Source organism: Eptesicus fuscus, chromosome 1 (assembly GCF_027574615.1).
Source record: "Eptesicus fuscus isolate TK198812 chromosome 1, DD_ASM_mEF_20220401, whole genome shotgun sequence".
Taxonomy (NCBI): domain Eukaryota; kingdom Metazoa; phylum Chordata; class Mammalia; order Chiroptera; family Vespertilionidae; genus Eptesicus; species Eptesicus fuscus.
Window position 1 is genome coordinate 6875898 of NC_072473.1, and position 72089 is coordinate 6947986.

General features: G+C 38.7%; 2 protein-coding genes across 3 annotated transcripts in view; one reads left to right on the forward strand and one right to left on the reverse strand.

The window, feature by feature from the left end:
- Positions 1-3979, reverse strand: part of FANCB (FA complementation group B) — a 20730-nt gene extending 16751 nt beyond the window's left edge. Inside the window, 2 exon segments of the mRNA XM_028130280.2 lie at positions 2976-3902; positions 3904-3979. Coding sequence (XP_027986081.2) covers positions 2976-3902; positions 3904-3975 — 999 coding nt within the window. The 5' untranslated portion in view covers positions 3976-3979.
- A 10740-nt stretch (positions 3980-14719) lies between these two features.
- On the forward strand, positions 14720-53897 carry MOSPD2 (motile sperm domain containing 2). 2 transcript variants are annotated; one of them, XM_008154922.3, is made up of 15 exons: positions 14720-14818; positions 14990-15059; positions 27320-27475; positions 29289-29375; positions 31049-31203; positions 34505-34565; positions 35975-36013; positions 39870-39994; positions 42776-42952; positions 43536-43648; positions 45992-46088; positions 46937-47033; positions 47347-47476; positions 50034-50136; positions 50961-53897. In XM_008154922.3, the coding sequence occupies exons 1-15, from the start codon at positions 14810-14812 to the stop codon at positions 51096-51098; spliced, it is 1557 nt and encodes a 518-aa protein (XP_008153144.2). In that variant the 5' UTR covers positions 14720-14809; the 3' UTR covers positions 51099-53897. The 2 variants fall into 2 exon arrangements, with proteins under 2 accessions (XP_008153144.2, XP_027986082.1); XM_028130281.2 differs by having other exon boundaries at positions 52984-53897.
- Positions 53898-72089: the final 18192 nt, after the last annotated feature.

The following is a 72089-nucleotide window of genomic DNA, read 5'->3' on the forward strand; positions in this document are numbered from 1 at the left end:
ATTTCAATTCAATATAATCAATAAAAATTTAGATATTTGACTTTCATTTTCTTACTACATCTCTGACATCTGGTGTATATTTGACATTTCTAGCACATTCTAATTCAGACTAACCGCATTTGAAATGTTGAATAACCACATGTGTCTAGTGGCTGCAGCAGAACACTTCTGCTACAGAACTCTTCTAGAACCAGGTATACTTCACAATGATCTCAATTTTGAAAACCCTGTTGCAAATTCTTGCCAAAACTTGCAGAGGTAATTTCTACTCAAGAGAGAAAGCCTACGAAGAGAAAAGCTACTCGTATTTCTCTAGAATCAGCTCTCTGTTTCAAGTCCTGTCACTGGATAAAACACTACCTGGGAGGACTGATAAGAGAACACACTAACCTTGACTTTCATTACTCATTCTAATTTATGCTTGTTTGTAGTTAACCTATCTTTTTAAACTGCCTTAATTCCTTTATGGCATGGGGTACCAAAAGGATGGATGGATAGTCCCTAGCCAACCTAAAGGAAGACCATTCTGTTGTTTTGTCCCATTTGAGGGAAAAAACTCCCATCACAGACACCATTTTATTTTTCAATAATGTATTTGTTTTATTACTCAAAACCTCTTACAGACTACTACAATCAGTAAATTCCTCTCAGAACTCAATGTTAGAAAGTATTTTCCCCTTAGTGTATGTTCCATTCAATTGTAAAACCTGCTATATTTACGTTTTTGTCTTAACTGTTAAACTAAGTGTAATTGTTCACATGCAATTACTTCCCTCAACTCAACTCTCCTCCCCCTTTATTTGTAGATTCTTAGCATTTATTCCCACTTTTAAAGTAATCAAATATTTTACCCTAAACTATATCCAAAACTCCAAGGTTACAGAGGCAATTTAGAAGCACTTAATTAGGGAGATATCGGGGCATTTGCAAATAGTTTAGAAGTACAGACTCCCCGGAGAGGTAGCTGAAGTGGTAGGGCCTCGGGTAACTTGTGGAAAGGATGGTGATCCATTGTAGAGAAAGAATCCTAGAACACAATTTCAAGGCAAGGAGGCCAACAGTTACTTGTAGACTTACAGGGAGTGACAGTCTCCTGCTATGGGTAATGTGTTAGTGCAGTGCTCTACAGTGTCCAAGCAGGGGACCCACTTCAAGGAAGTTAGGACTATCCTCCGTGAATTAATGAGGCACAAGGGAATTGGTTTTTCTTTACCTAGGTGAAGAAGGGACCTTAGGTAGGTCCAAGCCTAACAATAATAGCCACCTCTTACTGAGCTTCTCCTATGTGCCAAGCACTGTGCTAGACACTTTACAATGTCATTTAATTTAATGCCCCCCTCTCAAGAGGTAGGATGATTTCAATTTCATAAAGTCAGGAAATGGGCTCACAAAAATGAAATACTTTCCTTAAGGTAAGACTAGTAAATGGTTCAGTTGGGATTCAATCCTGGGTTAAGTGTGTATTTTCCATGATCCTGACCCCAATAAGGATATGGGCTATACCAGGTAATTTCCCCCCACCATTTCTTAGAAGGAAAAGAAGTATAAAAAGATAGAAAATGCTACCTTCCAAATAACCTTCAAGTAAAAGTACAATGTGCTTTTTACAAGACTGCTTTCAAATTAAACAGGATAGCTTTCAAATTATTTTCCTTTTGAGGATTTAAGTCCTTTATGTGTAACAGAGAATGAATATAGTTATATAATCCCTATTACCATAAAGGTAATTTATAAGGCAAAGTCTGATAAAACACAATTTCAACCTGACATTTCCACATACAGAAAGTAATGATTCACATAAAAAAATGCCCCCCAAACTTTCTAAAATATTTGTCAATATTCCATATCAAGGTGATAATGGAGTGATAGAAATTGTAATTGAGCTTCTAATTAAATGGCTAGGGCACACAAAGGAAGGCACTATCTCCAACTTAAAAAGTTGTATACATAATGTACTAAAAAAATCACTTTTGGAAGACACATTTCTGACAAGTAATGATTACTTATCTTGAACTGTAAACACTCACATCACATACCTGAATGAGCTGATATATATCTAAAGCCAGGAGGATGCAGTGTTACCAAATATCAGGGTCAGAGAAATATTATTGGTGCAGATGCCCTGTTACAAACCTCCAAATTCCTATTCATTGTGGCACCTTTTTACCTGTTATTGAACACTCAATACCAGCAAGTATTTTAAAGCAATTTCCAAACCTTACATTAAAAGATACAACTAACGTAAAAATGTGAATGCTTGCTAAGAATAACTCTGAATTTCAAAATCCAACATCATAAAATTCTCTAAGCAAGATTTTAGAAAAAATAACACTTATCACTCTCGTCTCTGGAGAACAATTATTTGTTTAAGGGACAATGACACATTTAAAGAAATTCCTCTAGATTTTAAGTTTAAATAGATAAATACTAGATTTTAAAAAGTTAAACTTATTTGAGTTTTCTAAGAAGGCTTATGAAGTCAAATCACTTATAATTTTACTAGAGTCCCAATGCACGAAATTCGTGCAAGGGGTTCGACCCCTGCTGCAGCGGCAGCCGCCTTGGCCCTCATAGCCCCGGCTTCATCCAGAAGGTCGTCCGGAAGGATGTCTGGCCTAATTAGCATATTACGCTTTTGTTACTATAGATTCTAAGTAAAAATATACTTCTAATTATCACATTATAAAAATTAAAGATAGTCACATTAAAAGACAAATAAATACGTAATAATTATAGTTATATATTTATACATTTCCAAATAACGCAAAGGTTTTATGACTCAAAATGGCAAGGCAAAACCTTTATCAGGTAGTATTCCGATAACTCTAAGAAAAAAGAGCATATACGATCTTTTAAGTGCAGCACTGAAAATTGATTTGGATAATAAGACTCCAGGATGAACGCTATGAAGTGTAGGAATGCTTACTAGATCTAAGACTTCACAGAGTGAATAATTATGAGAATAAGTACTGTACCTGAAAGTTTTTTTCCCAAACACCACAAGCACTGGACCTAAAGGACACAATGAGAAGGCGGTCTCCACCTGAATCCATAAGTTGAATTGCACAAGGATCTTCAAATGGAAGCTGACACACACTTTTAGGAGTTCCATTCTGGAATGAAATCAACTGATTCCTCCGAGTAAGGGCAATCAAAGACATTCTTAGCTTGTTGTTGACAAACTCAGTTGCACAGACATGCACACAAGTTATCACACTGCTATAAGCAGGAGGGATAATATATGTATCACTTATTACTTCTTCACTTTCAAGAAAGTATACACAAAATCTGGTGTTCCAAATTGCATAATCGGATTTTGAAGGCTCTGAGGTGCTTTCCTCCTCAGATAAATAACATTTCTTTTGTCCTAATAAAACCATACCGAGATTTTCAATCTCCCCTGCCCACTCAATAGAGGAAAAGTTAATGGACACAGTAATAACTTTGCCAGTTTGGGGAGAGATATAGAAGAATGTTTTAATATGTTTCCATATAATTAAAGGCCCATTAAAGACCCTTATGCCATCCTTCAACTCATGGGCTAGTGTAAAACTCAAACGTTTTTCAAATTTATTGGTACTGTGAAGAAATAGTAGAAAATATTTGAAAACATCCTTCTTTTCATTGCATTGTATCATAATATAAGGGAGGTTCATTCCAGTTTTGAAATCTGACACACAGTTGCAACACATGATTTTTAAATAAGAGTTTTCTTCCTTTATGCTAAAGGATCCAGTGGACTTCTGAACAAATGCACTTGTTTCGCTGTCAAATACCATTCTTCTGACATGTAATATGGGTGTTTCTGCAGGCCCTTTATCTGCAAAATTTCCTTTAGACAATTTAAAAACAAGGACTTCACCATTATAACACAAGACTCTTTCTTGTTCATTAGATGGCATTGCTTGTTTGCTCCTCATTCCACAATATCAAGTCTTTGTGTTGGTCCAATTTTGGAATGCAAACTGATTCCATCCGATGTTTTTAAACCTAAAAATGAAATGAGAAAAACTGCCATCAAGTAGGCAGAGTTGAAGAGAATACACGTTTTTGTTAGAGAACTATTACCTTTGTTAGACTACTATAAATTTTATTAAGTTAACATTTTTAAGCATTTTATGCTATCTTAACGTCACACATCAAAAAACATATCCCGCCCTAACCGGGTTGGCTCAGTGGATAGAGCGTCAGCTTGCGGACTCAAGGGTCCCAGGTTCGATTCCGGTCAAGGGCACGTACCTTGGTTGCAGGCACATCCCCAGTAGGAGGTGTGCAGGAGGCAGCTGATCGATGTTTCTAACTCTCTATCCCTCTCCCTTCCTCTCTGTAAAAAATCAGTAAAATATATTTTAAAAAAAACCATATCCCAATTATTATTTCGGTATAGCCCTTAAAAAACACAGTTTGCAAAGAATGCAAGCAACCACATCACAAACAATAATGGGATGTGTTAACAGCAACTATTAAAAGCTGTAGGGCTCTATTAAAGTGACTGCAGACATTCTTTCCGGCTCAGGGAATTTCTTAAGGGTTCCCCTTCTGTCTCTCTTTCAAACCTACGGATCCAATCTGGTTTCCCCATTTCCTTCACAATGACAAGTCAGTCCGTCAGTGGTTCAAATTAGACTGCCCCCAGAGCGCAGGCACTTGCGTCCCTGCTGTCCTGAGACAGGAGCTCGTACAGACTCTATGACGAAAATGAAAGCCCAGAAAGAAAAACAGGAGATGCTGTAACATGGCTTTAAAAAAATATCCACAGGAGTAACAGAAATCTTAAATCTTACTTTGCAAAAACAATGCAGTTTTAAGACCTAAGTCACTATTCTTATTCAATAGTGGATTAACAATATTACAATGAACATAAGACTTAAATAATTCATGCTTATTCTATGCCAGGTTCAATACACACATTATTTTACTTAATGCTAATGTTATCATCAGAACTAGTTAATATTAATAATAGGAAGAGAGCAAAGGGGAGGCCACATGCTATAAACATGGTCACCTGGGCAGCTTCACAAGGGAACTATAACTTCATGCTTCCCAGGGAACCAGGGCCCATTCCTTGCAGACCACTGGGGAAAGGGATCAAATGGGAGGGGGGTGGGGCGCATGCACAGTGAAGCTGGGGTGATGTAAGAAAGATACTTGCCTGGAAACAATGGATTGGTTAGGTTGTGGACCCCATCAGAGAAGCCTGTGATATTCTGGAAGGTTAAAATCTCCAGAGATCCTTCTCTTGTCCTCTTGTCTACCTAGTTCTTCTCTTGCTCTCTTTTGCTCCGTAACCTGCACTAGCCCAGGTGCTCCTCTGTTCTGTCTCCATAGCCTTGTGGCCTTAAGCAGATGCATGTCCCACGGCCATGCGGACCCCCACACAATGGACTGCAGCCGGGAACAAAGGTAAGCTAGCCGGATGCAGGACTGGACTGGACTTGAATATGAAACAGAAATTCTGAGCAGTGGCCTTCATTCTGGGCCTGCTGAAGACGAGGCTGGACTTCTTCTGCGGCGAGACGGGCAGACATGGGACCTTGGAGGGGAGCACTCTGAATTTTACATCATCAATAAAGCTTTCCATGAAACCCCATCCTCCCAGGGGGCCTCAGGAAATTCTTTTCCTCCAGGCACCCCTAAAACTCCACTTCCACCGATAACACAACTATCCTTTTAAAGCAAGTATTCTTATTATCTCATATTTTAAACAAGAAAACCTTAGTGAAGGTAAAAAAATTGCCGAAGTTGCAATACTGATCAGCAATGGCACTAGATTTGGAAGAGGGGACCTCTAATTCCAGAATCTACACTTGTAACCACCACACTGTCCCGGCATACCTTCCCTTACTCTAAACACCAGTTATAAAAAAAAAGGCAACCCTACACACACACATTGAACATTCGTATAAGAAAAATATGTTGATCTCTCTTTTTTCAGTGGCTCTATTTGCTGAGTCATTCCTGTAACATTTACTGAATGCTTAGCACATGGCTAGAGACCTGGGCTTGCCTTTTACTAGATGCATGACTTAAGGCAAGTTACTTAACCCCTTTGTGCCTCACATCCACATCTATATAATGGAATATAGTAAAAGTATCTACCTCACAGAATATTGGAATTAACTAATATAACCCACTTGAAATAAAAACTGGCATAGAGAAAGTACTCAATAAAGGTAAGCTACTATCATTATCATCATCATCATCATCATCATGGCTGGCTCTAGTTTATATAGTACCTAACCTTAGAAATATCAGAAGAATAGCTTCATACTTTCATGGCTTGTGAATACTGACTGAAAGGTCCCTCTCCACTATAAATAATTCATACTCTTTCCTTTCTCCTACCTATGGATCATTTCCACCAGGGAATTCAACTATTTCAGAAATAAATAAACCCTGACTGGTTTGGCTCAGTGGATAGAGCATCAGCCTGCAGACCGAAGAAGGGTCCTGGGTTCGATTCTGGTCAAGGGCATGGTACCTTGGTTGCAGACTCCTCCCCAGCCAGGCCCTGGTTGGGGCACGTGCTGGAGGCAGCCAACCGATGTGTTCCTCTCACATCAATATTTCTCTCTGTCTTTCCATCTCTCTTCCACTCTCTAAAAATCAATAGAAAAATATCCTCCGTTGAGAATTTAAAAAAAAGAAATAAAAACTAGGTCATTTATAAGTAAATAATATTGTTTTCCCCTGTTGAATGAGAAGCAAATTCCAAAGGCTTAGGTTTTATTATAAACTAGAGGCCCAGTGCACAAAATTAGTGCATTGGGGGGGGGGGGGAATCCCCCTCAGCCCAGCCTGCACCCTCTCCAATCTGGGGACCCCCGGGGATCGGGCCTAAACCAGCAGTCAGACATCCCTCTCACAATCCTGGACTGCTGGCTCCTAAGCGTTCACCTGCCTGCTGGCCTAATCGCCCCTCACTGCCCCCCTGCCGGCCTGTTCTCCCCTCACTGCCCCCCCACAAGCCTGGTCGCCCCTAACTGCCCCCCTCTGCCAGCCTGGTCGCCCCTCACTGCCCCCCGCCCCCCGCTGGCCTGGTCACCCCTAACTGCTCCCCCCACTGGCCTGGTTGCCCCCAACTGCCCCCGCTGCCCTCCTGGTTTCCCCCAACTGCCCCCCCTGCCGGCCTGGTCATCCCTAACTGCCCCCCTCTGCCAGCCTGGTCGCCCCTCACTGCCACCCCCCCCTGGCCTGGTTGCCCCTAACTGCCCCCCCCGCTGGCCTGGTTGCCCCCAACTACTCCCTCACCAGCCTGGTTACCCCCAACTGCCCCCCCCTCGCCGGCCTGATTGCCCCTCACTGCCCCACTGCCGACCTGGTCACCCCACACAGCCTGCTGTTCGGTCATTTGGTCATCCCTCACTAACCCCCCTGCCGGCCTGGTTGCCCCACGTTCAGTCGTCTGTCCAGTTGTTTCAGTCGTGACGGCCCCTGGCTTTTTATATATTAGGATATCTGCCAAGAATCGAATAAGAAAGTATCACTGAACCATAATCTACAAGTTTAATGTAGCCTGCATTTTAGAGAAATGACTGATTTGGAGGAGGTTTTACATAAAAGCAGATTAGTCAGCCTCTACTTGAAAACCCTATTGTTTAATTTCCAAATACATCACTTGTGGTTTTAAAACATGTTCACAAAGTCTTTGAAACTCCTGTCATCAAAAAGTGACTCTTAATTCTCTCCTTGAATGAGGGCTGGTCATTATGACTCACTTCTAGCCAACAGAATGTGGCAGAAGTGATAGTGTGTGACTTTCCAGATTGGGTCATAGAGCACTTTGGCTTCCTTGACGACATCTTCCTTGGATCACTTGCACTGGGGAAAGCCACCTGCCATAGCATTAACACACTCAAGAAACCCCATGGAGATATGCACAGGCAAGGAACTATGGATTCCTGCCAAAAGACAGCAAAGGGCTGAGGACTTTTGACAATAGTCATGTGAGTGAGCCTTCTTGGGGTCAGATCCTCCAGCTCCATTCAAATCATTAGTTAGTTCAGCCCCTTCAAGAGATCTTGTGCCAGAATCATCCAGCTAAGGTGCTCCCAAATTCCTGATTCTCAGAGATTTTGAGATCATAAATGTCTGTGGCTTTAAGCTGCTAAATCTGTCTGTTATGCAGCAACACACAAATACATTCCACTATGGCTTTAGTTTTTTTTTAATTAAATTGTTACTATTTTTCAGAACTTCATGAAATCTATGTTGTGAAATAACTGAAGATAATGTATCATAATACAAACTAGCAGATGTCACTGGCTTATTGGTGTGTTGTTAGGCAATTACTGTCAAAGATTATAGGGCAAACAAAGTAGTTTCAGCTTCTCTAGTAAAGATAAGTTAGGTAAATCAAAGGTGTGGCTTTTACATATGAAACTACCTTTTACTTTAAAGGAAATAAACATTTAGTTACATTATACCAAAATGTATGAATAGTAATTCCTATATTTCAAATTTTCCACAGACATGTCAGGACTCTTAGAAGATATCCAAAAAAGGAATAGTATAAGATGAGGGATTCATTGATAAAGATCTAAGAGCACATTGTCTTTTACTACCTACTAAAAAAGTTTTTTAAAAATAAAATTCTTAAAAATAAAATACCACTTATTCCACAGATTTAAAGGTTTATTTTATGAACATGTGCTAAGAGCTTTTACTCTTAAAACAAATGTTTGATTAGCAAAAAAATAAAAGATATAAACATATATGTGAATTTAATAAGCCTTGAAATTACTGAAAGTTTGAGCAAAAAAAAATTAATAGTCATTAATACATTAATATATTAGTAGCTAAAATAACCAAAAATAACTTCTGTATAGAAAATATTTTGTTATTTTCATGTTAAATGCCACAGGTAATATTTAACCAACACAGGGCTCTGATTCACTAATATCCAAGTGTGACAGGAGGAAGGAGAATCTGACAGTTAAAAGGTTAGTAGACTCTTCCCCTTCACTAAACTTTAGAGTATGTATTACCACACCCTGACAAAGTTATGATTTAGAAAAGTCAGGCCCCTTATATTCTATTCTTTTATATATATATATTTTTATTGGTTTCAGAGAGGAAGGGAGAGGGAGAGAGAAAGATAGAAACATCAATGATGAGAGAGAATCGTTGATCGGCTGCCTCCTGCACGCCTCCTACTGGGGATCGAGCCCGCAACCCCAGCATGTGCCCTTGACCTGAATTGATCCTAGGACCCTTCAGTCCGCAGGCCGATGCTCTATCCACTGAGCCAAACCAGCCAGGGCTATATTCTATTCTTTTAATGCAATAAATCACCAAGTTGTTTAACTTAGAAACCTCTATCTTCACACTACCTATTCCAAATGCCATTAGGAGAGTTCAGGGTTTCATCTTCTCACTTAGGCTGAGGTTAAAGCTCCTAACTGGTCTTCCTTAGTCTAGTCTCTCCCCCTCCAACAGATCAATTTATTTATGCTGTCTATTATTGGTCTGAAACATAAACTTTATCTGATAACTGCCTCCTAATTTAAAAACCTTGTATGCACACCCATGCCCTTTTCAATAGATCCATGGTCCTTGAATTACTACCTAGAAATATAGATGCTAAACATATTGAACATATGAATGATATAGAGATAAATGTTACAAACCACTGTTATAAAATTCGGCATGATATTCAAAGCCTTGCCATAATCCTAACCCAACATTCTTTCAGCATGAGCTATAAGCAATTTGCTTATAATTAAATTTAATCTCAAGGGATTAAACGCAAACAGATTTAAAAACACAAATGACTGTTATATAAAAGGTCATTATTTTTTATTTTTAAATACTATTGCAAAAACATGCATATTTTCAATGTTATTTAAATGGGCCACCTTAGAGTTAAAAATTAGAAGCTACTAATATGTCATGAATTTTTGAAGACAACTTTTCCTTCAAACTTTCTGTAATCTCAAGGCCTGTTAAATGCACAAATATGTGTATATCTTCTATTTTATACTAATGAAATATTTGTTTTAAGAGTAAAAGTTCTTAGCATATGTTCATAAAATAAACCTTTAAACCTATGTAATAAATTGCAATTTTATTTTTATTTTTAGATAGAAATAATCTGGAAACATGTGAAAGTCAAGTTCAATTTGGAGGTTCCTAAACCAATATAAATAAGCCCTGATTAATCAAACCCTGTTTATCATATTTCAGCCTGTACATCATCTGTACCCTTAAAACAATGGCTGCAGAAAAAAAGAGGTAACTCAAACTAGTCAAATTTTACCTCCTACTTCAACTATGGGGGAGGGAAGATATTTGGGAACAGATTATTTACAGTGCAAATAGTATGCAATTAGTATGAGCTTTTCCTGTCCCATATTACTTTACACCAAAGCTGAAAATACAGCAAATTGTCGACTTAATGGACTTCGGATTTAACAAACAAAATTTCTGGTCTCTATGTCATGTGTGAAAATTAATACCCTGTTAATTTTAAAATGCTTTTTGTTCTTTTTAAATTTTTTTTTAGAGAGGAAGGAAGGGGGAGAGAGAGAAGGAGAAAGAGGAACATAGATGTAAGAGAGATACATCGATTGGGCTGCCTACGTATGTTCCCTGACCAAGAATTAACCCACAACCTTTGTGTATGGGATGTTGCTTCAACCAAACGAGCTACGCCAGCCAGGGCTTAAAATGCTTTTCACCAAGATTTGCTCATAATTAAATTAACAGGTTATTTTTTTGGTTATTAATTCACTTATTTTAACAAATTTTAGCAAATAAGCCATATGTTGGAAAAAACACTAGTAATTTCACAGACATAAGTAAATATTACCTATCTACAACTATAGTTTACATATTTAAATCCAAGAGTCACCCCTAGTAAACAATGTTTGGGGAATGATTAGCACATGATCACACTGCATCTAGAGTGGTAATTGTTTCTGTTGTCACATGGCATGACTTTCTGCAGGAGTTTAAACACATGCCGGCTGATGTTCTGAATTAGTCCATTATATTGAGATTTTACTGTATATATCTATATATATAAAAGCCTAAGTGACTGGCCAATCAACTGACCAGACAATAGCTATGATGCGCACTGACCACCAGGGGGCAGATGCTCAACGTAGGAGCTGCCAAGCTGCGGTCACCTGGCAGCAGAGGTTCTCGGGTGACGCACCCAGAACCAGAGAGGAGGGAGCCCAATTCTGGGGTGCATCACCCGAGAACCGCCCTCTCGCAATCTGGGACCCTTCAGGGGATGTCGGAGCGCCGGTTTCAGCCCAATCCCTGCAGGCCAAGCCGAGGGACCCCACCGGTGCACAAATCCGTGCACTGGGCCTCTAGTTTTATACATAAAATGTGTGGTATACTAGAAAAACAATACATAACAGCATAAGTATAATAGGTTGGCAATAAATTATCCTCATCTTTTTTTTCCCACCAGTCTCCCAAACAAATATACAATGTTGCCTTTAAAAGCTACTAAATTCATTTGGACACTGTGTATTTCAGAACTCTTTTAGTTACTACTAGTCTGGTAGTATGATCTGTAGGCAAAATCTAAAAATGTCTCTAAGAAGCCATACCAATTGCGACCAATATAAAGTATCTTTGGGGAAAAAAGGTAGCATTAAGAAAGCTAAATAAAAATTTAAACTAATCATATTAAACATAATCTTATGAGCATAATACTGATTGATGTCCTTTTTTCAACATATAGACATTATTACCTAAGTAAATTAACTTGGCTACAGAACCAGTGTTGAAACTTTTTTCTACCTATATGACTAGAAGTCATTTGTTGAGGCCTCCCCAGAATTAATCTCCCCTTTCCCTTTCCCAACAATATTTAGTTGATCTTAAATACAGGTGAATATGGGGAATGGTGATCCAGTAACAGAGTTAGGAAAGATTAAGTTAAAGAAGGTTTTCTATGTTATACTAAGAACTTCTAACTTTCTCTAGGCAAAGATAAAACTGAAAGATTTAAAAAATAGAAATCACAGTATTATATTTCTGAATTATAAAGATTTGGGTGACAGTGTTGAAGACGGGTGAGGTCAGACTGAAGGCAGAGCCATTAATTAGGAGATAATTATGAGTACTTAATTAAAGGGAAAGGCGACTTTGGAAGGCAATATGGCAATAAATGGAAATGCATATATCCAGTAATTTCATTTCTAAATATGACCCAAGAGAAGTAATCCTACATAATTCACAAAGATATTGCTTTAGAATGTTCACTGTGTTATGTGTAATATAAAAAAAATAGTAAAACCTTCAATGACCACCAATAGTAAAATGTATAAATACAGATGGGATATCATAACATAGTTAAAAGAAATGTTAGATCTATGTATATCACCATGGCTAGATTTCAAAAATAAAATTAGAAAAAATGTTGCAAAATATATATATGGCAGTACATTATTTATCTAAATCAAAACACATAAAACAGCATTATATATTTTCTGTTTACCTTACAATGGCTATATTCTGAATGTTTTTTCTGTACCAGGTACTGTTGGGCTTCAGAGTCACTCATGTATTCCTCACAACATCCTTATGCCACAGGCACTATTATTCCATTCTACAGATGGGAAAACTGAGGCAGGAAGCTTCAGGATCTTCTCAAAGGCCTACAAAAAGGAAGTGAAAGAGTCAGGATTCAAATCCAGGCAGCCTGGCCCCCCCAAAAATAAAAAAATAAAACACAATACACAAAGTTGTAAAGATTCATGCCACATTCTGAAGGATTTTATTCTAGAGAAGGGGATAGATTTCAGGGTAGGGGAATGGAGCTAGAAGAAGACCTTAGCTACACAGGCATACGCCACAGATATTGCAGGTTCAGTTCCAGATCATGGTAATAAAGGCAGTATCGCAATACAGCAAGTCATAATCTTTTTGCTGGTGGAGGGTCTTCCTTTCAATTTGTAAAAACGCAACACCTGTGAAGCACAATATAGCGAAGTGCAATAAAACAAGGTGTGCCTGCCCTAGCTTGTTTGGCTCAGTGGATAGAGCACTGGCCTGGAGACTGAAGGGTCCCGGGTTTGATTCTGGTCAAGGGCACATGCCCAGGTTGTGGGCTCGATCTCCAGTAGGGGGCGTGCCGGAGGCAGCCGATCAATGATTCTCTCTCATCATTTATGTTTCTATCTCTCTCTATATCTCTCTCTCTCTCTCTCTCTCCCTTCCTCTCTGAAATCAATAAAAATATATTTTAAAAAAAACAACAGAAAAAAATGAGGTGTGCTTGTATCTAAAATATTATTTAAAAATACCCAAATAATTTTTAAGCAACGTATTCATTTTTTTCCTCTAAAAAAATGTAAACTAAATGTCTGGGTGAAAGATGCTAAAGTGTCAATCACGGTTGACTATGGATGGTGGAGACATGGGGACTGTACTTACAAGGCGTGCAGTTTTCAGTACCTTTAAATAAATAAAAAAAGTTAATTTCATTGAATGCGAAATTTTCCTTTCAAATTTTTAACCAACAACCATAAAATCTGTCCTGGTAACTTCTGAGTCAATCTTTCTCAACTTTGGCACTTACTGATAATTTGCACTGGATAACTTGTGGGGGTTGACCTGTGCATTGCAAATTTAGCAGTACCCTTAGCGTCCACCCACCAGATGCCAGTAGCAGGTCCCCTCCCAGTTGTGACAACAAAGAACGCCTCCAGTCAGGCAGGGGTGGTTGAGCATCCACCTATGAAGCAGGAGGTCATGGTTAGAGTCTGTCAGGGCACATGCCTGGGTTGCTGGCTGGATCCCCAGTGTGGGGCGTGCAGAAGGCAGCTGATCAATGATTTTCTCTCTCCCTCTCCTTTCCTCTCTGAAATCAATAAAAATATTTTTTTAAAAAAACGCCTCCCAAGACATTTCCAATTGTCCCTGGGAGGCAAAATTGTCCCCCCTTGCTTTGAGAACAATCATCTTCATAAACTATACAATTTACATCTCTTTATGTTTCAGAGATTTCAATGATATATTCGTTAAGTGCCAAGTGAGAAAGATGTTGCAGGGGCGGAGAAACTTCCAAGTGAAATATCTCCAAATGTAGCAAGCACTTAAAATCTAGTTATCATTCCATAGGATGATGCACATCCAAGGGATGATGGACACAGGCCCGGGGGCGCCCGCTTTCTCCCTGCTCTCCCGCAAAGACGACAAGGAAGCACCCCCGGCCCTGCCGCCCCCTAGGAAGGTCGGGTAAGGAAACACTCGCAGGCCCTACCTCAGCGCCCGGGACCCTGCAGCCTATAGCCCCCAAGTTCCCGAAGGTCCCCCCACGCACACACTTCCGGAGGCTCCAAACCTCCCGCCCGCGCGTGGCATCTTGGGAGGGCTGGCCTGGAGGCGGCCTTCAGCTCCGAGGAGGTGGAGCCCGCCCAGCCGGCTGGGAGCTGGCTGCCGAGGGAGGCGGAGGAGGCGGAGGAGGCGGGGCCTCCGGGGAACATGGTGAAAGCGGAATAGTAGGCGGAGCTTGCTCGGGCGGAGTTCTGGGGGGGAAGGGGGGCAGCGCCGTCTGTCCAAGGCTGGCGGGGGTGGGTCCGCAGTGCAGGGACGCAGGGGGCGGGGCGCGACAGAGAAGCGAATGGCAGGCAAGGTTTAGGCCATGGTCCCGCCCCCCGACTTGGGCGGCCGCATTGGATTGGGCAGCGCAGCTACACCTCCGCCCGCCTTCCGGTGTCACGCGACCGCCTCCACCTCCCGCCCTTCCCTCTCTACCTCCGGGCCGGCCCGCGGGTGAGGAGAGACTGGGACGGCAGCGGTGGAAGTGAGGACGGAGGCTGCCATCACGTCTGCGCCCGCGACCATGGCCGAGGTGAGAAGCTGAGCGCGCCGCAGCGCTGCCTGCCCCCTCCTGGGACCCGGAATCCTCTGAGCTCGGGGTGCAGGCGGAGGGGGGGCGGAGGGACGCTCCCAGGTGCAGGTAGGCTGAGCCAAGGGGAAGCGGGATGGGGCGCTTGCTTAGCGTCTCTTGTCTCCCTTCCAGTGTCACGCCCAGAATAAAGCCAAGCTCATCTCTGAGACCCGAAGGAGGTTCGAAGCCGAGTATGTGACAGGTGGGTACCGCGTTCTCGGTGTTGAGGCAGGTGTGCAGTGAGCATCCCCAGCTTTGCTGCTGGAGTGTTTGCGGGTGTCTTCTGTGGGAAGTGTTGGGGACCATGTCGACCCTCACGGGGACGGTGCCCTGCAAGTTTCCAAGGTTTTCCTCTCCGTGACATGGCATGCACACTGCTCCAGTTGGGCAGCTGATGCGTCCATTGCTTGCTAAAGGGTTAATGTAAGTTGGAAATCAGTGTATCCAGCATCACAAGTTTATGGAACTTGCAGGACACTTTCCACGGCCACGGCACTGGTGACACTGGCCAGTCCCTGGTTCCTCGGCTGATTACTTCACCAGCAGCAAACGTGAAAATGACCCTGGAAACTGCCATAATCCTATTCACGTGTACTTAGGTGGGGATCCAAATTCCTTGGATAGTTTGTGTAATTCCAGGTCATGCAACTAACCCAGCGTGCTACCAACTGCGGAGGCTCTCCAGTGCTGGAACAAGTTCTCATCTTTTCATCTCACACTGTAACCTAGCAAAGTACCTGAGAGTCCAGAATTGACTTACTGCTTGAACATTCTGTGCCCATATGTTGCAGATACTTGAGTTGTCCAGTTAAAGCCGATGATTGAGTCCTTGTAATTTTAAAAACATGCAGGAAAATTTGTTATAAACATGATCTAATATTCTAATACTAATCCTGCCACTTGATAGTTTACTTGTCTTTTCTGAGCCCACTTAATAGGTAATTGTCCTTTCTGTTTCCATTGCTGTGAAATGGAAATAATTGGGTTAGGAGTATTAAATAAAAAGCATATATCATATATTAGCATAACCAATGGACACAGGCACTGGGGCGGTGGGGGCTTGCCCGGAGTGGGAATGGCTGGCGGGGGGGGGCGTCAACTGGGGAAAAAGAAGACATATGTAAAACTTTAGACAATAAAAAATAATTTTAAAAAAGCATACATCAAACTGTCTAGCATGGGGTTAGCATATAGTAGTGTGTCAATGAATATTTTGCCTCGATATTCATTTTGGTCCACCATCTTGACTTTAGTGCTAAGAAGAGGTTCCCTGCAACTTTAGACTGCCCTAGATTATGTCAGTTGATGACCTAGAACAAAAAAGGAATCTGTTCCCCCCCCCAAAAAAAAAAAACAAAAACCTGGTCAGTAAATATTTTAATCCCTTCCCATCTTAAACTTTGCACCAGAGAGTTGCAAAAGCACCTGATTCACCTTGAGTCCAGAGATCTCATTTCTAATCACATAGCTGGTTCCAGTAAAGAAATAATTCTAAAATTTCTTTCTATAGAAAGGAGTCTTTTATGGCTACATAGTTCATAATATTTTAAGAACTAACATAAAACTTGACCTAGTGTCTCCCCAGTAGTCAGTCATTTACTTGCCCCCAATGTGCTCATAGGAATGTAGCAATAGACAAGATCTCAAAGGTCATCTTGCTCCAACCTTCTATTTGTAAAATGAGGAAAGGAAAGTTAGAGAGATTAAGTGATTTGCTCCAAATCTCTAGTGTTAGTGGCTAGGCCAGGGCAGATGCTCAGATCTTTGAATTTCACTATAGTAATCTTTTGGCCACACCATCCTGTCGAATTAGATCATGTCACTCCCCAGCTTGAAACCCTTCAGTACCTTCCTACTTTGTGTAGAATAAAAATCCCAATTCTTATGGTGGCCTCAGTACAAAGGCCATGCATGCCCTAGTTCTTACCCACCCCTCCATCCACCTCTGTTCCCACTCTTCTTGCTTCGTACAGATTTCTCCACTGCCCGCAGTAGGAAATGTATTATACTTTGCAATCCAGTACATGTGCGCACACAAAACTGAAGCAAAAATTGGTTAAAGAATACTTATTCTGAAAACCTATAACTCTCTGATGCAGTGACCCACAAAATTGCTATCACAACTTACAAACATAGCCCACAGTTTGAAAAACATGACCAGCCACACTGTTTCTTTTATGCTCTTCAAACAAACTGAGTCTGTTTCTATCTGGAAACCTTTCCACTTCTCTATGCCTGGAAGGCTCTTGCCCAGGTAGTGTGCGTGGCTAGGTCTTTTTTTTTTTTTTCTTTTCCATCTTGGTTGAAATGTATCTGAGAGGCCTGTGGTGATTATTAAATAGCCTCCCTGACTTGTTTATTTTGTCTCCTTTGCAGGTCTTACCATAACCTATAATTATCTCATTCATTTGTTTACTTGCTTATTGTTCAGTCCCTCCAGTAGAATGTATATAGGTCTGGGGCAACCTGTGGGCATTGAGGGCAAGGCCATACTAACCTTTGTATACCTAGCACAGTTCTCAATACATATTCATTGAATGAATGGATATGGAGCAATGGTTAAATATATACATAGGGAGGTTACTCCAAGTCAGTATTAAGAGCTGTCCTAACCAGCTTCCCTCCCCCACCAAACTCTGGCAAAGAGCAGCCCTCATAATTTGTCTGATGAAGACAGCGTTATTTCTTAAGTAAAGCCCCGGGTGCTATTAAATATAGGGAGGGTTTGTCCTTAAATATATACACTTAGGTATGTGTGAACTCATGGGTGGGTTATCTGCACAGACTTTGTAAATATTAATTTAATTAATTTAAAGATTTTCATGGAAAAGAAAATAACCTTTGAAGACTTTCTCCCCTTAAAGTTTTCAGGTGTTTAGAACATCCACTTTCCTTTTTCCTGTTTTATTTCACCCTTTCTATTGTCATTTCAGAAGAGGCTTAAGGCAGATTTAAGCAACACAATGTTTTTTCTAAAGGAAAATATTATCTGCAAGTATATCATTTTAAGCACTGGCTGTACTCCAGAAACTCTTTGGAGGTAGATTTTTGGGAATTCAAAGCGCATCTTTGTTTCCATAGAAATGAAGTTACCAATTATGGATAGATTTGTAGCTGGCAAAAGAATGAAACACAAGTCCATTATTTTTTTATTCATTAATAACCCATTTTTTTATCATTGTTTCTATGAGAAATTCCATGCTGAGTTTCAAATGAGTAACATTTCCTGTTCTCTCTTCCTTCTTGTGGCCACAGCAAAAGACTAATCCATTGTGACAATAATTTATTCAGTTCCCCAAATGCTCAGTATGTGTTTAATGCTGCGAAACAGTGTGTCAGTATTAGAGAAAGAGCTGAAGAAGGATAGAGCCCCTTCTCGAACGCCTAGAATCTAGTAGGAGCATTAAAACAGAACAGTTAAAGTTGAGACAAATTGTAGGAAGAGTGCTATAGTCATTTCTGTAGGAGTCAAACAGGGAAAAATCGCATCTGGTTGGAGTGGCTAAGCTCGCAAGGTTAGAAAAAATTTCACAGAAAAAAAGTGTTTCTCATGGACTTTGAAAGATGGTGCACTTGGCCAGGTGGAGAATGCGATCCAGGCAGATAGTGTGAGCTAAGTTGCTGAAGTGAGAAGGTATGAGGGCATGTTCAGGAAGCCAGAGGGAGTCCATTTTGAGGAGCCCTGGGGAGGGTAAGCTAAGAACAATAGTGTACAGAACCTTGGACACCTAAGTGATGCCGTTGTGCTTGGTGAGTTTGGAGAGCTATTGACAGTTTTGTGGGCTTCGTTATTTTAGGTTTGTTTTCTGCCTTTACAAGTATAAGAATTCATTAAAACGAATTTGGATACCAAAAACAACTGAGGAATCCCCCATAAGCTCATCATGCGGAGATAGCTCTAACAGGAGAAGCATTCTTTCCTGTCTATTTTTCTATACATAAAAAAAAAAAAAAGTTAAAAAGCCATTCTGTGTGTAATTTTGTGTTGCATTTCTTACTGACATGATTTTCTTTCCCCAGATATATAAACTTAGCAACATTTTATATTATTATCAATATTGATTTCTATAAATTAAAGATAATTTTCTTATTCTTTAACTTAGTATTCCCTTTTTGGACATTTCTTCTTAATACAATTTTTTTTGTACAGTAGTTCAGATTATTTCCTTAAGACTCGTGTCTAAAAGTAGAATTCTGATTATAATAGTGTATTTTTAAGATACTTCATTTCATGTGTGCTAAACTTGACTCAGTGGAAGTTGCACCAAGATTCATTCCCAACAGCCCGTAAAAAAGTTAGTTTCACCATAGCCTTCCCCATATTTAGTGTCATCATTTCTTAACTTAAGGTTCTGTTTTAGTTTGTATTTGATTAGTAGTGAGATTAAACTTCTTTTCATACGTCTACATCCATTTATAATTTAATTTTTATTACTATGGCTTTATAATTGGTTTGGAGTTTTCTTGTTTATGTCAATTTTTCTTTTTTTTTAATGTATTCAGAATTACCCATTCCTTTGTGGTTGCTCCCATTGCTATTAAGTTAAATAATTTTCTCTCATCCAATAAATTTTTCTAGTCTTTTAATTTTTGTTTTGTCTTGGTTTATTATTTTTTAAATTTCAAAATGTCTCATATAGGCAAAATGTATAAAGCATGAATAAAATAAACACCCATGTACTCACCACTCAGCAATAAAACTTGCTATGTATCCCATCCCTGATCATCCTGCATTTGTCCTTTATCCCTTCCTGTGCACCCTCCAGACAGCTGTTTGTCCTGCATTTGGTCTTCCTCATTCTCTTGCTTTTCATTAGCTTTCCCACCTATAACGTATTTTTCACCAGTACTTTATTAAGTTTACCTCTTTTTGAACTTTAAATAAAAGCTGAATATATTTTTTCATGCTTGCTTCTGTTGCTCAATAGTCATTCATCTTGGCTAATAGAACCATACTGTCACTTACTCCTTTTTATATCTGCATAGTAGTTCATGGGATGAATATACCAGTTGATGGATTTGGGGTTATTTCTAGGTTTTGCTATTATGTACAGTGCTGCTGTGAACATTCTCATGCTTATGTGGTGCTTGGACTTTCTCTAAGGCAGTAGTCCTGAAAGTTGGTCCAGCAATTGTAGTTCCCTGAGATCACTTTAAGGTGTTTGAGAGGCCAATACTATTTTCCTAACACTAAAACATCATTTTTCTTTGTCATTCTCTCACAAGCAGACGGTGGTGTTTTGTAGAGGCTACACGGCATGTGATGATGTCATTGCTCTGACACCTGATAGAATGAGTGCTTGTGTGTTCTCATGTGTAAAAGTTTTCTCAACTTTAATACCTAATATAGTAACTACCAATAAATATAACCCATATAAACAAAAAGACTCTTTGGGGTCCTCAGTTAATTTTAAGAGTGTAAAAGGGGGCCTGAGACCAAAAATCTTGAGAACTGCTGCTCTAGAATTTGTACCCAACAATGAAATGGGTGGGTCATAGAATAGGTACATGTTCAACTTTACTAGGTTATGCCAAACTATTCACCAGATTGTGCCCGTTTTATTTTAATCAGCAGTATTTGAGTGTCCTCGTTTTTCCATAGCCTAAAATTTGCCATTGTTATTTTTTCCCCATCTGATGGGGATGTTGGAATATGTCATTGTGGTTTTAATTTGCATTTTTTGAGTACTAGTCAGATTGAGCATTTCTTCAAATCTCTATGGGCCATTTGGTTTCCGCTTCTGTGAAAATCACTTCTTGCTCTTGGTGCTTTGTTCCTCCATGTAAATTATAGAATTAGCTTATCATGTTTCGGGATTTTATTGGGATTTCGAGTGGAATTGTGTTAAATCAGGAGATCAATTGTGGGAGACTTGACATTATCATGGCTCAAACTTCCAATCCAATAACCTGGTATATCTTCCTATCTGCTAAAGTCTTTCTTGTTGAAAGATTTATCATTTTCTCAATAAAGGAGAACCCATTTTGTTAAATTTATTCCCAGGTTTACATGTTTTTGTAATTGTTTTTGAAAATATTTTTATTTATATTTATTTATTATATATATATATATTTATATATATATATATATATTTCTTTATTGATTTCAGAGAGGAAGGGAGAACGAGAGAGAAATAGAAACATCAATGATGAGAGAGAATCACTGATCGGCTGCCTCCTGCATGCCCCCCATTGGGGATGGAGCCCGCAACCTGGGCATGTGCCCTTGGCCGGAATTGAACCTGGGACTCTTCAGTCCGCAGGCTGACGCTCTATCCACTGAGCCAAGCCGGCTAGGGCATATTTTTACTTTTGTTGTTTAAATGGTGTCCTCTAAGAATTTATTTTTTAAATGATTGTTGCTGGTTTGTAGAAAGTGCATTTGGGTTTTTTACATTAATATTGAACTCAGAAACCTTACTAACTCATCTTAGTCTTGATAGTTTATCTCTAGATTAGTTTAGGATTTCTGCATATACTAGTACAATAATATCATCTTGAAATAATGATAGTTTCCTTCCTAACTTTCTAATTCTTCAAATGTGGTTACTTTACACTGGCTGGAGCCTTTAGTATTGAGTAAAAACAATGATAAAAGCCTACTTGTCTTATTCCTGATCTTAGAAAGATAGCTCCACACATGTCACCATGAAGCATAGTCTCTGTAGAAATCCTTTATCAAAATAAAGATGTTTCCTTCTAGTCCTGGTTTGCTAGTTTGGGTTTTTGTTTGTTGTTTTGTTTTGTTACCATCACGACTGATGGTTGAATTTTACTGAATGCATTTTGGTCATCTACTGAACACATTAATCACATCGGGTATTTTTTTGGTAATAGTATGGTAGATTATATTAGTCAGATTTTTAAAACATATCAGTGGATTCAGTTAACTAATATTTTATTGAGGAGTGTTGAATCTGTTTTCACAAATTGGCCTGTAATTTTCCTTTCTTGTACCTTTTTGTGCATTTTTGACATCATATTATGCAGTGGGGGCATGAAAAGGGGAATGGAGAAAACATTCTCTCTCCAGCAGGAAGCAGGAAAGAGGGAAACAAGCAACTTAGTAACTAGAAAATACAGTGAAACAGCAGAAATAATCCAACTTTTATTGATAGTTACCACAAATATGAACAAATATATACTTGTTATCAGAGCAGATTTTTTAAATCTTAATTGCATGCTGCCTATAATAGACTACTTTAAAAGAAATTAATGTAGAAAAATTGAAATAAAGAGATGGAAAATATATATGTATATATATGAAACAAATATTAACCAGAGTAATCCTATGTAATCTGTACTTTCATTAGACAAAATGTTATTTAGGGTGAAAATACATATAAGAAGGGATACAACTAGAGATAAAAGGAACCAAAAAAGATATAACAATTAGGAACAACATACAAAGTATCTAACAATACAGCCTTAAAATACATAAAGCAAAAGATCCCAGAATTATAAGGGAAACTCAAGAAATCCACAAAAATATTGAATGATTTTAACAAACGTCTTTCAGAAATACTCAGAACAAGCAAGCAAGAAATGCCTAAGATTTTAGATTTTAACACCCAGAACAAAGTTGATGATAAGTATATATGTATGTGTGCGTGTACAGACTCTCCTATCCAGCAAATAGAGAATATATTCTTTTGAATATATATTTTTGATTTGGAGCTTTTAAACTCTCACCACATATTAAGTCATAAAGAAAGTCTCAGAAATGCCAGAGCAGCTTGATCATACAGACCATGTTCGCACACCATTAAGAAACCGTTAGAAGTCACAATAAACAGGTACTTAAAAACAAATCAAATGCTAGGATACTGAAATAATAGACCTCTCAATAACCCATAGGTTAACATCTTCCTAACAAAGTTTGTAATTCTTCTGCTAAATAACCTGTGGGCTATTGAGGATATCACAATGGTAATTACAAAATCCTTAAAACTGAGCAACCACAAATTATCTTATGTGCATTCATAAAAAACAAAGCCCAAATAAAAGTCAGCTAAAGATTCAATTCAAAGAGCTACAAAGTGACCAAAAGGTAATACAGAGAAAGCAGAAGGAAGGAAATAAGAGTAGATAGTCATGGCATAGGAAAAAAGGATAATAGATATAATAAACTGATTTTTTATAAGGACTAGTAAAATAAAATGACTGATTACAAAGAAAGGGAGAAGGCAAAGAATATACTAGGAACAAAAGCAGGTATAAATATACACACATACACATATATACATGTACATATATATGCATAATGTGCAAATAGACCGGACAGCGGAACGACCAGTCTCTGTGATGTGCACTGACCACCAGGGGCAAATGCTCAATGCAGGAGCTGCTTCCAACCCGCCGGCTCCGATCACCCGTTGGGGAATGGGGAACCGGGAGTGCGTGGCAGCGGATGCAGGCAGCGCCAAGCCAAGGCAGGTGCAAGCGAGTGGGGCCCTGGTCACCCCACACACAGGGCGACTGGCAGTGGGGGGTGGGGCCAGCAAGTGGGCAGGAATGGCCAACCTCTCCATCACCCCCCCACCCGCCCGGCTGGCAGGCTCTGATTGCCCGATGGGGAACGGGGATCCGGGAGTGGGTGGCAGCAGACGTGGGTGGCAGGGGCAAGGCCAGCTGCCGGCAGCCAGGGAAGATCAGCCCTGATCCCAGGCCAGGCCTAGGGACCCTACCCATGCACGAATTTCATGTGCTGGGCCTCTAATATATATGTATATATAAAATATCTCCCATATAATGAAAGCCTAATAAGCTTTGTCCGGTTGCCTGTTCAGCCAATCAATGCATAATATGCTAAGGACATGCTAAGGCTGCTCAACCGCTCACTATGATGTGCACTGACCAGCAGGAGGCAGATGCCTTGACCTGTAGGTTAGCTTGTTGCTGGGGTCCAGCCAATCGGGACTGAGTGAGATGGGCCAGACATGCCCTGGAGCCCTCCCATGGTCACTCCCTGGCTGGCCAACTTTCCGTGTCCCTCCCTGGCCTCGATCATGCACCGGTGGGGTCCCTCAGCCTGGCCTGTGCCCTCTCGCAATCTAGGACCCCTAGAGATGTTGGAGAGCCGGTTTCTGCCTGATCCTGCAGGCCAGGCCAAGCAACCCCACTAGTGCACGAATTCGTGCACTGGGCCTCTAGTATATAACAGAGATTTTTAAAATAATAAGAGAATAATACAATGCCCAGCTTTATCACATTAAGTTATTAAACAGATTAAATGTAAAACTTTTTGGAGAAAGAAAGACCACCAAAATTATCTCTGAGAAGTCAAAAACCTAAATAGATCAGTGACTATTAAAGAAATTCAGTTTGTAGTCATAGATCTCTATGATTCTCACCGCCTGCCACCATGAAGTCATCCACATATGCATAAGGTGCAGGCAGTTTTGTTAGCCCCAGGAATGCAGAGATGATTCATAGTCAGGAAATGCAGCAGAGGAATTTATCACATTACCATCATGCTTCTCAATGAAATGTTTGAATAGATACAGTTCAGCAATCAAAGAAGATCAACATTGAAAAGTGTCTTTCATCTCTTGTGCCTCTTCACTCCCTTTTCTCCCCTCTTTAGATAACCATATTTGTTTCTTTTTCATTTTTCTATATTTGTTTAAGCCAATACAAACATAGTATATTCATTAACAAAATTAATGAGGAAAATGTTTATTTCAATACAGAGAAACCAAACTGGTTTTAATTCAACTTAATGAAAAGCAAACAAACAAAACATTTAGCAAACTTGGAAAACTTTAAGTGTATCTTCTAAAAGCCTACAGTAATTGTTTAATTGTGAAACTTCAACATAACTCCCATAAAATCAGAGAAAAGACTTGATCTCCACTATCTATAATAATAAAAGCATAATATGCTAATTAGACCGGACAACTGAACGACCTTCTGGACATCATTCCGGACGTCCTTCCAGAGGAAGCTGCCGCAGCAGGGGCCAAGGCAGAGGTGGTTAGGGGCAATCAGGCAGGCAGGCAAGCAGTTAGGGGCGATGAGGCAGGCAGGCAGAGTAGTTAGGGGTGATGAGGCAGGCAGTTGAGTGGTTAGAGGTGATGAGGCAGGCAGGCAGAGTGGTTAGGCAGGTAGGCAGGCAAGCGGTTAGGAACCAGAGGTCCTAGATTTCAAGGTTTATGTCGGACTGCTGGTTTAGGCCCAATCCCACAGGCCTAAACCGGCAGTTGGACCATCCCCCGAGGGGTCCCAGATGACGAGAGGGTGCAGGCTGGGCTGAGGGACCCCCCTCCATTCACGAATTTTGTGCACTGGGCATCTAGTTATTTTATAATTCTACAGTGTATAAAATGACCTAGTTATCAATATGGCAAGAAAAATAGATGTGAGGTTTGTCAGTCTATCATTATTGTCTCATGATAGCAACACAAAAATCTCTAAATTGTAATAATCTAATGGAAGAAATATATGACATTTTCTTTTATGGAAAAATTATAAACTATTAAAGAACATTGAAAGACCCATACAGATCAGTAGACATATGTGTCATCTAAGATATTATATCTCTTACATATCCACATATGAATCCATCTGGCTCCTCAGCCCGAATCAGAGCTAGTGGTCATTGTAGTCTTCATTATCAGCATTTTCAGTCTTTTTAAGTCAATTTTATTTTAGAAACCCCCTAATGAAGCAGTAAATTTATTAATACTTGGCCCTTGAGTATGTGTTTTCTAATGTTCTCTGTGATAACATTGGGAAGTATGCATCAAACACTTCTACATGCTTGAGTTGGCAGCTAAATTAGTCACTTTTTTATAGACCACCACTTTTATTTGAAAGAACAACTGGCAAGTAAATTGGTTATTCTGACTTGGATATTGGGCAGAAATTTTCTTGAAAATGAATGAAATCAGCCTGTAATTTCAAGGAAAACACTTCATTGGTCCAGTGCAGAGGGCTGTCCAGAAACCAAAATGGATGGTGCTTCTTCAGGGGACAGGTACTCCCAGGGGCTCTCTTGTTACTAAACAGCATAAAGTGTTTTATATCCAACTCACGTTTATAAATTATAATTCAAGAAAAGTTTCGTTTTGAATAGTGATAGATTTTCAAATAACAGAGCTAAAATTATTTTCTAAGGTTTACCTACTGAAGAACCATTCATTGTGTAGATCAATCAGAAAAATAGAGCCCAGATATTGAAAGCCACTTCCAAGGTAACACTCTAAAAATGCATGATTTATGGCCAAATCTTATATTTTATAGAGCTTTAAACTTCCAAGTACTTTCATATATACATTTTCATCTGCTCCTCAAGCAACCCTGTGAGTACATAAAGTAGCTTAAAGATAAGAAAACTGAGACTCAAAGAAGATAATTCTCTGAATGCACTTTTTATTTTCCTGCCCTTTAAGCTATTATCTCTGTGGGGCTGACATAAGTCCCAGAAAATGGAGGATATAGAATCTATGAAACCTGGCAACTAATAGATGCAAAAATAAGATGGAGATGAAGGAGCCAGAGAATCTTCTGAAACTTCTTGTTTGGGCTCCTGGGAGGGTACCATTAACCGAGAAAATAAAAATAGAAAAGGAATAGATTCTGTCAAACAAATGTTACCTGAAGGCCTTTTCATCAGCACTACTATAATCTGCTTTGGGGGATTTTTAGAATCAATAGACAATGCTGTTACGGTCTCTATATGAAAAGATATAGCATGCATGCCAGTAACTCACTCAAGGGGAAAAGTGGTAAGTGCCTTAAAGCCTTAGTTCACAGGTGGGAAGGAATGACTTCTGGGCTCTGGGAAAATTTCATGGAAGAGGAACCATTTGAAAGGAGTCTTGCAGAATGGTAGAATTTGTTCATAGGTGGTTTTGTGGAGACCAGGAAATTTCAGGTACAGAAAAATAAAAGGATATGGAAGGAGGAATATCAGATATACAGGTTGGTAGGACCATAGCATGTTCGTAAACAGATAATGAGAAATTATTGAAAACAATTATTCCCAAGAAATGTTAACTGCTGCCTAATGGTCAGTTTTCCATTTTGTATTTAGTTAATTTTTTTAAAAGACACTTGCCAGCCATGTCTTAAGTACAACTTAGTTTTTTATATATAAAACTTTATGTTTCATTGATTAGGGTAAGGATTTCAAGTTCAGGTAACATAATTGATCTTCCCAGACATTGTTTTATAGTTTTAGAGAGTGTTGTGCAAAATATTTTACTATGGTCTTATTTTTTTTAAATCTTTGGTGGTTTGTTTAAAGTAAACCTGCAGTCTTTAGATAACTTTATTGTCTTCATACTTAGAAATTCATTAATCCTTTAAGTAGCGTTTTCATCTGAACTATATCCCTGTTCTATCTTCAAATAGCTTAGCTTTCTCTTCCGGCTCTTTCTGTTCCTTTGGCATTAGTGTTTGTTATTATTCATTGCAGAATCTATCTGACTTGGATATTTATTTCTGTTTGTCCCCTAGATAAGTCAGATAAATATGATCCACGTGATGTTGAAAGGCTACAACAAGATGATAACTGGGTTGAAAGTTACTTATGTTGGAGACATGACGTTGTAGATGAAACATTGAAGATGATCGATGAGAGTTTTCAGTGGAGGAAAGAAATGGCTGTCAACGGTAAGCTGTTCAATTTAACCTTGGCAGTATACTGTCCCCTGTACAAATGTTACCGGTTTACTTTGACCAGTAAGTAATAGTATATTTGCAAATATCCTTGGCAGTCATCATCAACATCAGAATACAATGTTTTACACAGTCCCACTAACACTTTGAAAGGAGTGTCATAAGACTTAAGTGTAGGGTGGGTCATTCGAAAGGCAATCAGGTCACCAAGGAGCAGAATCACACTGATTCTTCACTCACAGCAGTCTCATAATCTGCGCTCGTTTTCTTTGGTACCATTAAACCAGGGGTCCTCAAAATTTTTAAACAGGGGGCCAGTTCACTGTCCCTCAGACCGTTGGAGGGCCGGACTATAGTTTAAAAAAAAACTATGAACAAATTCCTATGCACACTGCACATATCTTATTTTGAAGTAAAAAAACAAAACGGCAAAAACACCCGCATGTGGCCCCCGGGCCGTAGTTTGAGGACACCTGCTTTAAACAATAGCAAGACAGCATCTTCACTCTCAAGCCCGGACATACGGAGATACTATTTGCCTATTTCTCTCTGTTGTTGACGTCTGTCTTTATCCCCAGAGTTCCTTGTGCTAAGTGGTTCCACATAGAATTAATGAATGGGGGTCCCCAAAAAGCAAGCTTATCCTCAGGGATGCCTTTGGCAGCCTTCTTTTCACTGCTTCATTTGAAGGCTCACTTCAAGATTAAAATTTTCTCCACAAACAGGAGTTTTAAAACTTAGAGGGGGGGTTATAATAGTCTTCAAGTATATAAAGGACTCTTCTTGGGCAAGGTTACCCATTATCTCTCTTCTAAAAATTTACCAAGAAACTGGCATAACTTTTGGTTTTGGTGGGGTATAAAGGAGGGTTTTCTGACCTTGAAGATTATAAACTCTGCAGTGACTGAGTCTGGAGACTTATACAGAATAACCAACAAATAAATCCAGAGCAGACACTCTCCCCACTCTTCACTCTTATAGAAGGAATCCTTCAGAAGAAAAATTTTTTAAAAATAATTTGCATGGAAATGTCAAAACTGTAGGTAATTTCAACAAACTGAAACATTTATAAATATAAATCTGATCTTTCTAAATCACAAGTACAGAATAAACTTTTAAACTTAGTAGTTTTTCTTACATAGAATTGCTTGTTTCTAGTTGCAAACAGCAGGAAGATGATAATAGGGAGTGGGGGAGGATACAGGAATCTTTGAAAGTTCTAGATGAACTAGCAGTGAATGTAACAAAAGCCTTGGCACTTGCCACCTTGCTCCGTTGGTTATCAGCCTCACTAGAGACTAAACAGGCCCTTTTTGTTCCTCCTGCTAAAGGAGCTAGCATTTTTAAGTATTTTCCAATTGCCCCAAGATTATAAAATGTATTAAACTCTGCTGGATATCAAACTTTGTAGAAAAATCGTATTTTGCGAAAGTAACCACAGTGATTTTTTTCATTAATTCTGAAGCTGTCATGTGGATATTTGCTGGCATGTTCTCTTGAGATTGGCCAGTAGTGATAATATTTGTTTGCAAGTCTTTATGTGGAGCACAGGACATGGAAATGTGTCTACATAAATAATGACTGACGTCAAAGGGCGATGGATGTTTTTCATTTCTCTCATCTATGCTTTTATGTAGTTTGTTTACTTAGTAAGAAACACCATTTTTATTGCCATTCTATCCAGATGTTTGAATAAGCTTTATCTTTTTTTTTTCTCTGAGAACTACTATAGAACTTTACATTGTGACTTTTCTTTTTTAAAAGGTGCCTAAGTTACAATTACTCATCAATGTTTATCACTTTTTAGATCTGACTGAAGCCTCTATTCCCAAATGGTTACTGGAAATTGGTGGTATTTATCTCCATGGTTATGACAAAGAAGGCAACAAGTTGTGTGAGTATATTTAACTTATATACTGGTTTTTCAAGACTTTGAGATGTACTTGTCTATCTCAACAGAATTAGTAAGAGGCAGCACTTTCTCTATTTGCAAGTTTCCTGTAACTGGGGATTGTTAGGGCCATCTTGACTTGAGCATCAGATACTTAGTAGTTATACTACTGTTTGCATTATAATAAAACGGACAGCAAAGGCAAATGCTACATCCTCTGACACAGCCAAAATTATGTAATTCAGAGTCATTATCTTCTTTGTAATTTGACTGTGATATTAAAATTCAACCTAGTATTTTTACAGAAACACTGTTTTGATGGTCCCTAATGGTTAATAAATGGACTTTTTTCAAGTTTCCCAGTCTGCCCCTGTAGCTTCTTCTTCAATGTGTGTGATAGCAGGAAGAACAGTGGCACTCATCCCTGCTGTCCCAAGGACTTGCTTCCCTCCCCCTAGCCCAAAATCCGGCTTGGTTTAGTACCCAGGCTAAGCCTAGGCAGGAGTGTCAGAACCCCAGCCCCAGCAGAGTCAGTGCAATTTGCTCGCCCTCTGTGGTGTGTGGCCTCTTCCTGTTGGAACAGTTAAGTATCTTTTTGCATTTGTCTCCTATCACTGGCTCCTCCTTCTTGGTCTTTCTCATTTCTCCCTTTCCACCCTCCCTTAGACTTGCTTCCCTGGCTTCATCCCTTCCTTGGCCTCTTTTACTTTCCAGCTGACACAGTCTCTGTGGGCGATCTCAAGTACCTTGACAGCCTCAGCTTCCTGCCCCTCCTCAAACAGCGGCAAGCCCACAGCATCCCAGGCCACATGCACATACCTCACTGACCCTCACTGACTGGTGCCACCAGATTGATTGCTGGCCTGCTGCCCTCCACACAACACACAGCTGAACATCCGTGTCCCACCCGCTGCTCTGTCTCTGTACTGCCCAGCTCAGGCCAACAAACACATACTCTTCCGTCTGCCAGAGCTTCAGTGAACCCCTCTCCGTTTGCACCAGCGCTTCCTCAGTTTAGTCCCTCACTGCCCCCCTCTCCCTAATCCCTTCCCAGGGCATCACCTGCTGCGTTTCCTTCTCTGCCTCTTCTTTTCTCCCCTCTGGGCTGCTGCCTGAGAGATGTTGTCAATAGGAAAATCAAAAACGCCTTAGTATATCATTCAGGGTCCTTCACACCCACTCTGTCTATTTAGCTTCTCTCACCACTCATCACTTTTTGTCTCAGCTGCCACCACTCTGAACGCTTTGCCACACCCCGCCCACATGCAGGACACAGGCTCACACTTGCATAGTGCCTCTAGGGTTTTTTCTCTGGAAGGAACATTTTCTCTAGTGCTTGATAGAACCAATGGCTTTTTTTTTGTTAAGCATGGTGAAGAGTACTCTTAGGTTATTACCACATATTGTTTGTTCACCTGTATTTTCTTTCCCCCTTTACTTACTAGTGAAGTTTACTTATTTCTTAAGGGGATGGGAAAAATAGTTTCCTTCCTGCTACTCTTATTTAAGGTTCCCAAGTGCGCATTAGTTCCCATTTTAAAAAAGGAAGAGATACGTTTGATCTGAGAAATAAAATGAATTACAAATGGAAAAATGAAAAGGGATGGAATGATATATGTATAAAATAATATTATAAAGTCATTATTTTTTTGTTTTATCTAACGTTCTCCTGAAAGTGTGGATCAGGGTGAAGTATCATGTAAAAGACCATAAAACCATATTGGACAAAAAGAAGCTTATCGCATTCTGGTTGGAACGTTATGCTAAAAGAGAAAATGGGAAACCCATCACCGTGATGTTTGACCTGTCAGAAACTGGAATCAATAGCATAGTAAGCACTTTTTAAAATTCTGAGTGATTGTTTATCATGGTGTGCTCCCTCTCTCCTATCCTCCCTGCCGTTCCCCCCCAACCAAATATTGCTATAAAATTGAGCTAACCAGGTTATGTTGGGGGATATATTTTTCCCCCTGAATTGTGAGTGAAGTTAAATATAGAATACAATTTGCAAAGAAATAAATTTGCTTCAGTGTTTGGCATTGAAACTGTAGATTTCCCAGAAATGTCCCTTGTCTGATACACAGGATGTAAGTGTAGGATGTGGAGGCTGGCAGGGTACTGAGTGGAGGTGGTAACAGTGAACTTTTCTATCAAAGCTCTTATCCTACAACCCCTAACCCTGTGCCTGGCACAGCATAATGCACTCAGTAAATACTGAGGAAAGTGACATCTGCTCTGTTGTACCGTTAGATTCATACCGTGTTTTAACGTTGCGAGATGTCCACCTGAGTTTTGCACATACAGCACTTTTGTGATTTTGTTTGGGGTCCTTTGTTTGCTTGGTTGGATTTTTTGGTTGTTTGATTTGGTTAGCTTTGGAAAACAGTTGTCTCCAGGTGATTTTCCCAAGCTTAAAAAAATAAGTAAAAGCTACCCGTCCTTATTTTTGGGCCCTTGTAACCTTAATGGTAACTACAAACCCTTCAGCAGGGATGGGGATCCATTAGCACATTTATTAGAACTGATGTCTCTTAAATTCAAACCATGGCTAATTCTGGTAGCAGTGAAGTGTCATTTGCACACCTGCCTAGGGCAGTGTTAAAAACTTTTTGAAAAACCACTTGACAAAGTATGTTAAGAATCTTAAAGTGTTCACATTCATATTCTTTGCCTGGTAACTATCTTCTGGAAATGTATTCTAAAGAAAGAATCCTGGTACAGAAAAAGTATTACGCATCAAATGTTTTTTCAGAGTGTCATTTAAAATAATGAAAAATTAGAAAAATGTATACGTCAACATGGTGAAATGGTAAATTGAGGTGTACTCATTTATGGAGTATGTATAATGGTGTTTATAAATAATTTGCAGTAATATTGGAAAATACCTCTTTTAACTGAAAAAGGCAACAGGGTTATATCACAGTGAAACCTAGCCCTCAAGAAGTCTTAGACATTAAAAAACAACAACAGATAAACAAAATACATACTAGAGAGAACCACTAGAGAGAAGTAGAGGTGAGTTTTGAGTGGTGGAACCACAGACTTCCCCCCACACACACACACACACACACACACACTTCTTTCTATCTTTATATTTAAAGGGTTCATTGCCCTGGATTTTTTTCAGTGTAGTTCTGTGTCAGTGAGTTTTAGATTACAGAGTAAATAGTTTTATGCCCAAAATCTAAATCAAAATGCCTAGGTAAATAATATTTCATAAAAATAAATCATGACTCTGTTATCTTTTATGTGCAATAATTTCTAAGTATTAACCCAGAATAATGAAAAATAAATGTTAATGTTTTTTATTGCCAAATATAGGAGCAAAGAATTGACTTGAATTGTCTGATTTTTGTCAAGCTACAAAAGATATGCTTTCTCATTATCTTTAATTTATAAAGGTTTATTTGCATGACTAAATATTCAAATAATATTGTTTTAAAATACTTGAATCATATTGAATTATTTTTATATATGACCCTAATAATTCATGAAGGATTTAAGTTGGCTTATAAAGATGTATACAAAATTACAAGGCAAGAAATTTAAAGAATTACTTTTTAGAGTTGGGCCAGTAATTTGGCTCTAAACTTTCAGCTGCCTACCTAAAAAAAATGAAATCATTTAAATTCAGAGATTATACTTTAAAACCAGTGTCTTAGGAAAAGTATATGCATTCCTGATACTTAAAGTAGAGAGAGAAGTCTTTCATGAGTCCTCAAAGGGAGGGCATTTTACAAGATAATGTATAGCGTCCTTGAAAACATTCTCACGGAATGTAGACCAATCATTTCATAGAGCTTTTTTATGTAGGACCCACTAATATATGTACACCAGTGGCATCCTATCAAATCCACATGAATTAACAGTAACTTGGGATTTTATAAGCAAGGCCATTCAATTATAGAAAAGATGAAAACAAGAATATCAGATAAAGACTTTTTAGGCAAAGTCTCTAGGAGACACAGACCATATACTAGGTAACCAAATTTATATATAAGGAGTTAGTGAGATATTTCTTTAACCCTTGACTAAAAATTATTAAGCTCTCTGCACAGTGGGTATAATGATTAGTTATAAAGGTGTTATTACATAGTAGGACTTATCCCATAATAAATGCTTAAGATAGTTAAGGATGCTTTCTTTACAGTTTACTGGAGTTAAAGATGCTGCAACTCACCCACTATGAACGACTTAATAGACTCTCATCTATAGGACAAACCACCTTTCAGAATTGATGGCTTTAAGTTTGCCTGGTTATATGTAGCTTCCATCCTATAGTCCTTATAAGAAGGCTGGTCAGGATTAGTAAGTCAGCGTATGGCCATGGAATAACATGTAATAAAATGATCCATATGAGTAGTAACCCTACTAACCTAATTTCATGTTACTGTGTTCATTGCAGTGGAGCCAACCAGATAACTATGCTTATAAAGGCTTCCAGAAATGGAAGTTAACCCTTTGCACTCGCTTGCTTTTTTCTCGATTCCTTTATTCTAATGCTAACCATGTCGAGTCACACTCAACAAAGAACAATACTTGAATGTAAACTGAGAAATTCTAATTCTCATTCTAGACCTCTAAATAAGAGGAAAGAATCTTGAAGTAAAGTAGATACAGCAGGCCAATATGATAAGATTAATTGTGGAACAAAAGATTAATAAAATATGTTTTATTCAAGCTATTATGAAGTATAGAAATTAGCTTTAAAATCAAATATTGCAGAATTTATATACATGTTTTATTATCCCAAATGGTCAGATTATAAACTTTATACATGATTCATTAATTATTCAGCAGAATTTTTAGAGTTTCTCTATGAGGATTGCTTTTAGCTCCATTTTATAATTCCATGCTATCTTAGCAGCCTGAGATCTAACTCATTTGAGGTAACATGAATGATGCTTAAGCTTCTGATTTCTTTAACTTAGTTTTAGGACTGATTATTATAATTAGTTTAATGAATTAAGACCTTAATCCTTGGGAATCTATGTATTAATACATGAGCTTATTTTTAAAGAATTTAATAATTGTCTCATTTGTATTTAATAATTTATCACTTTTAGAAATATGCAGTTTAAAATTCTCTAATGTGGACAGTCTTAAAGATTTAAATGTATAATCTTTTTTAGGACATGGATTTTGTACGCTTTATCATCAACTGCTTTAAGGTTTATTACCCTAAATACCTCTGTAAGTAACTTATTCCTTTATAAACATACTAGAGGCCCATGCACCGGTGGGGTCCCTCGGCCTGGCCTTCAGGTATCGGGGTGAAACCGGCTCTCCGACATCCCCCGAGGGGTTCTGGATTGCGACAGGGTGTAGGCCAGTCTGATGGACCCCACCGGTGCCCGATCAGGACTGGGGAGGGACCGTGGGAGGGCTGAAGGGCATGTCTGGTCCATCTTGCCCAGTCCCTGTCGCTGGAACCCAGCAGCAAGCTAACCTACTGATCAGAGCATCTGCCCCCTGGTGGTCAGTGTGCACATCATAGCGACTGGTCGAACAGTCAGATACTTAGCATATTGTATGGGATGAAATGTAGAAATTGTAAACAATGTCTTAAAATTGTGCTTTATATTATTATAAGCTTTAATAGCTGAAACATTGTTTTCTGATGAGCTTAAATGTGTTCATAGAAGTTTAAGCACATATTGTAATAGGCATAGGGGGAAATTTTCATAAATAATCATGTCCTTTAGAGTTAGTTTTAAGAGTTCTAAACTGTACATATGGTATCCTATAACATACACACACACACACACACACACACACACACAGAGGTACATGAAAACATACCCTTATCTCAAAGATTAACCCATTTTTACTAATCTTTCAATTCAGAAATTCCTTTAAAATATTTATTATATTGACTTTGGCTGGGTAGCTCAGTTGATTAGAGCATTGTCCCGATATGCCAAGGTTGTGGATTCAGTCCCAAGTCAGGGCACATATAAGAATCAACCAATGAATGCATAAGTGGAACAACAAATTGATATTTCTCTCTCTCCCTCTCTTCCCTCCTCTCTCTAAAAATCAATTTCAAATATAATAAAACATTTATTATATGGAATGTCCTACATACAAGAAACAGATTAATATTGATAAAGTGTACTCTGTGATAAGCAATACTCATACATAAAGTACATTGTTACTAATTGCTATTTACAAATTGTCATTGAGAAAACGACTATAGTGTACTGTATTTGAATCTGATGTTGAAACTGTTTTAAAGTTCAATGGACTTCAACAGTAATATGACATGCCACATCCAGACTCCATTTACCCACTTAACAATTTTCTTTTGTACCTTTATGCAAAAAACAAAAACAATAAACAGACAAAAGGCCAAGCTACTTGCCAAAGGACAGTGATAATGCAATATTTATTTCCTGTAAGCTATTCTCCTTGGCTGGGCTCCTCACCATTTTGAGAAGTTAGTTTAGTTCTAGCACCACTCGCCCTTCACTGACATAGAAATGAGTCAGTCAGCTCCGTTTTTTGTTATATTCAGATCATCATTTTTTTCTAGGTTAGATATATGTGATATTACTATAGTGGTACTAAGTCACATTCAATGAATTTTTTTCATCTTTCAGCAAAAATAGTGATCTTTGATATGCCTTGGATAATGAACGGTGAGTATATTACCTATACTTTCTAAAACGAAATGTCTGATTTCCTTTTTTCTTTGCCAACTTCGCCACATTGCTATGGTTGTTTAAAAAAATGTTGATATTGTGTTTGGTGTATACTCTTTAAGTGGCTAGATCTAAACCATTGAAAGGCTGTTCCAAATCAAACTAGTCTAATTTTTCTACCCCATAGGGTCACCTACTAGTCTTCTCTAAAACCAGCCTCAGGGTAGTCAACCATTCAGGTAAAACTATAGCCCGAAGCCTCAGTTTATCTCCCACAGGTGGGGTATTTCATGAAACACAGGCCTTAGCTAGGTTTTCTCATGGGCTTCAGGTGTTGAGGAGGAAGGTGGGATGAATCTGAAATGTACTCCAAATCTCTGTAGTCACATACCCCTAGGATGACAGTCATAATATATATTTTTTAAATTATTGGAAAACACTAGTTATCAAAAAACTTCTCACAAAGAAAAGTCCAGGTCCAAATGGCTTCACTGGTAAATTCTACCAAACATACCGAAGCAACACCAATCCTTTGTAAACTCTTCCAAAAAATTAGAAGAGGGAACAATTTCCCATTCATTTCATGAGCAAGTATATGCCTAATCACAAACATCACAGGAAAACTATGGACCAACATCTCGTATGAATATAGATGGGCCAGTCCTCAATAAAGTACTAACAAACTATATCTAGCAACATATAAAAAGGATTATACACCATGACCAAGTGGGATTTATCTCAGGAATGCAAAATCAACAAAAGAAAATCAAACAGTGTTATCCACCATATTAATAGGCTAAAAGGAAAAAAAAAGGGTTCCTCTCAATAGACACAGAAAAAGCATTTGAAAAAATTCAGTAGTCTCCTGATAAACACACACAGGAAACTAGGAATAGAAGGCACAAATAGTTGAAGCAACTGTGAAGTTAGGGAGACCACAGTAGGCCACACAGACTACCCTCACTTCTGACACAAACTGTAAGGTCAAGGGGTTCCCCAAACCAGTCTCACTCAGGTTTACTAGAATGACTTACAGAACTCACTGGAAACAGGTATACTCGCAGCTACCGTTTATTACAGGGAAAAGATTCAGATTAAAATTAGCAAAGGGAAGAAAAACATAGAATCAAATCCAGGGAAATACCAAATGTGGAGCAAGGTAGTATTCCAGCACCAATATGTGGCAGTACCTGTGGAGTAATGCCAATCAGAAAAGATCACCCAAACTTCAGTGCTCCGAGTTTTTATTGGGGTTTCATTACATAGGCCAGACTGATTTACCACAATGCTTACCCCAGTCTTCCCAGAGGGTTACTGATACTGTGTGATGCAAAGTCCCTACTCTAAGTCATATTGTTCCTGTGTGACCCAAGGCCCCAAGCAGCTAAAGGCAAAGGCCAGACCTTTCTTTGAGTAAGGTTAAGTCTTCACTACACAGAAGAGAACCTGCAGAGCCTGATAAAGGGCATCTAGGTAAAACCTGCATATGTGAAAACCCACAGCTAACATGAAGTAATATTAACAATAGTTGCAGATGACATAATCTTCTATATGCAAAATTTTAAGGACTACAAACACACAGAGACTTATTAGAACTAATAAATGAGTTCAGCAAGGTGGCAGGATGCAAACTTAATACACAAAATCAATTGTATTTCTATATACTCGCAATGAATTATCCAAAAATGAAGTTAAGAAAATTTCATTTATAATAGCATCACAAAGAATAAAATAACTTAAAAATAAAATTAATAAAAGAAGTTTGATACTTGTACACTGAAAACTACATAACACCACTGAAAGATATTAGCGACCTAGGTAAACATCTCTTACTCAAGGATTGGAAGACCTAATATTGTTAATATGACGATACTTCCTGAATTGATCCATAAATTTAATGCATAATTGATCCATAAATTACTATATGGCCCAGCAATTCCACTCCTGGCTATATATCTTCAAGAGAAGTGAAACCATATGCTCACACACAAACTTGTACACAAATGGTCATAGCAGCTTTACTCATAATAGTGAAAAGTGGAAACCCAAATATTCATAACTGATGAATGGATAAACAAGTGTTATATATCCATAAAATGGACAATTATTCAGTCATAAAAAGGAATTAAATACCTTTTAAATGCTATGTCATGGATGAACCTTAAAAACATGCTAAGTAAATGAACAAAACCAGAAGGAAAAAAAAAACATTGTATGATTCTATTTATATGAAATGTCCAAAATAGGCAAATCCATATAGACAGAAAGTAGATTAGTGTTTACCATGGAATGGGAGAAGACAAGACAAGGAGAGATTGATAAGTGAGGGTTTCTTTCTGGTGTGATGAAAATGTTCTAAAATTAAGAGAGTGGTGATGGTTGTGCAACTCTGTGAATATACTAAAAACCATTGATGTGTATACTTTAAAAGGATAAATTTTATGATATGTAAATTATATATCATCTAGAGGCCTGGTGCATGAATTCGTGCACGGGTGAGGTCCCTCAGCCTGGTCAGCAGTCGGGGCCGTCTCGCCCAGTCTGGATCGGGCCAGTGGGAGGGGAGGGAAAGGACCATGGGAGGTTGGCTGTGGGAGCACACTGACTACCAAGGGGCAGCTCCTGCATTGAGTGTCTGCCCCTGGTGGTCAGTGCGCACCATAGCGACTGGTCGACCGGTTGTTCAATCGTTCGGTTGTTTGGTCACTTAGGCTTTTATATACACTGAGTGGCCAGATTATTATGTGTTCAGAGATCATAATAATGTGGCCACTCAGTGTATATAGATAACACTGTTCTAAACTAACAGATAGAGCACTTTAGATAATTCAAGCAGTATTACTTTAAATATGTCAACTCAGACTTTTTAGATAGAAATGAAAATGCAAATGTTATGTAAAAAAATTTAAGCACAATTAGCCAAAGTGAAAATATAATTTTCTGAACTATATTCAGCATTTGTTATGCTGTTTTATTTCTTTTTTTCTCTTTTTTATTGAATTTATTGGGGTGACATTGGTTAATAAACTTATATAGGTTTCAGGTGTACGATTCTGTAACATCATCTATACATTGTATTGTGTATTCACCACCCCAAGTCAAGTCTCCTTCCATTATTATACTGTTTTATTTCTTGATTTAAATTGATGCTTTTGCAAATTTAATGCAGGATTCCTCTTTTAATTTCTTTAAAATGTGTTTGGAATGTCACAATGGAAAGAAGGTTTAAAAAATTATTTACAGAATGGCATGACAAAACAGATTATAATTATTAAACAGCTGGGTTTGATAACAGTTTATTCTTGCAGATTCTGTCAGTTCCTCACAATTACATAGATTGGAGGACTTGAGAGAAAGGCAGAGGTTAGGATTAGGATGGAAATCTGGGTGTAGCTCACACCCATTATGAGGTGGCCTACTTCTCTTCCTGACTTCCCATTTCAGAAAGTTTTTCAGACTGGAAGTTTTATCAGAAACATAAGGCAAATGACTCTTCCCATAATATTGTGCAGTTATTCCCTCAATCAATGCTGTTTGATTTAGTGTCTGGAAATCTTAATAGTTGGGATTATTGATGGATTTGTGCAGAGGCCAAAACTCTGATGAGTATATTTGAGAACATTAGAGTAATTGAATCTTCTTGAATCTTTATGGACCATTGAAATCTGTAAGGGAAAGTCACAGTGTAAATGTCTGTAGGAATTAGACAATGTTAAGTATCATGTCATGGGAATATACATATTAACAAATTTTAGTCTAACCTATTTTCAGAAGACCTGAGTTAGCACCTACAGTAAATTAATTGAGAAAGAGAATGAAAATAATTTAATAAAGTAACTGTTTTTTTCTTCAGCTGCTTTCAAAATTGTGAAATCCTGGCTCGGTCCAGAAGCAGTGAGTTTGTTGAAGTTTACAAATAAACATGAAGTCCAAGACTATGTCAGTGTAGAATACCTGCCTCCCCACATGGGTGGAACTGTAAGTATAGTACTTGAAACTTGTTCCTAAAATAAGACTGGGTCATGGCACATTAGGCTGTATTCTTTCCTCAAGGAAAAAGGAAAAGCAGTGTCATAATATCCAAAGGAAAGCTCATAGATTCACCAAAATAATAAGCAGTGTTACATTTTTTTTAAGTTTTCAAGTTGTTACATTGCTATTTTTGAATGGATTTGAACTGAAAACTATTCAGTAAAAATGTATTCAGTATTTAGAAACAAGTGTTCAGTAAAAGTCTTTCTACTGCTATTTTAGTCACCCTGTGCCCCTCCCCAGTTCCATTATTTATTTTTTCCAGGGATCTGTATTGCCTAAAGAAGCAACTGTAGGATATATGTATAAGCAAATATACTATATATGTAATTCTTCCTTCTTCCCCTCTCTTTTAACCAAGTAGTATATTTATACACTATTATGCATCCTGCTTTTTTCTTTACCTGTCTCAGAGATAATTTCAAATCAATATGTGACAACCTGTCTTACTCTTACTTCTGACTGCAAAATATTCCAGAGTCTAGAGATGAACCATAAGTTAATTAATAACCATTAGGTATGAGTTTTTTTTTATGTATCTTTAGTTTGTTTCCAATTGTTTACTATTAAATAACCTTTTTCATTTAAAAGATAATGTAGCCCGGCCAGCGTACCTCAGCGGTTGAGCATCGACCCATGAACCAGGAGGTCAACAGTTGGATTCCCAGTCAGGGCACATGCCTGGGTTATAGGCTTGGTCCCCAGTGGGGGTGTGTGCAGGAGGCAGCCAACAATGATTCTCTCTCATTATTGATGTTTTTATCTATCTCTCCCTTTCCCTTCCTCTCTGAAATAAATAAAAAATACTTAAAAAATAAGTAAAATAAAAGATAATGTATACTATCAAGTTTTTTGCAAATGATTTTAGTACTTACAAATAAGAGATCAGGAGTAAGTAGGTATGTGTTAAATTCTTAATACCATATAACAATAAAACATATTGTGATAATGACTATTTATAAACTTTAAAACCTTTAGAAATGGTATGCCTTGGGTTAACTTGATTGACAATATTTCTACTTGATTTTTATAATCTTCTTTGTATACTGCCTTCCTGGCAAAATTGTATTCAACCAGAACCAAGGGGATAGCAAGATGAAAAGTTTTGGTATGTCCTTGTTTGTTTTCTTTGATTAAAAAAACTTGAACTAATATTTTTTTATTTGAAGTTTGATGCTTTCCTATTCTGAGACTTTATATTTCATAGTTTAACCTATAAAAAACAGACTATGGTTCATTTCAAGTACTACCCTTAGTTAAAATGATGATTTTATTGATTTGACATTTTTTAACATTTGCCCATAGAATTATCTTAAAATTAATAGCATTTAGTAAAATTTATTTTTCTTTTTAGAGATATAAAAGGTTATTTTATTTCCCATTCTCTGATGTTAGCGGTATATTTCTTCAGATTGTAGTCACAATTGTAGTTAGGACTACTAATTTTTTTAATTTTTTAATTTTTGTTTTCAAAAAGTAATACATACACTTTTATTTTAACAGAAAAGAATAACAAAGATTGAAAAGTATAACATTACAGTGAAAAGTATGTCTCCCTCCACAGGTCACTGCCCCAGGGGCAGTCACTGTTTCCAGGTTTTCTCTCCTTCTGGAGATATTGTGTCCATTATACTATTTTACATAATGGTCACATGTCATATATATTCTATTGTGGGGTTTTTTATATAATTTATTTTTAAGTTATACCATATTGATTCATAGAGGTCTACCTGACTCATTAGCCATTGCAGGACATTCCACTGTGTGGATATAACATAACTTATTTAATCAGTTCTCTTTTGAAGGTACATTACTTATTTTCTAATTTTTTGCCATTACTAATAGTGCTGCAGTGACTATCCTTGTAAATAATTCTTGATGAGTGGGTGCGGCAGTATATATAGAGGATAAACTCCTGGAAGTAAAATTAGGTCAATGGGTATATTTAGTGTTTAATTTTTATAGCTGTTGCCAATTTCCTCTAAAGAGATTGTGGTCATTTACCAATAATGTGTGAGAACATTTGAACCACATTCCTGCCAACACCACATAGTATCGTTTTTGCCAGTTTGGGGTGAAAAATATTTCATTATAGTTTTAATTTTCTTTTCTTTTATTGTCAGTGATGCTGAGCATGTTTTAATGACTTAAAAGGCAGCCTTCATTATTTTTCTGTGAACTGTATCGTTCCTTTATTCCTTGTTCTGTTAGGTTATTCTTTTCTTGTATATATTAACAAAAGTTGTTTTTTTATTCTGTGTGTGCTGCACATTTTCCCAGTTTGTGGCCCTTTTTTAAAAGTTTTATTTTACTGTGCTCAATTTTTATCAATATTTGCATGCCTTCTATTTTTTGTGCTCTGCTTAGAAAGGCTATCCCTGCTTAGGTTTGTTTTGGTTTTTTTCTATCCTCTTGTGTGTTGCTCTGGAGCTTATATGGTTTTAAAAAGTAAATACACACACAGACTTGCAGACACACTTAAAGCTTTCATCCATCTGAAATTCTTTTTGGTGTAAAGTGTGAGCTAAAGATCCAGTTTGCTTGTTTTACAGATGGCTGGCCAATTGTCTCACACCACTGATTACTTTTTCCTTTTCTGGTTTGTTTTAAATTTCACTGTCTGATTCGGTCTATTTCCTTGGCCAAATGAAGGAATTCAACTTTACTAAGAGAATTCTTTTTCTACCCACCCCTTAGCAAGCTGATCCAAAATTCCTTTTCTTCTAGGATCCTTTCAAATATAGCTACCCACCACTAGTAGATGATGACTTCCAGACACCGTTGTGTGAAAATGGGCCTATTGCCAGTGAGGATGAAGCTTCGAGTAAGGAAGATACAGAAAGTGATGGCAAAGAAATCTTGGAAGCAATTTTTAATGAAGAACAAGTAGCTATTCTAAAAAAGGTAATTTTAATAATAATATGAAATTAAGTCAAAAGCTGTGGCCTAGCCCCAATTCTACTAATAGCTTGCTATGCGATTCTGGGTAATTCACAACTTTCTGTCCTTCTGCATCTTTGTATGTACAAAGAAAGAAGGATGGGATGGGGTGATTCCATACTTTTGTATAAAAATTGGCAAAATGCACTTGACGGTGTTATCTAAACTATTTTTATTTATCTGAAATAAAATTAATACCTTACCTTCTTGATCTACTTCCTCTCTTTGTTTCATATTTTAAAAAGCACTTAGTTGTCTTCTTATAATCAGGGGCTTGATAAATACATTATAATTTAAAACAAATCCAAAGACTCTTAAGGGAAGGACCATGTTGTATTTTCTATAATCATTTATAGTAGGCACTCAAATTGTATGTTAATGTAACAATATATATTAATTATGTAATTTAGGTATAATAAAGCTACATTAAAGATTATAATTTGCATTGAATCAATCTAATGTTTACTTCTTGACCTAATGACCTGCCCAACCATCAAGTATGAAACTAAATTTCTTGATCTTTTCTTCATATTTTTTTAATCTTTAGATTAACCTAACTGAATCTACTTCCAAAGCAGAAGAAAATGAAAAAGTTGATTCCAAGACTAAAGCTTTCAAAAAACCATTGAGTGTATTTAAAGGGCCCTTATTACACATCAGGTAATAATGGAAGATTTTATTAGCTATGCTTTCATAACATATTTTGATCATCTTGAGGGAACTGCAAAGTAAGAAAACTTCTATACTGTTTTTGAAACTGGCGAAATACAAAATTAAGAGTTATCTAAAGACCTTGGTTTCCAGACATAATGGATAGTTTTAGCCACCTTTTTATTATTTTCCATTCAGTGTGTTTAAAAGGCCCTCATATATCAGGTAATAAGAGTGAACTAGAGGCCTGGTGCACGAAATTTGTGCACTGGGGTGGCGGGGGGGTGTGTCCCTCAGCCTGGCCTGCAATGATGCCAGCGTCCCACGCCCTGGCCTCTGGCCAGAGGCCCTCCCTCCACGCAGCCAGGGCACGGGATGCTGGGCTTGCATCGCCGTGCCGCCAGCATCTCCCCGCCCCCCACCTCCTCCAGCCGCTATGGCACTGCCATCTTTTGTCTCAGAGTGGTGGTTAATTTGCATATTACTCTTTTATTAGATTGGATATTCTTATAGTAACAGTAAATCTGAATGACATGTATTTTTCTCATTTTACTGATACTGTTAGACTTTAAACAAGTTCACAGATTCCAGAAACAACATTGAAATGTAGGTATTTATCGATTTGACCTTCCAAAAGCTAAAGCTGAACCAGAAAAATAGTTTTATTAAAGCCACATTTCAACCCATCCCTTGTTTCTAGGTTGTGCAATCCAAAAGAATCAGGATTGTTTCTTTATCATTATGTAAAGACCTCTTTCTCTCTAATGATGCTTTTTGGTTGGTAAATCTATTTAGCCTTATATTAATGTTGCTATACCATCTTTCTTTAGTGATGACCTAATATATCATTTTCTATGCCTTTACTTGAAACTTTTCTATGTAATTGTTTTAGGTATGTCTGTTATGAACAATGCAGCCAGAGTTCTAACAAATTGAATCTGAGATTCTCAAAATGACAAGATTAGTTTGTTTACACGTATTATGATTACTGTTATATTTGGATTTGTCATGTATGTATGTGAGAGAGGAAGAAAGAGAAACAAAAACACGCATGACTGTTCAGTTTACCATGTTTTTTCTTTGCCATTTTACCTCTTTGAAGTTTGTTTCCCATTTTTCCCTCTACTGGTTTGGAAGTTACTCCATTTTTTCACTAGAGGATTGTCAAAACCATAGGTTATAAATATTTACATTTATTTTTGTAATATCAAGGCTTATAAATATCAAGGTATGGCCGGAAGAGCTCAGTAGGGAGAAAGCCAAAGTGGAACTTGGGTCTCTGCCATTACCTGCCTCTGTTCCAGGAAAGTCACAGGGCTTCCACACGCACCCAAGGACCCATCCTATGTCTGCCTCCCCAGAGCTTCTCACAGTTTCTGTGCTGGTTTCTGGGAGCAGTTCTGATATCCAAAACCTTCCTGACGTTTCTGTGGCATACTTCAGGTTGAGTCCGAAAAGGAGACCAACAGCCCTGCTCACAAAGCCCTACTGGGAGAGCACTTCCTTAAAAATGTATGTTCTCTAAATGAATAAACATCTCTGATGTGAAGACATTCCTGTCATAACATGAGTCTATTTAAAGGTGCATCTCTACGTCAAGAGCTATCTGAAGAATTCACCTTTTTATCTAAAACAAAAACAAAAATACTGTCCTTCCCATTGTTTGGAGGCACCTGATCCAGTTTGGACAACTTAGCTGAAGTGTTTGTGTTTTCATTTTAGGTCACGGACATTACAGTAGCCAAGAACAGTAAAATGTGCATTTTGAGGCTCTCTGGTTTCACTGTTTGACAAATTCTTCCTGCACTTCTCACCCTAGATTTTATTTGTGTTTATTTTTCTTCTTCCCTATTACACAGAAAAGGCCTTTATTAGTAAGAAATTATTCTGTTACTTGAATACATCTCTAATGATCTTTCTTTTGAAGTTATGCTCTTCTCTGTTGGTGTATAAAAATATGCTCCACTCTAATCTGTTGTAATTAGATGAAGTTGAGGCAGCAATTCCGTCTTTGCTTTCATTATTGTCTATAACCTTCCAAAGAGTTCAAGTAAGTGTACCTTAAGTTGGAGCTGATTTTAGGACTAATTCAGAATCTTTATAATTCTGTGTTCCTTCCTATTTTGCTTTTGATCTTGGGGAAACCATAGGACTTTTTAAATAGCATGCATTGGATTAATAAGATTAACATACAAAATATATTAGGTAATTATTTTGTAATCTTGTCTTTTTTGATAAAATTCACTTATGCAAATGAGCATAAAATATTAACCAAATGTTTTTCTTCAAGCTGGATTAGATTGTCATTTATTTTGAGTAATACAGATGTCCTATGTTTTTGTCATTACTTAGCCCAGCGGAAGAACTGTATTTTGGAAGTGCAGAATCTGGAGAGAAGAAAACTTTAATAGTGTTGACAAATGTAACTAAAAACATAGTGGCATTTAAGGTAAATTTTTGAAATATAGGACAAATTATGTGTGAAAATTTGACATGACATTTAGACAATATTAATTGAAAGATTGATAATTTTGAACTTACACAATGCTTTTATTTATGATCTTTTTAGGCATGTTATAATGCCTTAGCTTATCCAGAATTTTTCCTGGGATCTGTATTTCAATCTTTTATTTATAATAACAGGCTAATGCCCAAATTAATTCCAGGGTTTAACATTTGTTGTAAATAAAAAACCCAAGGAAATCACTCTTCGTTATATGATTAGTTCTTAATAATATTTCTTAAAATAAAATTATAAAATCAAATATGCATTTTCTCCCAAGTATAGTATATTCAGGAGTATTAGTTTATACTGGATACTAAACTGATATTGACCATTAAGTGTCATAAGACTGAGTCTACCACCATCCCATATTGTAGGTATTACTTCCTTAAGTCCTCTATTAAATTTAACCATTAGGATGTCTGGATGTCCTTTGATTATCAGCTGTGTTGTTTTTTTAATTTTGAACACTATTGTAACATGTGGATTCAGGTTTTTGAATTTGTGTTAATTCAGGTGATGAGCACATGATAAATATTTAACAGATAGAATACTTATTTTATTTAAGGGGAAGGCTAAGTGACAATTGGACTTAAAAATGAGTAAATATTTTTTAAATAGCTTGAGATGCTTTTTTCCTAATGGTGAGCAAAGATATATTCTATGCATAATCATCAAAGCTTATTTTGTAAGTTTTGGTTATTGATTAACTGCTAATTTTGTTAAAAGTCCCTTATAAGCCATTTCCCCAAAAGTCATAGAGGTTATTATGTGACTACTATATTTATAAACAGGTGAGAACAACTGCTCCGGAAAAATACAGAGTCAAGCCTAGCAACAGCAGCTGTGACCCTGGAGCATCCATTGATATAGTTGTTTCTCCACACGGGGGTAAGTTGTCATGTGATAGCCATTGCACTGTAGGCACCTGTTTTCCCACATGTAAAATGAAATGGGCAAATGTGTCTCCCAAGTCCTTCCCAGCGTTACATAATTGTCACTTGTTTTTTAACGAGTAAAATTGTTTCAGCTGATACCAGTTGAAATTAATTTCCAAAAAGAACTCATTTTTTAGGACTTTTTCCCTTTTTTACGGTAGTTCCATATCCCTATTTTCCTTACTTTTTCTAGAATAACACCTTAAGCCACACACCTAAACTTTGGTAACGATTCCTGTTCAAATAATTTGCCCTTTTGAACACAGGCTTTGCAGTCTCTGCCCAAGACCGGTTTCTGATAATGGCTGCAGAAATGGAACAGACATCTGGCACAGGCCCAGCAGAATTGGCTCAGTTCTGGAAAGAAGTTCCCAGGAGCAAAGTGATGGAGCACAGGTATGCTTTTTACTCATAGGCCTTGAAATGTGGTGGGAAAGATCAGAAAAAAGACATGTGCCTTCTAGTGTTTGGCAGACATTGAGGCATCTAGTGTGGGCCCTGAGTTCTGCGAGGCTGTGGGGGTGCCCAGTTGAATGAGACCTGGAGTTTCTCAAGATGGTTGCTAATAGCAGACACTTGCTTTCCGGCCAGTCACAAGAATCTGGATGTGTCAACACAGAGATATTGTCTGATAACTTCAGTATAATCATGGGTGGGAAGAATGTGATTTAGCAGTCAGTCAAGGTCCCTGTGATTAGGGACTGAATGGCCACTGATCTTTTTTAACTCTTCTCTAAATTTGATAGATATCTTCTAAAAGTAGAGGGAAAGAGAGCCTTATAATTTCATCTTGATAAGGAACTCCTTAAGGCTAGGGACTTTGCCATACTCTTTCCTGTCCTTTCAATTTGGTCTTTGCATAGATACCAATAAGACATTGTTTAGGATGAGAGCGGTCTAAAATTTTTTCAAACATGGAAGGTTTTACATTTCAAAGGATCTATCACCTGGCCACTGATCAGTAGGATCTTATATTAATCTCAATAGCGACTCAAACCAATAAGCCTTTGTATGGTTTAACCATGGATGCAAGAGGTATCCCAAAAGAGGGTTCAAAAAATGCGGTCCTCACAAGATCAAAAAGTTCACTCGCAGAGTTAGCTCTATTAAGAAAGCAAAAATCTTCATTGTCTCAGGCAGTAAAATAGTATAGGACAAGCATGTCTCTGTTTTCCAACAAGCAATGTGAGGTGCCCCCAATCACAGACCCGCTAATCTCTGACACCAGGCAGGTGCTACTGGAATGGGACTTTTCCAGCACTTACGAGACAATGAAGGTTGAGACAACAAATGTTCCTTAGAGACCAGGGCCCCGTATGATAAACTCCCATGGGAGCTGGCGCAGTCCCACAGAGAATGCCGCTTATTACTTTGTGTCTCTGATCCCCAAGCCTATTCAGCTGGTCACCAGATGCATGCATCTCTCCAGAGAGAATATCCCTAACTGGTCAGAAAGCCAAGCTCTCGAGACATAGAACAAGACAAAAGGAAAACTTCATTGGGCATATGGTTCTTCTCCTTATGACAAATGACACAAAAGAAAACAGTGACTTACTCTGGGAAGGAAAAGGATCAATAGAAAATAAGAGTACTGCCCTGGCCAGTATGGGTCAGTGGTTAGAGTGTGGGCCCATGCACCAAAGGGTCAAGGGTTCAATTCCCGGTCAAGGGCACCTGGGTTGTGAATTTGCTCCCTGCCCCCAGTTGGGGTGCGTGTGGGAGGCAACCAATGGATCTCTCTCTCTCTCTCCTCCCTCCTCCTCTCCCCCCTCCCTTTCACTCACTCTGAAAACAATGGAAAAAAACATATTCAGGTGAGGATTAACAACAACAACAAAAAAGAAAAGAGTATGCAGCAAAAATCTCTACCAAAACCACTATACCAATACCGAAGGAACTAATTCACACAAATATTTCTCCTTCTAATCTAAATTTGGAAAGGAGAGGACAAGGACTTTCCCCTCTCAGTCTGGCACTAGGGTGAGATCCAGGAAAACTGACTTTTTAAAAGAATTCTTACCTTTGCCAGCTTCTGCCAGTTTTCCAGGATCCAACCTGCAGGCTCCCAAATGAGTATGGTGTCTCAGCAGGTCCCATAGTAGGTCACCGTACTGTAGGGAAGGAAAAATAATTTTGCTTTACCTTTCTAGGTTCTTGGCTGAGAGCCCCCACCCCACAATGGAAGACAGACAACAGGAGAAAAACAGAAGTTTAATATATGTATACTGGAGGCCCGATGCACGAAATCCGTGCAAGGGGCTCGGCCCCGCTGCTGTAGCAACTGCCTCTGCCTCGGCCCCACCCGCTCTGCCTCGGCCCCTGCCGCTGTGGCTTCGTCGGGAAGGTTGTCCGGAAGGACATATGGTCTAATTAGCATATTACGCTTTTATTATTATAGATTCTTCTGTGTGCATGGGAGAGATCCAGAAAACAATAAAACTCCCCCAACTGGCCCAGGCCACCACCTTAAACACCATCTACAATTAAGATGATGTTGGGGTAAAGGATCCAGTTATGGGAAGTTATCAGGAAAAGCACAGGAAACAAGGATAAGACTGTTATGTAGATTTAGGTCAGTGCCTTCTCCATTGATGAGAGTCTACAGATTTAGTCTTCTTCCTGGTACAGTGAGGGAGACACCCTTACAAATGGAGATTCCCTTGTAAATGTAACTCTTTCTTACAAAGGGGTAACTTCTTTCTTTTCAGAGCTTTTCCGGTGTCTGCTGTTTTTTTGGTATTTTTTTTTTACTGAGTTCAAGATAATATTTGTGCCAAATTCTGTCCCCTTCAAAGATAAATACACTGTTACCTTAGGTAAATCTGGGTAGAGGAATGAGTATTTTTACCTGTGTTACATATACTTCTGTGGGTTTTTAAAAATTTTATATTTTACTTTTCATTTTTAAAAATTAAAAATTTTAAGAAGTTATGTTTCCTTTGGATTTTCATAGGTTAAGATGCCATATTGTGGAGAGCAGTAAACCAACCAGTCTTACATTAAAAGACGGTGCTTTTAACATGTCAGATAAAACCAGTGAAGATATGTGTCTACAAGTAAGTGCTCATTCTTCCTAACTAAAAGGATGTTGTTAATGCTGACTAACATTAGAAATCCATTTTTTCCCACTCATATAAGGAAAACCTTTGGCATAGACACAACAGAAATGCTTTCTTCTTTGTAAAGAGTAACGAAATCACAAATGGTAAGCTGCGAGTTACTTTTGGAGATCTACTAACTTTTTTAAAGCTCTGGCCATTTTATTATTTTTTTCAAAGATTTTTTATTGATTTTTAGAGAGGGAAAGAGAGAAACATTGATGACACAGAAACATCAGTCGGCTACCTCCTGCATGCCCTCTACTGGAGATCGAGCCCGCAACCCGGGCATGTGCCCTGACCCGGAATCTAAGCAGCAGCCCATTAGTGCATGGGATGACATCCAACCAATGGAGCCATACAAGCCAGGGCAAAGCTCTGGCCATTTTAATTTGAACTGGGAACGTATTGCAAAGCACATGGTGCTTTGGGATGTAATCCAAGAATTCTGTCTCACAGAAGAGGTACCATGTAGTGCATTACTGGTAAATTAAAAAAAGGATGGAGTACCCTTTCTGAGTAGCTGCTTCTGCTACTTCCAGGGAGTGATTACTTTGCTCCTTTCTCAACTAGAAATTAGACCTTTTCAAAACAGGAGTAAGCCAATGCACATCTGTTCACCAAATGTCTCTAATTCCTCATTGCATTTCCAGCTCCCAGCCTTTCAGAATAAATGGACCCATCCTGTAAATGTGTGGATGTCTAATATTCCTGTTTGTCATTCACGTGATTGATGTACAGTTTTATTAATACACATCTTTCATCCTTTTTTCCCTGTTTAGCTCAATCGTTTACTAGAAAGCAATAGAAAGCTTGAAGACCAAGTTCAGCGTTGTATCTGGTTCCAGCAGCTGCTGCTTTCCTTAACAGTGCTCTTGCTTGCTTTTGTCATCTCTTTCTTCTATTTGTTGTACAGCTAAAGAAGTGGTGCTTGGTAGGCAACATGACTCTTTCGTCCATTAGTTGGAAAAAGTAAAACCCAGAACTTCTCCACCATGCTACTAACAGTGTCACACATCTGTGCTTCCTAAAAGGAAATGTGCAACCTTAAAGGGGAACAGATACACATCTTGAAAACAAACTGTTAGAATAAAGAAACACTTAAGAAATTGATGAGAGTATAGCTGGTTAGTAAAATAAGTAAAAGCATATTTGTTGTGTAAATGAATAGTTTAGATATAACTTATTTTTTTCTTTTGATTTGAATACTTTTAAAGCTTAAGTTTTATCTGGTGTATATGTTAGCAGAACTGAAAATTATAACATGCTTTGTTGCAGCCAAAAGAATGTAATCTGATTTTTTTATGACATGATTATTATAGCTGAGCCAACTTATTAGCTTTTCTATACTGTATATATAGAACATGTATATTGGAACAAAACATACAGAGTAATTTCTGTAATCATGACTTTGTAATTTTGAGAGTTACTTCTGAAGATGCTAGTCAATATTCTTTTGGAATGTAAAACTACTTAATGCCTAGCCACCTTTTGCCTTTCTTTTCTATCTTCCTTAACAGCCTGCATTTTATTAGTCTCAGAATTTTTTCTTTTCTTTTTATTAAATATATATTTTTATTGATTTCAGAGAGGGAGAGAGAGATAGAAATGAAGAGAGAGAATCATTGATCGGCTGCCTCCTGCACACCCCCTCACTGGGGATCGAGCCCGCAATCTGTGCATGTGCCCTTGACCAGAATCAAACCTGGGACCCTTCAGTCCGCAGGCTGACGCTCTTATCTACAGACCCAAACCAGCTAGGGCAAGACTTTTTCTTAAACATGTTTTTTGCCAATTGTAGAGAGAGAGGAAGGGAGAGGTAGAGAGAGAACATCGATGTGAGAGATAAACATCAATTGGCTGCCTCCTACACGTCCCCTACTGGGGAAGGAGCCCATAACCCAGGCATGTGCCATGACCAGGAATCAAACTAACAATCTCTTGGTGCATGGGACGATGCCCAACCAACTGAGCCACACAGGCCAGGGCTGGGATTTTTTTTTCTGAACACTCTTCTTTAGATAGAATTTCGAAAACTAAGTTTGGTTAGATTTTCTTTTAATTCTATTGGTGATGTCCAGAGGGAAGATCTCTTCAGTTCCACTTTCCAGTCTTTTTTTATGCCATTTTCATGTTGCTCATTGTGGCTGTACCCTCACCCATTTGCTTCATTTGTTATAAAATCCTGGTCATCTATTGCGCCACCTTCACCCTCTTTCCTTAAAGGAGTTAGATAAAAAATTTTGCAGAGTTAGTTTTTGAGATACATAGCAGTAGAATTCGTTTACATTTCAGTTCCTTGCTCAAGTCAGCTATGAAAAGGGAACTTGACAAAAGACTGGAGTTATCTATAAGCATGAAAAAAAAAGCAAAACTCAAGTGTCAGCTCTTCACTTAAGATTATAAAACAACTTGTGATGAGCTGTAAAACCTTCAGACCAGGGCTAAGTTACTTGCCTGATGCTCTGCCTTGTCACAGTAATACCCAGGCGGTTCTTAAATTCCTAAAAAGAAGCACCTTGCTATTAAATTAGTTTGTCCTCATTAATATCACCAGTTTCCGTCCATGTTGGTTCACAAGTAAATCTACTTTATATGAAAGAAAAAATAGCCTGCCTGTAAAATAAATTGTGAATCTTAATTGAGCCATGTTTGGAGATTTTTTTTATTGTGAAGTGTAGTGTTGATAGTTTTCATCTGGAGAAGCTGATGATTCCAAGACTGAGTTATGAAGAGCCATATAAGAGAGTCCTTCAAAGGACACTGGTCTGATACTCTGTCTTAATTTGGGTTTTTCTGTTTCAGTTTGCCAACTCCAGACGTGAAAATGACTGCAGTCCACCCTAAGTACTATCCATAGTATCCCCCTGTGTTTGTGCACAGCGGTTTTCCCTTATATGTTAGATTTCTGACTTTAATATAATCAAATACCAAAATATATGTTTTTTGTTCCTCAGCAAATAAATGAGGAAATAATTAGTCAAAATTGGAAATGTACTATCCTAACAATGTCCCTTTAATTTTTCATATAAAAATTACATTGATTCACTAAAATGTTCTTCCTTAATATCTGGTCAGTTGAATTTAATAACATATCTTATTAACATTTGTGTGTCTGTTAAATGTGACTAGCAAAATTACTGAAAAGTTACTGTAAAATCAAAGGCATTAAACTTGTGTACTTGTCTTGATTAATCACTGTTTTACATGTGATTTTATTCTGTCTTATTTGATTTTATTTAATCACATTTGTATGATTATTTTTGGTACTCTATAATTATTTTATTTTGAATCACATCATTACTTTTTCATGACCAAATTATCAAGAACCAACGTATATGTAGATTTAGATTGTTTTCACTTGATGGAAATGAATAGATTTTTGCATGAAAACATTGAGATATCATTAGTTTGATCTGCAAGTTGCCTAAAAATGCAATTGCTGGTAAACCTAGCCTCAAATTTCATAATGATAGCATTACTTTTTATATATTGCCACTAATTTTGACTGGATTTAATAGCACTTTATTGTACAATTGCAAAAAAATATATTCCTAGAATTGTTGCCAGTGTAATTTCTCTAATGTTCTGGTGCTTTTCATATATTTTCAGTATTTTATTACTATATTGGTATTTTCTTTGTATAAATTGATCAAAAGAACATGTTTTCTATTTTAATATGTTTTAGAAAAATAACTACATTTATGAAATAAATATCATCAGGAAAAAAATCTCTGGTCTCTAATTGATACAGCATCTTAAAAACCAATGTTCCGGCTCACTCTGATCTTTTAAAGATCACATTAATTTCTTTTACACTTGCTTTGCATTTTCATAAGGACATCCCTGCAAGCTTCCAAAGATGCACTTGTTTCATCAGGTGACCTGTCCTAACTGTGTTCCTTTTCCTGGCCCCGTGTCAGGGTCTGGCTTCTCTTCACTGGAGCTCTCTTTTCCTCAGACTTAGCATTGGAGTCACTGTCACAGCAGGGGGCTCCATGGTGAAACCTATCACCAGAGCTACTCCATTCCCCCCTCCCCCGCATACCTTCCTGTCTGGCTACTGAGCACATACATGGAAGGCAGTCCTTGTGAGGAGGTCCTAGTGCAATGGGCATGGTTGAGGGTTGGTATGATCCCCTTTCCACTAGAACACACAACCTCCTGGTGGCAGCTACTGCTCCATTGAAGTAAAATGAATAAGACAGGTCTATCTTCTAAACAGAAAAAGAGGTAGAGATACAAACCCATCGGAGAAAATAAAAATTGAGTTACAAAGAAAAGGGTAACCTAACAAGAAGTGCCACACCTACTGTGGTGGGCATGGTCTCCTTTCCTAAAGGACATAATTTCTAGGAAACAAGAGTTTCTGTGGGGAGAGCTCCAGCTAGGAATACCCGGTTACTTTACAACAATCTTCAGCTCTTTCTCAGATTTTCACCGGCAACTCAAAGTATCCTGATGCAGAACAACATGGGACCCCAGAGGCAGATAGAGATGGATATAGTAACCCATAGCTTAGTGAATCCAAACTTTAATGTTGACAACAGATAAAGAATTTGATTTGTATTTTGGGGGGGATGTAATGTTCTAAGATTGAGAGTTAGACTAAGTGAGGTTGCTCACATAGGGCCAAAATCAGAACTGAAATCTGGTCTTCGTCTTAGACCAGTGATGGCGAACTTATGACACGTGTGTCAGCACTGACACGCGTAGCCATTTCTGATGACACGCAGCCGCTGAGGCGGCCGCATGCCGAGGATGAAACATTTGCTGCTCCTGAGGATGAAACATTTGTGAAATAATGTTTTTTCCTCAAAGTGACACACTACCCAAGTTATGCTCAGTTTTTTGGCGAAGTTTGACACACCAAGCTGAAAAGGTTGCCCATCACTGTCTTAGACAAACCTCTTTAGGAAGGCTCCTTCCTCACCATATCTCCACTTCTATCTCGCTCCCTGTTTTTTCTTCCATTCTAATGTCTATTTCCATCACTCTAACAAAATAGTACTTGCTAAAGTCCAGCAATTACCCCCTTGTCACTTCATCAATGGACATGCTTCAGCCTGAATTTGAAGTGAGCTCTGACAGCAGCATTCGGCTACCAACCGCTAGATTTCTGAGACAATGAACTGTTTTTCTTCTCCCATCAACACTCCTTAGTGTCCTTTACTGGCTCATCTTCCTCCACCAAATCTTTAAGATGTTAAAGTTAGAACTGGGATCTCCTCCAAACCCAGGGCTACACTTAGCATCAGTAAGCCATTATTATGATCTCTGAACACATAATAATCTGGCCACTAAGTGTGTGTGTGTGTGTGTGTGTGTGTGTGTGTGTGTGTTACACACACACTAGAGGCCCAGTGCAAGAAATTGGTGCACGGGGGGGGGGGGGGGTCCCTCAGCACAGCCTGCACCCTCTCCAATCTTGGATATCCCTCTCACAATCCAGGACTGCTGGCTCCCAACCGCTCACCTGCCTGCCTGCCTGATCACCCCCTAACCACTTCTGCCTGCCAGCCTGATCAGCCCCTAACCACTCCCCTGCCAGCCTAATCAATGCCTAACTACTCCCCTGCTGGCCCAATTGCCCCCAACTGCTCTCCCCTGCTGGCCTGGTAACCTCTAACTGCCCTCCCCTACCAGCCTGGTTGCCCCTAACTGTCCTCCCCTGCAGGCCTGGTTGCCCCCAACTGCCCTCCCCTGTAGGCCTGGTCACCCCTAACTGCCCTCCCCTACAGGCCTGGTCACCCCTAACTGCCCTCTCCTGCCACCCTGGTTGCCCCCAACTGCCCTCCCCTGCAGGCCTGGTCCCCCCCTCACCTGCCCTCCCCTGATGGCTCGGTCATCCCTAACTGCCCTCCCCTGCTGACCTAGTCACCACTAACTGCTCTCCCTCCTGGCCTGGTTCCCTCCAACTGCCCTCCCCTGCAGGCCTGGCCCCCCCCAACGGCCCTCCCCTGCAGGCCTGGGTCCCCCCCCAACTATCCTCCCCTGCAGGCTTGGTCCCCCCTAACTGCCCTCCCCTGAAGGCCTGGTCACCCCTAGCTGCCCTCCCCTGCAGGCCTGGTCCCCCCCAACTGTCCTCCCCTGCAGGCCTGGTCACCCCCAACTGCCCTCCTCTGCTGGCCTGGTCACCCCTAACTGCCCTCCCCTGCTGGTCTGATTGCCCACAACTGCCCTCCCCTGCCGGCCATCTTGTGGCAGCCATATTGTGTCCACATGGGGGCAGCCATCTTTGACCACATGGGGGCAGCCATCTTGTGTGTTGGAGTGACAGTCAATTTGCATATTACTCTTTTATTAGATAGGATTAGAGGCCTGGTGTATGAATTCGTGCATGGGTGGGGTCCGGCCAGCCTGGCCAGGAGGAGGGGACATGGGTGGTTGGCCAGTCTGCCTGCTGGTCGAACTCCTGGTCGAGGGGGCAATTTGCATATTAGCTTTTTATTATATAGGATATACACTGAGTGGCCAGATTATTATGCGTTCAGAGTTCATAATAATCTGGCCACTCATATATATCTACCATCAACTCTGCAGTTCCAGGTATTCATCACAAAATACCAAAATCTACTCATGATCTTCCCCTGAACCTAGTCTTCCAGTCCCCATCTCAATGGATGGCACCACCCCCATCCATTTATAACAGCTACAAACCTGACCTTTATCCTTGACCCCATAGGACCTCTCCCCTCTATAATTCTCTCCCTTTCCTCTGCCAGCCCCCCCACGCCCCCCCCCCCACACACACACACATACTTCTTTGATCTACAGTATCCCTCACCTGGACTTCTGCAACAACCACAGGAAGTGTCTGTGATGTCCCCTTAGACTCTTCAGTCCTATCTTCATATTGCATTCAAGGATATTCAGAACCCATTGAAATTGCACATCCTCTCATGTCACTCCCCAGATTAAAGCCATGAAGTGGCTTCCATGGATCTTAGCCCATGATTAAATTTCCTAACTGGGCCTACAAATTCCTGAGTGATCTGGCCCTTCCCACCATTTCCTGCCTCATTAATTCCCCCTCTCTCCCTCTATGGTCTGGTTATGTCTCTGCCTAGAATTCTCCAACTCAACCACCCACCTTCACCTCTTCACACTGGTTCTCAGGTCAACATTTGCTCAGAAAAGGTCCCTCTCTTCCCACTCTCACCACTTTTATTCCACATTGTATTGGAAGCCCTAGTCAGAGAAATTAGGCAAAAAATAAAAATAAAAGGCATCCAAATTGTAAAAGAAGAAGTAAAACTGTCACAATTTGCAAATAACATGGTATTAGATAGAGAAACCATAAAGACTCTTCCAAAGAACAATTTTATATCTAATCAATGAATTCAGTAAAGTTGCAAGACACAAAATCAATGTAATATTTTGTGTTTCTATACATTAATAATGAACTATCAGAAAAATAAATTAAGAAAATTCCATTTATCATTGCATCAAAGAGAATAAAGTACCTAGGAATAAACTTAACTAAGGAGGTGAAATACCTGTACACCAAAAATTGTGACATTAATAAAAGAAACGGAAGAAGACACAAATAGAAATTTTGCTCTTTGATTGGAAGAATTAATATTGTTTAAATGTCCATACTATCCAAAACAATCTATAGATTCAATGCAATTCCTATCAAATTTCAAATGGCACTTTTTCACAGAAATAGAAAAAAAATTAAATTTGTATGGAACTATAAAAGATCCTGAATAGCCAAAGCAAACTTGAGAAAGAAGAACAAAGCTGATGGCATTATGCCCCCTGATTTTAAACTATATTACAAAGCTACAGTAATCAAAACAGTATGTTACTGGCATAAAAACAGACATTAGACAAATGGAACAGAAAAAAGAACCTAGAAATAAATCCATGCATATATCATCAATTAATTTATAACAAAAGAGATAAGAATATACAATGGAGAAAGAACAGTCTCTTCAATAAATGGTGTTAGGAAAACTAGACAGCCACATGCAAAAAGAATGAAACTAGATCACTGCCTCATACCACACACAAAAACTAACTCAAAATTAATTGGCTGAAATTTAAGACCTGAAAACATAAAACTCCTACAAGAAAACAAAGGCAGGAGTTCCCTGACATCTGTCTTGGCAATGATTATTTTTATTTGATTCCAAAAATAAAGGCAACAAAAGTAGAAAGAAACAAGTGAGACTATGTCAAACTAAAAATCTTCTGCACAGCAAACCATCAATAAAATGAAAAGGAAACCTATGGAATGAGAGAAAATATTTGCAAATCATATCTGATAAGGTGCTAGTATCCAAGATACATGAAGAACTCATAAAAGTAAATAACAAAAAACAACAACAAAACAATTTTTAAAAGGGCAAAAGATCTGAATAGACAGTTTTCTATACAAGTGACCAACAGGTACATGTAAAGATACTCAATATCACTAATCATTAGGGAAATACAAATCTAAGTCACAATGAGATATCACCTTATACCTGTTACAATGCGATTATCAAAAAGGCATGAGACAACAAGTGTTGGCAAGAATTTAACTGACATAGGTATATGCACCCTCCCTGTTCATTACAGCATAATTTACCATAGGCAAGATACGGCAACAACCTAAGTGTCCACCAATGGATGAATGGATAAGGAAAATGTGATATTTATATGTACTTTCTGTGGATTTGCATTTCCATGTCATATTTTACCCCCTACAGCTAGTTTATATTTTAGTCATGACCAGATTGCATATGTCTGACTCCCCCTTTCTTCTCATCTCTATTTGGAGCAATATTTGTCTGTTATCTTTCTGTGGATCTGTTAAATATGTGAAACACTTTTGCAATTCACTGAGATGAAAGCTCACTATGAGAGCCAGCCTTATTGCTCTGCTCTGCAGGATTTCAGCCAACCCACACACAACTTTGAGCCTGGGCCTGAGCTCCACAGGCAGTTACCACCTCCAGGAAACACACCCATCTTTGTTGGCTTTTCTTCACAAAGGGCAGTATGAGTATCCTAACGTAGGGGACCTTATTGCATGTAAGTATGTGTAAAGTTAATGGCATTTTTAAAGTATTGACAGACTTGGATATAACTACATATAATCGTTTCATCTCACCCTGTCTCTCTGTGTATTAATGGCATTTCCTTTTTGAGTCTTATTTTCCATCTTGATGTTTCCCTGAAGGCAGAAATTCTGCTGAGAACTTCACTTCATGCCAGTGGGCAGATGTTCCTCTACTTACAATGGTATTATGCCCCAATGAACCAATTGTTAGTTGAAAATATCTTAATTCAAAAATGCATTTAAGCCCTAGTCGGTTTGGCTCAGTGAATAGAGTGTTGGCCTGTGGACTGAAGGGTCCCGGGTTCGATTCTGATCAAGGGCACATGCAGGCTTGATCCCCAGTGAGGGGCATGCAGGAGGCAGCTGATCAATGATTCTCTCTCATCATTGATGTTTCTATCTCTCTCCCTCTCCTTTCCTCTCTGAAATAAATAAAAATATATTTTTAATGCATTTACTACACCTAATAGAATACATTCTAATTTTCCCAGGTTGAGATATAATTAACAGATAACATTGTGTAAGTTTAAGGTATACAATGTGATGGCTTGGCACACATATATATTAAGAAATTGTTATTACAATAAGGTTAGTTAACACATCCATGATATGACACATTAACATTTTTGTTGTTGTAGTTGTTGTGGGGAAGACATTTGAGCTGATTATTTCTGAGAAACAGCAGACACATGAGAACAGAGTGGAAGTTCTCTTTTTGTAATGAACATATACATTTCTAAGGGAAATCTCCATTTGTGTCTCCCTCTCTGTACCAGGAAGGAAGGAGTGACTCTAGATCTCCAGAAACTCTTATCAGTGGAGAAAGCATCAATTTAAATCTGCATAGCAACCTTACCTTTGTATTCTGCTTTTCCTGGTCATGTCCCACAACTGACCGCCATCCCAAAAAAAGTCTTTGGTCTTTAGCTGGGGATGGTATTTCCATTTCAGAGAGTTACTCAGTTTTCCTGAGTACAGGAGGGATATCAGCCAAGAACCTAGAAAGGTAGAAGGAAAATGGTTTTTCCTCCTCTACACAACCATAGACAATCTAAGTGTGTGCCCTATGTTGCAATAGAACTTTATTTATAAAAATAAGTGATAGGTCAGATTTAGCTTATAGTCTGTAGTTTCCAACCTATCCTAGAATATTCCACTGCCTCATCAATGATCTGGGGTATAGCCTGGGAGTCTGTATTTACAAAAATCTCCCAGGTGATGCTAGTGTTACTGTGCACTGACAAGGGCTTCATGATTTGACCCCTTCAGTATTTCTACAGCATCATCTTTGCCTCTTCCTCTTCAATTCTCAACTCCAGCCATGTTTTACTTTCAGTTCCCTGGAAGGGTCATGAATAACTGCTGACTGTCTCCCAAGCAGTACCCTCTGCCAGAAACACACTCTCAGCTCCATTGCTTCACCCAGTGGATTGTTATTTATGCCTTGGGTTCTGCTGGGTATCACTTTCTCCAGGAAGGTTTCTGGATGCCACTATCCTCCCTCAGAGGTGAAATTTCTCCCTCACTCATCTTGGGATCCCCAGGGCCCAGCCCAATGCCTGGCACTGTGTGGGTTGTTGAACAAATACATGTTGAATTAATGAATAAAGAAATGAATCAGAGAAATTATGTACTATCTAAGAGTCAAATGTTTTATCTCAGCTGGAGTATTCACAGCCAGCTTTGCCATACATAATAGCTATAAATGATCATGCTTTTCCAAAGGCATTTATTCCTTTTAACAATTCAATAAAAGTGACCAATAAAACCACTAAAGCTGACCTAGATCATGTAATTTAAAGGTGACAAAAATTTGAATATAAAAATTTAATAATCTCTTACTACAGTAGACCCCTGTTAGCTGTGACTTCACTTTCCACATTTTTACTTACTTGTCGACTATGGTCTAAAAATATGAAATTTCCCCCAAACATCAACATTGTCTGCTCTTGACATCCAACCATCAACATGATCATACGTTGTTGATCCAGGACCACCCAAAGCAGATGATCCTCTCCTGACATATAGTCAGGTCAATAATGCCCTAACACTAGGTCACAATGCCTATGCCATTCATCTCACTTCATCTCACATGCATTTTATCATCTCATGTCATCACAAGAAGGAGGGTAAGTATAGTATAATAAGATATTTTGAGAGAGAGAGAGAGAGACCACATTCACATAGCATTTATTATAGCATATTATTATAATTGTTCTATTTCATTATTAGTTATAGTTAATCTCTTACTGTACCTAATCTAGAAATTAAACTTTATCATAGGTACGTATGTATAGGACAAAATAGTATATATAGGGCTCCATATTATCTGCAGTTTCAGGCATCCATTGGGGGTTCCTGGAATATATCCCCCAAGGATAATGGGGGAATAAATGTATGCTGCAAGTATTTCTTGATTTAATGAATTGTTTTCTCTCTTTAACTCTAATGTCATCAAAATTAGTGGTACTGAGGGCTAGGCCAGTCTACTGTTCATTACTGGTTCACTTAAGTACAGAAATGGAGAGTGAGCTTTCGGAAACTTTTTGCCAACTTCACAGAATAATTTTATTTTATTTGAATCTGACAAAAAGAATTGTATTTCACTATAGATAATTTGAGAAGCACTGCTCTAACTCTTCTTTTCTGGGTCAGACCATCTAGTGGTTTTCAATGGGCTGTGATTTTTGCCCCTCTATCAAGGGGAAATCCGTCAATGTCTAGTGACATTTTTGATCCTCAAAATGGCAAAGTCGGGCCAGTTCTATTGGTATCTAGTGAGTAAACACCAGGGATACTGTTCAACATCCCATAGTGCATAGGGAAGCCACTACAACAAATAATCATCCAGCCCCAAATGTCAATAGTGTTGAGATTGCAAAATCCTGATCTAAGGATGTAAACTCATATTCTGAAGCCATTTTAGAACCAAATAATTTTTTCCATTTGTCTCTTTTCAGCTGATGAGTTGCTTCTTCCCATCAGAACCACAAACAGAAAAGTCACATGCTTACACAGATTTCATAACATTTTGCTCTTCTTCCTCGGGTCAAATATTCTTCCCTCTTTCACCTAACACCCTGTTTCCTGCATAGCAAAGCAAAAGGAGAAGCATGATGTGACTATTTTGCTGCAAGAGGGTCTCATGACCCTTTTCCCCTATCATCAGTTTTCTGACAGCTAATTCTTTGGTTTCCTGCATTTAGAACACGTGCTAGCACTAATTTGAAAGCAACGCTGAGATGTTCACATTACAAAACTTCTCTGCTGACCTTTCTGACAACCATCTCGAAGAGACTACATTAAAACGCTTTTCTTATTGGACTTGAAGTTGCTGTTCAGGCTTCTTGAAAAGAACTTTTCAAACACATGACAACAAGTTTGAATAAATTTTGCTAAAGAAAAAATAGGAAATTATATATGTATTGTTGTTGCTTATTTGCATTACTACTAGAAATAATTTCATTTCTATTAGTTTTCATTCCATGACCTGATCCATTTCTTCATTTTGGCAGGGTCAATTACTACTTACAGATAAACAAGCTCAGTGGCAAATAGGCTACTATCTGCATGTGAACAATGAACTTGAACCCAATATATTTCCTCAACATCTTATAAATTAGGTCTTTGCAATCTTTATTGAAGCCATTCTTAAAAATAATGTTCCACCCCACCGTGTGGCTCAGTGGTTGAGTATCTACCTATGAACCAGGAGGTCAGGGTTCTATTCTCAGTCAGGGCACATTCCTTGGTTGTGGGCTCGATCCCCAGTGCAGGAAGCAGCCAATTGATGATTCTCTCTCATCACTGATGTTTCTATTTCCCTCTCTCTCTCCCTTCCTCTCTGATATCAAGAAAAACATATTTTAACATATAAAATAAATAATATCCCTTTTCCTGCTGTGGCCTGGTATTATTTTTATTTTTAAAATGATGATTGTTTTTAATATGTTAATTTTACAAAATAAAAGTTCTGGTTGGTATGGTACAATAAGAGTACTTTTTGAGTGCTCACTATATGCCAGTTACTGCTCTAAACACTAAATATATTATAATTTAATCTTTATGACAAACCTACATAATAGGTACTATCATTGTTCTCTCTTTACAGATGAGGAAACTGAGGCACATCGAGGTGACATGACTTGGCCAAGGTTATAAAAATAGTGAGCAACATGGCTAAGATCCAAGCCCCAGTGTGCGGAGTCCAGATCTTTCCCATCCTTCCTCTCTTGTAAGTTGGGAGTCACATAAACAAATGCAAGTAGAGCAGGAAATAGAAAACTATGGTTTGTGTGCTATCAGGCTGGTCACAAGAAGAGCCATGTGGAAACTAACATAAATAAGTTCTGTATCTTTAGGAACTGTATCTTACTTAGTCTTGTTTCTCCCACAGGTTTGTAGTGTATCACTACCATGCCTCTCACAGAATAAGTGGTCAGTTGGTATTTGTAGATTTGCCCCATACTAGAAGCTGGTCACCCATGTATTCTCCTCCACTCACCCCATGTTCACCCCTCTGTGATTTGTAAGTGGTATGGAACCAGTAGCTGCCAAACCATGCATTTTCTCCCTGGATAGCCTCTGATAACATCCCATGAGCCAGTCACACATCTGTGCTGTGGTCTTTGTCTCTACCTGCCCATTTGTTCCTCTTTGGCAAGAAGAGTGGGAGCTGAAGTTCAAGGTTGATTAAATGACATACTCTAAAACAACTTTGCTGCTCAGCCCTTTAGATGGGAAACCTTAGGCTCCCCTTTGGGAAGAAGAGGGGAGGAATGCTGAACAATGGTTAGAATTGTCACGCTTAACTTTTCATTCCTTTTCTTCAAGTGAAGGTATCTAAAGTTTCTTCCCTTCTTCATGTCATCTGCTATTTGTAGCTTAGCAGACGCCCAAAAATAAAAATGGCAGATCAGAATGAGACCAAAAAGTCAGAGTTACTTCTCAATTCCTTACAAGATAGCCTCAAAGTCTCTAAACCAACAGCTTCTACCTAATAACTTTTTAATTTATACTCTTTTTCTAAAATATTTTTATTGATTATTATAGAGAGAGGAAGGGAGAGAGAAACATGGATATGAGAACACATTGATTGGCTACCTCTCGCATGCCCCCCCACACACACACACACTGGGGATCCATCCCTCAACCCGGGCATGTACCCCGACCAGAAATCAAATTGGCAACCCTTCAGTACAGGGGACAATGCCCAACCAACTGAGCCACACTGGCCAGGGCAATTCAGACTATTGGCTGTAAATGACATTTACAGTGAATAATTCATATATCTTGAAAGCCACTGATTACGAGATCAGATGAATTTACAACACTGATTCAAGTTTACTTAAGGTTATGAGCAGTACCATATTTCATAACTACTCTGGTCTTTAGTATTCTCTTTATGGATGATGTCAATCCTTTTCATTAATTTTTAAATTTTTTGAAAGCTTCTTGGCCATGTTCAAAGCATTATCTATTTACGGGTTACTTTTAGTCTGTCCGTTGTCTGTGTGTACATGAAATGAGCTTCTTGGTTTAATAAGAGTTGGCTGTGCCTCATCCTCCAGCTTCTACCTGTAATGTCATTTGTAATCTTTCATTTGTTCACTCACTGAGCAGGGACGACAGTCATAATGAATAGATGCTTTTAGCGGAGCTTCAGCAAAAAGCAAGGAGACCTCTGACAAAGGTATAATTTTTCTTGGGAAACTAGCAAAGACTTCACAAATGAGGAGGCATCTGAGCTGGCCTTACAGGAGGAGTAGGAATTCATCAAGCCCAGAATAGAGGTCTATTTCAAAGATAAATCTTATATCAAAGATTAGATGAGAATTTCTGTATCCTACTTCTTTGTCTCAAGGAGTCCATAGTACCATGATCTGAAACTAAGGGTATTATTTTCTAACTGATTAAAAACTGTCACAGGCACTTTAAAAAAATAATTTCCCTCCAAATTGGGGAGTAAACTATTCCATAATATTGAAGTGAAGTGTTAAAAAAAAAAAAGCAAGACAACAGGCCCAAAATGGAGTAGCTTATGCTAAGCCCCATGTCCCCAAACCTCTGCTTAACTTAATGACAGTTTCAGCTCTCCCCAAAATTGAATCTTAAACCAGTCAATCAGGAATCACTTGATCAGCACTAGTTAGATAACCTGCCTGATAGTCCCCTGCCCTCCCCTAGAGGAAAGTGACCTTGCAATAACAACCTGCTTTTTGGCCTTGAATAACTTCCTTGTTCCTGCTCCCTTCTGCCTATAAAAGTCTTTCATTTTGTACAGCTCCTTAGAGCCCCTTTCTATCTGTTAGATTGGATACTGAACAACTTTAATTAATTTTTGCTCAAATAAGCTCATAAAAATTAATATGCCCCAGTTTATCTTTTAACAGTTCAAATGCAGTTAGTCATGTAAATTTTCAAATTTGGCCAAAAGTACCCCCCCACACACACACACACACAAGCATACCCGAATCAGAAATTAATTTATTCTAGCCCAATGATTCTCAGCTATGGAAATGTTGACCTCTAGGTGACATCTGACAATGTCTGGACACATTTTGGGTTGTTACACTGTAGAATGTATGGATACTAGAAACCAGAGATGATGCTAAACACCCTACAGTGCACAGGACAACCCTCCACAACAAAGAATGGTCCAATCCAAAATGGCAACTGTGCTAAGCATGAGGAATTCTGTTCTAGTCTATGTCATATGGCTAAGGGTCCATTTATTTAAACTGGCATCCTTTCATTTATAGAATGGAAATCAGTCCTGCTCAGCTCTTTATTCCTGAGACAGTAAATGATGACATGTAAGATTTACCTTGTCCCACCCTCACTGCTGCACAGTTCCATCTATAAACAAGGCCCTCATGAATTTAAAACACTGTGAAAACTCATGTGAATTTAATAACTTTAGTTGATGGAAAATAAGATAAGAATCAAAGCTTGGGGGAGGACATCATGATTCCAAGGCTGTGGGCCCATCACTGTCAGTCCAACATAAATATTTATGACAGCATATTCCACCAGGAGTGCATTTGTCTGGAAGAGACTTGTTTCATTCTGCCATAAGCAGAAACGGGTTTTCTACATACAGCCTCTATTATTTGGAGTGAGTAGTCTTACATTTATGCCAGGTAGAATGGTGCAGAAATTTAATATTCAGTCAGTGAACATGCAAAGAACAGGGGGCAGGGAACAAGACTGTCTTGGTTTAAAACTGTATTTTTCAATTTGGTAGCCATAACCACATGTGACTGTTGAGTACTTGAATGTGGTGAGTTCAATTAAGATGTGCTATAAATGTAAAATACACATTGCAGTTCAAAGACTTATTTCAGCACAAAGAATGTGAAATGTCTCAGTTATTTGTATTTTGATTACAAGTTGAAATAATTTGTTGATACATTGGGTTAAATAAAATATATTAGAATTAATTTTACCTAGTTTTAACTTTAATGGTTTACTAGAAAATTTAAAATTATGTACTTCTATTGGACAGTGCTATGCTAAAAGCACACATTTCTTTATTCTTTGTTAATCTTATTGTGATGCTCATGAAAAGATCTTAGGATTCAGTTTCTAACAGGCGTGTCCTTCAATCACCAGGCCACTGGTTCTCAACCTTGAATGCACATTGAAATAACCTTGGATAGCTGTTAAAAAAATACTGATGCTTAGACATCTATAGGCTGGAACAAAACAAAAGAAAACCCCTGAATCTAAATCCCACATCCTGTATAAAAATTAACTCAAAATGGATCACAGTTTTAAACGTAAAACTATAAACTTTTAGAAGAAAACATACGGGAAGATCTCCAAGATCTAGGGCTAGGTAGCAGGTTCTTAGACTTTATACCAAAAGCACAATCCATAAAAGAGGAAATGGGTAAATTCATGAAAATTAAAAGATTTTGCTCTGTGAAAGCCCTTGTGAAAAGAATCAGACAAACCACAGACTAGCAGAAAATATTGGCAAACCTTATTTCTAACAAAGTAACTAGGCTATCTAAACAATGCTCAAACTCAATAGTAAAAATACAAATATCTAATTAGAATATCTTCAAAAGATATGACCAGATATTTCACTGAGGAGGATATATAGATGACAAACACATGAAAAGATGTTCACCATCACTAGCCATTAGGGAAATGCAAATTAAAACCAATGCACATTAATCTATAATGATTTCAACACAAATTTCAATTAAAAAAAAAAAACCACCACAACGACCACCTTCTCTCTCCCCGCTCTCCACTCCTCCAGATTTAAATGGACTGCAGTGTGGCCTGGGCACTGAGCGTTTAAAACCTCCTCTAGTGATTTTAAGGTGCAACCAAGGTTAAGAACAATTCTTCCAGGATAAAGAGTATAGCTTAGTAGGAATTTATAAAAACAGAGCCTGAAGGCAGGCAGGGAAGCTGCTCACTTTGGGCTTTCTGATTGAGGCTTATCTTCACACTCAATCCCCAAATAACATAATGCATCTTGTTCTCAGGATGTCTTATGTTCCAGCATAATGTCTAGCCAGAGATGCAACAATTTCTATTCACTGGAAGGAACAGGATTTGGCCAAATTGAGGAGGTGGATGAAATGTGATGCCTTCCTGTGTCCTCTCTTCTTCCCCCTAGTTGTCAAATTTGTCTGCACATTGGACTCGCCTGGGGAGGTTATAAAGTATTGATACCTGGATCCTGTTCCTGGAGATTCTTATTTCATTGGTGAGGAATATGGCCTGGGCATCAGGATTTCTTAGAACCTCCCCAAAGGGTTCTAATATACAGTGAAGGAGAGCAGAATATGGCACACCCAAATATGCCTCTTAGGCATAAAGATCATTTTGAGCCATTTATTTTGAGAAACAGCAGACATGGGATAATCTCCAAAAACAGAAGTTATTCTTTTGTTAAGAGTTACACCCTGATTATAAGGATGTCTCCCTCTCAGTACCAAGAAATGTTTGCAAGTGCGAGGGAAAATGTTTGTAGAGCAATCATGACTGGGAACACCAGTATTCCAAATCCAAATGTCCCCTCCCACAGCTAAGACCCCTACAGTGTGTATCAGAGTCTGCTGTGTGAACTATGCAGAGTTCATGGGTATGCCAGTTCTACAGATTTGCTGAAGCGAAAGTAGCTCTTATGCAAAACAGTGACTTTCAACTCATCAACTCTCTACCTCCTAGTGGGCAAATGTTACACCAAAATCAAAGGCAAATTAACGATAAACTAATTTAAGTACTAAAGGCTTCTACCTTATCTCCTGAGAGGGCTGGTTTTGTGATCATACCTCCAAAGTGGTATGCCACCTGCGGACTGTCATTTTCATCAGAAGTGCCTAATTAGCCTCGGTTTGAAGATAGCCTCCTGCATTTATTTCCAGATTCCACAGTAGTGGAAGACATTTCCGCAAGTTAAAAATATCCTCCCCACCCCCCTTTCCAGGGCACTTTCAAGTTTCAAGATGAGGAGCTGAGAGGTGTCACCACCCCTGGCAGCAATCTTGAGGGAGATTTGGAAAAGAAGTTTAAAGAAATGTCATAAGAGAGAATCATATGTTTTGTACTATGATTAAAAGTCCATCCTCTTGTTGAAAAGGATCGGGTGCCAGATGTGTCCTACCAATGAAGGGAGTAGGATGCTAATAGCAAGAAACAGTATGTAACAGGGGCCCTCCGAACCATGGCTAAAGTCAGGCAAGTAGGTGGGATGAGCTTGTTGCCCCAGATTTTATTGGGTCCAGTGATCTGGAAGCAAGCATTTAAAACATCTAGGAGACACTGTGGTGGTTTTGCCCAGCTGAGCCCACTGGAAGCTCTTTCCACATGCAGATGGAGATGTGGAGCCAACAAAAATGTAGGTTAGAATGAAAATGATATTTCTAAACTTCCCATTAGTTCTATATGGGTCTTTTCCTGCTCAAGGGGCAGTCTTTCCTGGGGCAAAGAGATTACTAAACCTGAGAGTAGAACAACTCTGTTAGGTTCAGCCTAAAAGCTCAGGCGAGTCTGCCTGTAAAGCTGTGTATCCAGGTCATGACCAGAAACAGAAACAAGAAACAATTTCATTTCATTATGCGCAATGGTTTTTCCAGACTGTTTCAAATTCCATTAAAATTAAAAATATATACAGTGGTCCTCACACTTCAGTGTGCCTTACAATCCTCTGGAGGGCCCATTAAAACACCACCCCAAGTATTTCTGATTCTGAAGGTCTGGGTTGGGGTGGTGCCTGAGAATTTGTATCTCTAACAAGTTCCCAGAAGATGCTGATAGGCCAGGGACCAGGCTCTGAGAACCACTGCTCTGGTTATTTTTAAACCTAAAAGGATGACTTACACATGACTCTGAGGACTTACACCCAAGTACCTCTTTCTTTGTAGATATTTGAATCCCCAGTAGGTCAAGCTAGCATGGGACTTGGAGTCACATGGAAGATGCTGACTTTGGATGCCCATGATGTGACTTGCATGACAGGAACTTCTAGTTTCACACACAAAATAGAAGCTGACTGCAAAACAAACAAAAAAAATAATGTGGATAAACTGTTGGGAGCATAAAGGGAAGTAAGCCCCAATGCAGAGATGTGTGTATGGGGAGGGGAGAGGGAAAGACTGGGAAGATGATAGAATGCTGATTTGTGGATGAGATGCACATTTTTTATAGGGAGGATACACCAGCCTTGAGGATCTAAATAGAGGGGTTTTGGTTATTTACTAATTTCATGATTATTAATATTTACAGGGTGCACAGGGTTGTGCTGAGTTACACATTTGAAAGAATTTCCTAACTGGGAGATTTGTGATGTTGGGTTATGGTGCCAATGGAGGTGAAATTAATCTTCTCTGATTATTTAAATTTGGGACTTGACCACTGTTTATTGGTCAGCTTGGGCTGGTTTTAGATAGACTCTCCTAGATGCAGGAGATTGGATTTAATGACATCTTAAGTTCCATTTCTTCTGTATGTAAAGAAAATATATAAAAATTAGTGCTTCATTGGGAAGATATGCATTATCTATAGATCACCTTTCCCCATCTCATTTTGAGTCTATGAAAGCTATGTTATAACTGTAAGCTGTGGATAACTGATATCAAAACAACTATTGTCTAGGGACATGCAAATTCTGTTCTCTGAAAGTCCCATCAACTTCCCTCCCTCACTGGAGGAAGGGTTTTGTCTCTAAAACTCTGTAATATCATTCTGAGGTTAACCATCTGTAATTAATATAGACTCAGTAGGTTAAAGGCACAGTCCCCAAAATTGTCCTCACTTCTGATGTCAGCTGCCAGTTTGGTGTTCCTTAAGCCTCCCGCACTTCTGACCAACTGGCTACAAATTCAGGGATTCCCACTACCCCTTTGTGTTTGCTAATTCACTATAATGACTTACAGAACTCAAAACCTCTATATTTATTATTGTAGTATTATTACAAAGTATACAGATGGGGGCTAGTCAAATGAAGAGACACATAGGGTGAGGTTTGGGAAGGTCTCAAATGCAGAGCTACCCTGCCCTCCCCTTGTGGAATCAGGGCACATCATCCTCTCAGGACACACATGTATTTCCCAACCAGAAAGCTCACCAGAGCCTGGTCTCCAGAGTTTTTACTGAGGTATCATTACAGAAGCATGATTGATTGGATCATAGGCTACATGATAGAACTCATTATCCAGTACCCTTCACCCCCTGGGGGTTGGGTTTAAATCACCTGGCTCAAAGCCCCAAAACTTGAATCACATGGTTAGTCTAATCCTATGATTCGTCTCCATCCCGAGTCATCTCTTTTATAAGGGCCCACCTTGAATAATAGAGACATTTCTATCACTCAAAATTCCCTCCCCAGAACTCCTGGAACAAAGGCCAGTCCCCATTTGCACATTCATTGTAATATTCTTGATCTATAAATGTTTCTGTTGATTTTTTTGAATTGTTCTTTTAACTGGTTACAATATCTGCTGGGTTACTTTGTTTTGAAGCTTAAAATTTTGGTATCTGCAGCAGGAGGACTGTCAGAAATTATACTGGACCACCCCCTTATTTCATAGTTAAGAACTCGACGCCCAAAGGTAACAAGTGAAGTGTTCTTGGGCCTCACAGGTGGGGCTGACCTGGTGTTGGAATTTCTGCTTTCAGACTCTTAAGTGATGTTTATAGGAGAGGAAAAATAATTTTTCCCTCTACATTCCTAGGTTCTTTGATAAGACCTCCTCTAATAAAAGACAGATTAGCAGGATAAAAACAAACGGAAGTTCAAGAAATGTAAACTTCCTGTACACATGAGAGAGACCCAAGAAAACTGAGTAACTCTCTGAAATGGCCAAAGCCAGCACCTTAAATACCATCCCCAGCTAGAGATAAAAGGTGCTCGAAGTGGGGAGGGGATCAGTTATGGGAGGTAGCCAGCAAAAGCACAGTAAACAAGGGTAAGATTATTATACAGATTTAAGTCCTTGCCTTCTCCATCGGTAAGGGTTTCTAGAAATTTATAGTCACCACCCTCTTTCTGTTATAGAGAGGGAGGCACCCTTACAAATGGAGATTCCTCTCACAAATGTGTATTTTGCTCATGAAAGGGCAACTTCTACTTTGTTTTCAGATTCTCCGGTGTCTGTTGTTCCTTAGAAATAATCAGCTCAGCCGAGACCGGTTTGGCTCAGTGGATAGAGCGTCGGCCTGCGGACTGAAGGGTCCCAGGTTCGATTCCGGTCAAGGGCATGTACCTTGGTTGCGGGCACATCCCCAGTAGGGGGCGTGCAGGAGGCAGCTGATCGATGTTTCTCTCTCATCGATGTTTCTAACTCTCTATCCCTCTCCCTTCCTCTCTGTAAAAAAAAAAAACAAAAAAAACGAA

Coding starts and splice junctions, on each gene's coding strand:
- MOSPD2 (XM_008154922.3), top strand. Junction 46,089..46,936: donor AAAACATAGTGGCATTTAAG/GTAAATTTTTGA, acceptor ATTTATAAACAG/GTGAGAACAACTGCTCCGGA. Junction 50,137..50,960: donor GTGAAGATATGTGTCTACAA/GTAAGTGCTCAT, acceptor TTCCCTGTTTAG/CTCAATCGTTTACTAGAAAG.